The following is a 62,500-nucleotide window of genomic DNA, read 5'->3' as shown; positions in this document are numbered from 1 at the left end:
AAATAGGACTTTAGTATTTATTTATAGATAAGTTTTCAATTAAGCTTTATTAATTTCTTAATAATCAATTTCTTAAATGTCTATTTATTATTAATGATAAAATAAATAGTTCCATCATAAATAAATACTAAAAATGTCTTAAAAAGGACATATTGGGTTTATAATAGATACTTGCCCATTTATCCAAATTTTTAGAAAATAAAAATTTATTTTATATAATTAATTTCTTAATACCTTAGTTTTAAGATTTAGTACATGAATAATTAATTTCCTTAAGATTAAAATCTACAAAAAATATTTTTTAAAAAATTAACTTATTATTAAATGAGTTGGTGTATATTCTTATTTACCAAAATAAAATAATTTTAATTATTGTTTTCATTTATCTTTCTTTTTGCCTATTATAACAATTTAAATTATTAATTTATTTCTTTAAAATTTAAATATCAAAAAATTTCACAAAAATTATTTAAATGAAAAGAAAATGCAGTAATAATAAAATAAATTATTTTTTTCCAGAATTATATATTTTTAACCCAATTTATGAATTTTCTTATTTTATGCGTTTTTTTAGCAAAAATTAATAATAATGTTTATACTCAACTATGATTCTCGAAATTAATACAAAATTTATGTCTCATATATATATATATATATATATATATATATATATATATATATATATATATATATATATATATATATATATATATATATATATGTATAGAAAATTTTCGTTTATAGAATAAATCATATAAATTAAATTACAACGAATTAATTTAGAAAAATTTGCAGAAAATTTAATTTATATATACTAAACATATATAAATTTTATGGGCAAAATTTTATGTAAATAAATATATATATGAATTTATACCTTTAATAATTTCACTATTAATCAATTTCCTTTGTTGTAGAATTTCTAGCCATAAAATTAGCTTTTCCCCCCCTTGAATTTCAATTATTAACACTAAATACTATTTTTAGGAAATTTTTGAGAATTTTTAGGAATTTTTCTAGGGTTTTTAGAGTTTTTTAGGAATTAGCTTATATTTGTGAATTAATTTTCTGATTTCCTTCTGTTATTTTTTTTTACCCACGGTATGCATTGGACTTAAGTAGGCCAAGATTGAAAAGTATTTATTATTTTAATTTTCCTTTATGGGCAAGTAATAATAATTAACTCCAAGATTTTTACTTCTTGGGTTTATCTTTAGGATAAGACTTAATTAAATTTTTGCCACCTATCTTAGCTTGCCGCCAACACATAGATATTTTATTTCCCTTTTTTTTTCTATTATTATTATTATATATTTTTTTATTTTTAATCATAAATTAATATAGGAAATAAAAAGGTTAAGCTATTGTAGGTAATTTAGCTAGACTTAATAGTTAGGTAATTTAATTTATTTTAAGAGAAATAAATTATATATAAAAGAAAATCAAGAACTTAAGAACGATTGGAATAAAATTCGAAACGACAATAAAAATAATAAAACGAAACGATTATTGAATTTGTCAAAATATTTAAGATTAAGAAAAAGGATCTGTTATAGGTTCCATCAAACCTAAGGTTTCTAGACTTTGTATGCAAGCAAACTTTGTCTCTAAGATTTGTCTATTCCCCGAATCAAGTCTCCCCCATCGTATTTTGGCATTGTCATCAAGGTTTGGAAGCCCTAAGGAGTTGATTCTAGGGACATTTGGGTTTGATGTTGAAGCACCTTTTCTTCTTTTAGGAGCCATTGTTTTCAATAATTCAACAAATTTCACTTCTACTCCCTCTCTAAGTACAACAATCACCAATTCTCAATTGAATCTCAACAATCACCACAATGTTACTCACCACTACTAATAATTGTCAAAAATATAACAACAATTATCAACAAAAAATTACAAAGATGCAAAAGAACAAGGTAGGAAATGGATTATACCACAATGTGTTGAAGATTTCCTCCAAATAAGTTTCTTGTTGATGTTTGTTGTGATCCAAAAGTTTCTTTGTTAATAAATTTCATAGCTATATCTTCAATTTTACCTAATGATTCATCAAACAAAAATCCCTAAATTTTCTAGGGTTTAAGAAAAAGCATGAAAAGAGGTTGAATTTCTGATTTTTTTTGGACTTTTTGTTGTTGGATTGTAGTTTTACTTCTTGGAATGATGATTTTTCGGTAGGAAATGAAGGAATGTGAGGAGGATTTAAGTGAGGAAGAAGGGTTTGAGAGAGTAGGAATAGTTGGGTTTGCAAAGGGAAATGAAAGATTGAGGAAGATGATGGAATTTTTCGGGTATGTATGGGTGGGCAGTAGGTACTCCGCGGGCCACGTAGTTCTACGTGTGGCGCGAATCTTAGTCAGGAGGTTCTCCGCGTGCCGCGGAGATTTGGGCGAGGCACGGAGTTAGTTCTATCTGCCTTCAAATTTATTCTTCACTTTTTTTTATATTTTTCTTTAGTTTTTTCTTAATAATAACATACCCTATATTCGAAAGGTCTCCTAGCTAGCTCTAATGCATCGGTTACCTGTAAAAAAGAAAAGAAAATAAAATAAAATGTGTAATGTAAAGAAAATCAAACTAAACACAATAATGAAAATTAACACAAACATAAACTTGGGTTGCCTCCCGAGAAGCTTCATATATTTAATGTCGTTGGCACGACTTAGTGGTTTCGATGCCTCAGTACACTGGATCCTCTAAGCTTTGTTCTTCCATATCTTTTGGCTGAAAACCTTCATAGTATGGCTTCAATCTTTGCCCATTTACCTTGAAGACTTTAGGAGTTTCTTCACTTTGAATTTCCACAGCTCCATGTGGAAACACTTTGACAACTATAAATGGTCCTATCCAACGGGACCTCAGCTTTCCTGGAAATAAATGAAGGCAGGATTGGAATAGAAGAACCTTTTGACCGACTTCAAAGGTCTTCCTACTTATCATCTTACCATGCCAAGCCTTAGTCTTTGCCTTGTAGATTTCAGCATTCTCATAAGCCTCATTTCTAATTTCTTCCAACTCTTGTAGCTGTAATTTTCTATGCAAATCAGACTCCTCTAAGCTCATGTTGACACACTTTATAGCCCTATACGCCTTATGTTCTAACTCAACAGGCAAGTGACAGGCTTTCCCAAAAACAAGACGGTATGGTGACATTCCAATCGGTGTTTTGTAGGCTGTCCTGTATGCCCATAGTGTATCATCCAACCTTAAACTCCAATCTTTTCTATTTGGATTGACCGTCTTTTCCAAGATGGACTTGATTTCTATATTTGATACTTCTGCTTGCCCATTTGTTTGTGGATGGTAAGCGGTGGATATCTTGTGTGTCACATGATATTTCTTTAAGAAAGCCCCAATGGTTCGGTTGCAAAATGAGTTCCCTTATCACTTATCAAAGCTCTTGAAATTCCAAACCTAGAAAAGATTTTAGCTTTGATAAAATCTGTAACATCTCTAGAATCATCTGTTCGGGTGGCCTTTGCTTCCATCCATTTTGAGACATAATCAATAGCTACTAATATATAGATAAAACTAAAAGAGTTGGGAAATGGTCCCATAAAATTGATGCCCCAAACCTCAAAGATTTCACAATATAAAAGAGGTTGTTTTGGCATCCCATTCCTTTGAGAAATATTCCCTAGTCTTTGACACTTATCACATGACTTACAAAAGTAGTAAGCATCTCTATTCAAACTAGGCCAATAAAATCCACAGTCTACAATTTTCCTTGTTGTTCTCCTAGGTCCGAAATGGCCTCCACAAGCATATGAATGACAAAATTTTAAAATTGATATTACCTCACCATCAGGGATACATCTCCGTATGATTTGATCTACACACTATTTTCATAGGTATGGATCATCCCAAATCTAGTGTTTTGCTTCACTTCTTAGCTTGTCTTTTTTGAGATTTTGTGAAATCTATGGGAAACCTGCTAGAAACAAGAAAATTTACAACATTAGCATACCATGGATGATAAGCCTTGACTGCGAACAGTTGCTCATCTGGAATTTCTTCACGAATGTTATATTTCATTGAGACATCTTTGTTTGAACTCATGCTTTCATGTGGTGTGATCCTGCTCAAATGATCTGCTACCACGTTTTCTGTGTCTTTTTTTGTCTTTTACCTCCAAATCAAACTCACATAACAAAAGAATCCATCTTATTAATCTTGGGTTTGCCTCTTTCTTTGTCATCAGTGACGTAGGGCTGCATGATCAGTGTATACAATAACCTTTGTACCAAGCAAATAAGATCTAAACTTTTCTAACAAAAATACTACCGCCAACAACTCTTTTTCAGTGGTTGAATAGTTGTGTTAAGCACTCAAGGTCATTGATGCGTAGTATATAGCATGTGGAATCCTTCCTATTCTTTGTCCTAGCACAGCCCCAATAGCGTAGTCTCTTGCGTCACACATGATCTCAAATGGAAGTGACCAAATTAGGGGTTGAATGATTGGAGCTGAGATGAGTTTATTCTTTAGCGTATCAAATGCCTTCTTGCAACTTTCATCAAAAGTGAAACTCTACCTCCTTTTGCAACAACCTGCATAATGGAACTGCAATCTTGGAGAAGCCTTTAATAAACCTACGATAGAAACTTGCATGACCAAGAAAAGATCGTATTTCTCGAACATTAGTGGGATAGGGTAAAGATTGTATGATGTCAATTTTAGCCTTATCTACCTCGATACCCTTTGCAGACACTACATGACCTAGCACAATTCCTTGTTCAACCATAAAATGGCATTTTTCTGAGTTTAGCACGAGATTAGTGTTTATGCATCTCCTAAGTACTAACGCAAGATGATTCAAACATTCATCAAATGTGCCTCCATGGATTGTGAAGTCAACCATGAAAACTTCCACAAATTTTTCTATAAATTCAGAAAATATACTCACCATACACTTTTGGAATATAGCAGGTGCACTATAAAGTCCAAAAGGCATGCGCCTATAAGCAAATGTGCCGAAAGGGCATGTGAATGTTGTCTTTTCTTGATCTTCTGGAGCAATAGGTACCTGCAAATAACCTAAATATCCATCTAAGAAACAATAAGATGCGTGATTAGCAAGCCTTTCTAGCATTTGATCAATAAAAGGCAATGGAAAGTGGTCTTTCCTAGTCACCGCGTTTAGCCTATGGTAATCAATGCATACACGCCATCCATTTTGGATTCGTGTTGGAACCAACTCACCATTTTGGTTCTTCACTACAGTAACACCAGTTTTCTTTGGCACAACTTGAGTAGGACTCACCCATTCACTATCAGAAATTGGATAAATAATAGCTGCTTACAGTAATTTCAAAATTTCAGCTTTCACTATCTCCATCATTGTTGGGTTCAACCTTCTTTGGGGTTGTCTTACTGGCTTGGCATCATTTTCCAACAAATCCGATGCATGCATGTAGTAGGACTTATGTCCTTGATGTCTGCAATCGACCATCTCATTGCCTTCTTATGTTGCTTTAGGACTTCAACCAACTTGTTCTCTTGCTCTCTTGTCAACGTGCTTGAAATAATTAATGGTAAGGTCTCATTCTCCCCAAGGAATACACACCTCAAATGTTCGGGTAATAGATTAAGTTCTACCTTGGGTGCCTGCAAAACAGATGGTAACAAATTCTCCTTGGGTATGGTTAGTGGTAATGGCTCTAAATGAGAAGGAAGAAGTGGGAGTTGTTCTTGCTTCTTCAAATCTTGCAAAACTTCCTGCAATTCAGCACTCAAAACATATTCCTCATTATTTTCATTCAAATCATGCTCAATGGCCACTTTGAGTTTAACTTGGCCATTTATATCAAACATATTTTGACTAGAGGTATCAACTAAATCAATAGCAAAACAAGAATGGTCCTCAGGCGGAAATTTCATAGAGTCATAATTGTCAAACTCTACCTTACTACCATCAAATTCTATGGTAAGTGATCCTGTATCTACATCAATCTTAGTCTTGGTAATTTTCATGAAAGGTCTACCTAGCAAGATAGGTGCTGCATGTTTAACATGTTCCATATCTAAAACATAAAAATCAACAGGAAGTATAAGATCCCCTACTTTAACTAAGACATCCTCTACTATTCCCTTAGGATATGCGTTAGACCTGTCAGCTAATTGTATCACAACAGTTGTTTCATGTAATGTACCAAGTTTCAAAGACTTATATAGTGAATATGAAATTACATTGATTGATGCCCCTAAGTCTAACATGGCTTTTTGAGATGTAAGCTCACCTATAATACAAGGGACAGTGAACATACTTGGATCTCCACATTTAGGCAGTAACTTCCTTTGAAATATAGCTGAAATGCGCTCACTCATCTTCACCTTTTGAATTCCCTTTAATCTTTGCTTTCTCTTTACCGTACAAAGTTCTTTAATGAATTTGGCATATCTTGGAATTTGCTTCAAAGCATCTAAGAGAGGGATGTTTACTTCACACTTCTTGAAAACCTCATAGATGTCCTTGTCAGCTTCATGCCTTTTCCTTTTCTTCAATGCCTCTGGAAAAGGTGAAACCGGTTCATATGGCGGTAAGGGTGCAGTTGTAACATTCTTACCTTCTTGTGACAAGGTTGCTTGATCTTCTGAAGATGAAGGTTCATGCACAACACTTTCTTCTTGGAGTTCTTTATCTCTTGCTATGGTTCTCTGTAACACCCCAAAATTTCCGACCCCTAAACGAAACCAAAACCGTAAAGGACGGGAGGAAATTCGGGTGTTACGTAAAAGAAAAGGAAAAGAATTTAGATAAACGTTAAATATTAACTATACAAAGGTGAGTGGAAATTCTGGCAGCATCTGTCTTAAAACTGTGCGCCTTTGTAGAAAAACAAAAGTTAATTTAGAAACTAATAAAGTAAAGGCACCAACGACCTATCAAGGGTATGTCACGGCGGAATGATTCGTCGCCGGCTTTTCAAATCAACATGCCAAGCATGGATCGTGGTTCCAGTGTCGACGTTTGCGTTTTAAAAAGACTTAACTCCTTAAAACCATACAGAGTTATAAAGTACGCAGCGGAAATACAAATATATGAGGGAGGACACAAGGCCTCATAACAAAACATATACAACCAAAGTTTACAAAAGATAACAAACGCTACAAAATCGAAAGATAGCGGTATGACACAGGTTATGCTTTGCCCTCATCACTCTCCCCAAATGCAATGCAATGCAAAAGAAGCTCCGGTACCTGCTAAGCCTGTCTTTGATCCTCTTGCTGCTCGACATTAGACCAAAGGCCAATGTGTCATAGCCGGATAATCATAAAAAGTCATCAACAAACAAACATAACCACAAACACGTACACGTCAGTAACTAGCATCAAATATAATAAGGCCAACTACTGGATAGCATTATATCATAAAACAACATAAGATGATTTCATAAAACGCAAGCACAGATAGTAACCGTTTATCGGCCATTTATACTTCTTAATTTCATTAGTACTTTCCAACCTGAACCATGTGTTCTTGGGTAGGATGCAGGTCTTCACGCTCCTCTTTTCAAACATAAACTCTTGCGAAACACGTATAGTTCAACTCGACCAAGGCATTAACAGAATACCTAACACATGACCTTATAGAGCTTTTCTATCTTAAGGTAAGTGTGATCATAGTCTGTAATACCCTTGAGGTAACTTAACTTAGGCACACTTCTCACTAGCATAAACTATTCTATTAATAAGTAGATGTTCTATCAATGAGTAAATATTCTATCAAAGAGTAAACGTTCTATCAACGCGTAAGCTTTCTACCAAAGAATGAACCTTCTATCATTAAATAACTTTCGATCAATGAATAAACTTTCTATCACTGAATAGTTTTCTATCAGTGGATCTTTTCTCTACTTCCTGGCATAGTGACATGGCTAAGGGCGTTATCAGGCACCTGGCGCCCATGGCAAAGTATGAGCTCATGCCCCCTCTAGCTGACCCTCTCGGGTCCTACCTTCGGGAAAAACTAACATACTGAGGTACTAAACCAGTGAAGAGGCCACCATATTGGGGTTTGCAAGGCCCGCATGGTAACACCTCGGTCAAGGGGCGGTATCGGCCACCCGGCGCCCAATGACCCAAGCATGCTCATACCCCCCTTACGGTGGTCCTATCGAACCTCACCTAGGGTACTACTAAATCAAGCACATAATCCAGTTGAGTCACGCCAGCTAATCATAATCTAATACTTTATCAGATGGGAATAACTTCCACTTTCAACTATTAATGAGCACCTTGGGATAGCAGCGCGCCAAAACCCACTGAGCCACTTAATAGCATATGAAATTCACCTATAAAGGAGTCATTCTAACTCCAATTTAAGGCATAATCTAATTCTTAAATAAATAAGGGGGGTGGTTCCCGCCTCCTACTAACACTTTCATTCTCTATAACTATTCTAAGCGCAAGGATTTCATAGTCGACAACTTTTCGTATAAGGCGTACTCACTAGTATCTCATAGTTTTGATGCAGTGCATATTATTACAATAAACAATAATGTCTTAAATAAAATTGCATATAAGGGTTCGTTACTGAGTGTACGTACTTGTAAGCGTCACTGCATGATCAAAAGTCACAAAATCACCCGAATAAGGCTCTACTTTCCTCTTACAAAATGGGCACCTATATAAGTTATGAGTAGAACTAATAAGTTCCCTTAACTACCTTGCCATACCAAACTAAATACCAAAGTAACCGCTATCACCCATTCAACATGAGTTTCCGATTACTCTAGCACGCACACAACTCATTCAATACAAGTCAAAATCATTAACTCAACACAACATATGTCTTTCCATCAATTTAAAGTAGAAGTATGTGTGAATCGTTTCTTTACATTAACTAATTTTGAGCATATCGGCTCGCGTCACCCAAAAATAACTAATCACTACTAAATCTTACATTTTTAATATAACGATAAGGAAAATCTTAGAGTTATCGTATCGAGATATCATTTGTTACATTCTCCAAAGCTATTAAGAACTGTAGTCAAAACAACACGACAATTAACTTTATCAACCATCGACGAAAAGTTGACATTATGCTCTTGGCTTACTAATATCATGTATCTATAACTTCAATAACAACCTAATAAGGGTATTTGTAATTCACAACAATCAAACCACAACAATTAGTAGCTATTATTCTCAATTTAATCAATCAAAATCACTTTCATAGTCAACTAACATCATCACCATTACTAATTATTCACAATAATAACCAATCGACCAAATCTTAAAACAACTTTTAAAGTTATTTAATCAATCATCACCAAAATATAGTATAAAACACATATTATTAGTAGTTTCATCTCTAAATCCAACCCCTAATCGTTTCGTGTTCAAAGATAACATATTTAATTACTACCCATACTAAGATTCGAAGAAACTAATACAAAATCAACACACAACCCATAATTTCAAATCACACTTCAAACCCTAAGTCATAAACATGTTTAATTTATCAATCAAATTCTTACCCACCAAAAAGATTCAATGAAATTAACACAAAACCAACATTAAACTCAATACACTTAATAAAACTCCAATTAAAGCTAGAAAATTAATTAGAGAAATAAAGAGATGGCTTACTAAGATGAAACAAGAGAAGGGTGAAGAAGGGAGGAGTTGGTATGGTGGTGTTGCGCTGCTGCTGCTGGGAAAACCACCACGAAGGTGGTTGCCGTTGCTTGGAGACTCACGAGCTGCAGGGGGGAGGAAGAGAACAAAGCAGCCACTGCTGCTGGGTGCCGTGAGGGAGGAAAGCGGGCTGCTGTTACGGTGGCTACTCACCGGTGGAGGAAGAATGTGGCTGGTGGTGGTGGTGTGCCGCAGTGGAGGGATGAGAGAAGGGAAGAGGAGAGGAGAGGGAAAGGTGAAGGCGTGTTTTGAGTGAGTGAGGGAAGGAATACTTACAACCCTAACTCGTCCTTTTATATTATTTACACACTTATTTATTTATTTATTTACCTAGGTTCATTTTCTTGCGAGGCCCAACTAAGAAACTCATCTTTGTATGCTCACACATTATAAATAAAATAATTATTTTGATTCGAACCCCTTTATAGAATCGTAATTGTATTTTTTTTTAATATAAATATATGTTATTTAAATTCGTATATGAAAGGAATTTATTAAAACTACTTCAAAAATTAATTTAATATAATTATAAAATACCCAAAAGTTATTAAAATATTAATTAATGACGTCAAAAAATCTCAGGGTGTTACATTCTCTCATTACCTCGCAACTATGTTCCACTTCTAAGAGTCATAGCACTAGCATTCATCCTTGGATTTGGTTGTCTGTGATGGCAACTTTTCTGAATCTAGCCTCTAACTTGCTAACTGATCCTGAGATTTGACCCATTTGTCTTTCAGTGTTCTTGATGCTAGAACGAGTCTCATCTTGGAATTGAATCATGTTCTTTGTTAGAGTATTCAACATTTCTTCGGTGGACATGGAATTCAAACTTGATCCTTGACCGTGATGTGGGGGTCTAGGATAGGATTGTTGTTGTGGCTTGAAGAACGATTGTTGTTGATGATGTTGTTGATTCCCTAATGGATTCCATACTTGAGATTTGGATGGTCTCTCCACCCTGGGTTTGTATGTATTGGAAAACAGATCATTTCTTTTATGAAACCCTTGGTTTTAAAAACCAATTGCACTAACTTCTTCATTACCTTCTTCTTGTAACTGAGGGCAAGAATCTGTAGGATGATTAAAAGGGCAAATGCCACATGACTTCACTTGTTGTGCTTTTCCCTTAACCATGAAATCTCTCATCATTGATGTTAATGCTTGCATTTGATCTTCTAGTTTACCAACCTTAGACTCAGTGCTAACATTTTCTCTAATTGCTCTTTTATCATGGGATCTCTTGTTGAATTGCCTAGAACCTTCAGCCAGTTCTTCTATCAATGCTCTTGCAGCTTTCGGTGTATTATTGAGAATGGAACCTCCACTAGCTGCATTTATCATTCTTACATCATCATTGACAAGCCCATTGTAAAAATACCTAATGAGATCTTCATCGTGGTACCCATGATATGGATAGCACACACACAACCTTTTAAATCTTTCCCAATACTCATAAAATGATTAATCACTATTTTGTTCAATGTTGCTAATTTCTTTGTTTAGAGTAGACGATTTTGAAGCTGGAAAGTATTTTTCAAGGAATCTCTTTTTCATCTCTGCCCAAGTGGTGACACAACCTGGTGATAAGTAATAAAGCCAATCCTTAGCCGCATCCATTAGGGCAAAAGGGAATGCTCTAAGTTTCACCTTCTCCTCTATTGCTCCATTCGGTCTCATACCACCACAAACCACATGAAATTCAGATACACACTTGTTGGGATCCTCTCCATTTAACCCATGGAATGAAGGTAGTAAATGGAGTAAACCCGATTTAAGCTCAAAAGTTCCACCTTTATCTTCTTGTTGATGTGTAATGCACAAGGGTTGTTGATCAATATTAGGCGAAGTGAGCTCCCTCAAGGTACGATTCTCCCTTCGAGCCATTTTTCCTTCTACTTTTTCTGTAAATGTTACCTCTAGAAAATTGTTTCTCAATTCCTTCCTTATCCTGAAAAGGGTTAGTTCCAAATCGAAATCGTACTGTAATTCCTCCTTGTTAGAGTTACGAGTATGTACCATAAACAAGAAATGAAAGCACACAATCCACAATTCACACTAAAACATACAAACACGCCAATTCTCCCCGGCAACGGCGCCAAAATTTTGTAGGTTCTTTCTCAGTCGCCTAAACTCTAACCAAAAATAAATTCACTTACTTTCCAAATACAACTTAATGTAGTAGGGTAGTAAGGTTCATATCCACAGTGAGATGGGGTTTGAGAAGGTTTTAGTATGATATGTGCTTTGGAAGATGAAATTGAAAACAATCAATAACACAAAGAATAGGGGGGCTTTGATTTCTTTTTCTGAAGCAAAATGACATGAACAAGCAATGAACTAAGTGAAATCTATAACAATGGTGTTTTCTAAAAATCAATGGAAAGGCTATCTTGAGATAAGTTGATTGTATACTTCTTGTTTCTCATTGATCATTGAATACTTTACTTAAGAAATTCACTTTTGACTACCTATTGTGAAGATGATTATACTTCTATTCTCCTTATGTGTAGCTAAACATCAAAATCAGTTTGAATGTAAAGTTCTTATCATTAGTTGATTCACTCCAATCAGAGAATAAATTCAATCCAACAATAGCTTTAAGAAAAGAGAATCTATATGTTTGCCAAAACTATTCAAGCAAATAGTTTTCAATCAAAATGAAAAGTTCATTTAGATTCTAATCATTCATAATCTGCATTCACAATTAGAACTAGTTGCTACCATTAATCTAAGTACAAAACTAAATGATTTTGCAAATAGATTTAGCATAAATGAATATTGCAATAATAAGAACAATAGTTGATTTCCAATTCAAGCAATATTCATAAGATTATAATAAGAACTTTTCAATAATCAAAAGTATATTAAGTAGAGGAATTCTTACAATGAGTAATTAGAAGTTTCCAATCAACCTTCCTCAAGAAATGAAAATTTAAGCTTGAAGCTCCATAACCATGGCAAAACAAAAATGGAGAAGAAGAAGTATTTTAATGTAAAATTACAAGATGCCCTTATTCCTAAGCTTTCTTGCCTATTTATAAAGATTTGATAAAGCTTCTTGCCATTGGATTTGCTCATCATTCCTCTTTGCAAGTCGCCTCCCAAACCCCTCTAAACATCCAATTGAAAATGAAAGCCGAAATGGGAAAAGTGAAATAGTCGCCCATCCTAGACTGAACTCCGCACCCCGCGTAAAACTCCATTAAACTCCGCGGGTCATGCATCTTAGTCTCATCTGATTCTTTGCTTTGCTTCGTCTTCTTTGCTTGAAATGATATATTTACATAATGACCTTCTAATAAAGCTAGAATTATCATCTTAGAGAATTACATCAATAAAACTATTCTCTAAAGTAATTTCTCTAATTGTTATATAGTTAAATCTAAATTCTACTTAATAAAACCAAAATTGAAATGGAAAAATACACAAAGTAAGGTATTATCACAATTCTACCACGGCCCAATCGTGCATTTTGTGCGACTCTACTGCAGTTTAATCGTGCGTTTTGTGCGGCAGAGTCCATTTACCCATGTAACAAAAATCGAAAAAAAGTTTAAACAATTGTCATTTCTAGATCGGTTGTTGGAATTGAGTATATAATATATCAAATTGCAGCACAACACTTTTGCATTATAAAATATTTTTCTTCTCTTTTGCTCATCTTCTTTGTAAAACATCTTTAACTGAGCCAAAATTAAAAATTTAATGAAATAAAAATAAAAACATGAAGAGAAATTTCATGTGATAACCCTAAACTTTTGGCTTTTCCACGTGGTAGACAAACCTTTTTTTAATCTACATGGTGACCTTGACTTTTCAATTTTTCCACATGGTAGACAAAAAAAAGCGTTTTTTTTTTTGTTAATTTTACACTATTTTACCCACATAATAACATGTTTTCAAAAACAAAACGTCATGATCATCCTAATTGACCAGATATTCCGAAATTCAATTGAAATAAATATTTATTTAACCAAAAACTTAACATTTAATCTATTAAATGGAAAAGTTGAAAGTACAATCTCACCGCGTGGATTTTAAAAAATATTTGTGGAAAAGCAAAAAACTTAGGGTCACCACGTAAAATTTTTTCAAACTTTAATTAAATAAATAAATTAGACAAATGTGCGACTTGGCTTAGGTCGAGGCATAAAAACGGTGCAAGTAAGTCTACTTTTTCAATTTTTTAATTTTTAAAATTTTTTTCTTTTTAATTAATATTTATTTTTAAAATTTAATATTACAAATAATTTTAGTTTAATAATAAATATCTTTATTTTATTTTATAATTTAAAATGAATTCAAAGACATTTTCGTAATTTAATTAAAAACAGGTGACGACACTATTAAAAGGATGGAGACATTTAAGAAGTGGGTTAAATAAAAAAAAACGTAAAACTAAATGTAAAAATCTTGTATAAACTTAAAACACGCTATTTTGTGTATACCAACCTAATAATAATAAGTATTTTTAATATTATCAAGTAAAAATACAGACTATATTAATACTAGGTTGATGCATACTAAAATAATAAGGAAATCAAGTGGATAGAAAGTTTTCTCAACTTAAGTAGGACTCTCCATAGTGATTGGTTAGTGTAATCAACACCTAATATAAATAAGTATTGATGATCCGTTATCAACTAATGATTAGTCATTAATAATGGGTCAACAGTCATGAGTCATGAGTCATCAATCAAGCGTTGAAGTACAGCTTAGAACCAACACAGCCATCTCTTCACTTCACTACTCATCACATCACTTATCAGTTATCACTTCACGTTTCTTCGCCGGTGTATTTAAAAATCTCACTTACCCATCATTTTATTCTCCTAGCTAGTCTTCTACTATTTGTTGGCCCATCCCTTTTTCAATTTAAAGGTACATAATTTCTTATTCAACTTCTGTGATTGATTTTCACTATTTTACTAATTTTAAGTCAATTCTCCATATTTTCACTATTCACTATATTAGATTAGATAATAATGAGATTTATATAAGAACTGGTGAGCTATGTTGAGATTATACTTTTGATATTTATTTCTTATTATCATTTCAAGTTTCTGGATTTTTCCATTTCTGGTTTTTTTTGATAGTCTATACTCTATCATCTATGCTTGCTTTGTATTGTGATTCTAAATTCATCTTGTCTTGTATGAGACTATCTCACTTTGAGACGAGCTCATATAATTCATTTATTACTTTTATTGATCATTATAATTAATCATTTAACACACTTGTTATATATGGGTCAGCTCAATAAAAAAGGTCTAACTATGAGATCAACTCATTGAATAATTTGTGGTCTAAATTTTGTTTGAATCACCGTCCTATTTGATATTCTTTTGTTCCACCAATATTCCTACATCTGACCTCAAACACTCTGATTTTGATATGTCCACGTAATGTAGCAATCTCAATAATACAGAGGTGTATGCACCGAATTTCTAAACAAATGATAATTATGATTGTATTTTAATGTACAATTATGCAACAATGCTCAGCATTTGATCATACCTTTAATGGGGTTTTGGGAGCATCAAGATTCAAGATACTAATTGTGTTAATTACTTGATATTTATTGTATTTTTGAATTTCCTATGATTTTTCCCTTTTTAAATGACTTATGATTATCAATTTAATCTTGCTTTAAATGCAATTTTTATATTTGATCAGTTATCTACAAAATCATGGTGAATACTGCAAGATGGATCGTATACTCAATGCTGCTTATACTTGTAATGATTGAATATGGAAGATGCAACACCGGAAGCATGACTAAGTATGATCATAGGAATGTCAAGCTAAGATACAGACATGATCCATATAGGAGATTCTTACTCTCCAATGGCCTTGGCATGACTCCTCCCATGGGGTAACTTTTCGTTCCTTTCCTTTATCCACTACTCAATCTCTTTTTGAGTTTGCAACTTTTGATTCAAATATGTAAAATTTTTCAAGTAATTGTTGTAAATTCAATGAGACACACTGTCGTAGCAGCATTGTAGAAACGGTTGTAGTATCACCACTTGTTTAACAATCGGAGTTTTTTCGTTCTTTCTTTTATAATTGAGCAGATGGAACAGTTGGAATCATTTTGGCTGCAGTATCACAGAAAAGATTGTCAAAGAAACCGGTGAGGTTTCTTATTTGAATCCATTTTTTTGCACTTGCTGTATAAAACTTTTTTACTCATATTTTGCTATGTGAATGAATTTGTGAAGGTTATTTCATTCTTTTTGACAGCTGATGCATTGGTTTCAACTGGTCTTTCGAAGTTGGGTTATAAATATGTGAACATTGGTAGGTTCTTTTAATCTTCTCCTCCGTTGTTTGGTGAAAACTCAATGACTCAAATCAGGGACTCCTTCCTTTCTTTGCTTACACAGATGATTGCTGGGCAGAGTTAACTCGCGATGAAAAGGTACTTTGCAATGTGTTACTCATTTGTTGTGTGTCAGATCCTCCGACACAATGTTGGGATACTTGAACATAACCTTTGGAAATTTTTTCGTTGTTTAATGGCATGCCAGATCGTTCAATCCTACTTGCTACAATGTGACACATGCGAGTTTGAGGGTTTGAGCAACACTATTAATTCACTTTCTTTCTTGATCATACTCTTTCTCTATGTATTATTCACTTCCTTTCAAGCATATCCATATAAATTTTCTTCACATTTAGGTTGTGGTGCGTGACCAAGAAGCCCCTACAACTGGTGTGAGAAGTGTGGCACGTCACTGAGTAGGGGACACCCCAATAATAATTTGAAATCGACTCGTGTCATTTGATACTGTTTTATAGTGTTTGTCACTAACCTCTCTTAACCTCCTTTACTAGGGTCTATAAATTAGCTGACCTTGTCTCCTAGTCGCCACCAATAATTCTCTTCTTCTCCTATGAAAGTAAAAATAAAAACACTCGTGCGACAAACTCACAAGAACAAGGAATTTCTTGATTGTGCTGCTTGTTTATAAGTTAGCTGACCGTAGAGAGTATTTTTAGATCCTAATAAGATGTTATCTTGTTCATTTTCAGGGTAATTTAGTTCCTAGAAAAGATACTTTTCCTTCAGGAATCAAAGCGCTTACAGATTATGTACATAGCAAAGGCCTATTGGTGGGAATTTACGGAGATGCAGGGTATACATAATTAATATTCTGACATTCTAATTCAATGACTTTTCTGATTGTTATTGATGCATCAACATAGACCCTTTTGCTCAGGTACTACACTTGCAGCAAAACAATGCCAGGATCCCTTGGACACGAACAGCAGGATGCAACCACATTCGCCTCTTGGGTATCATAGTCCCATTCTGTTCTCTTTTCATCTTCTAAATCCTATTTTCTTTGATCATTCTGAAACTAATTAACGACTTTTGGAATTCGTTCAGGGCATCGATTACTTGAAGTATGATAACTGCAACAATGATGGCTCGAAACCTACTTTTAGGTAATATTACCTTCTAGGCTCTTAGTTATAAGTTATGAGTTTCTTTCTTTTAACATGTAGTCGCTGAAATTTTTTTTCTGTTGTAGATACCCTGTGATGGAGCGAGCACTGATGAAAGCTAGTCGCCCTATTTTCTTTTCTTTGTGTGAATGGTAGTTGCATAAAACGATATTATACTCGAAAGATCCTAGATAAGTGTTGAGCAATATTATGGGGTCTGATTGTTTGCTTCTTTATCAGGGGAGATATGCATCCTGCTCTCTGGGGCTATCAGGTGGGCAACAGCTGGAGAACTACCAACGACATATCTGATAATTGGGAAAGGTAAAGTCGCGATTGATTGTGTAATGATCATGTAATTTTATCGGTTGGAATTGATGCGGGGAACTTCTTGCTTGTGACAGCATGGTGTCTAGAGCTGACATGAATGAGGTTTACGCTGATTATGCACGGCCTGGTGGCTGGAACGGTATGTGCAAGCATTCTGGGTAATATTACTCAAGTTAGTCTATTTTAGCAAGATAAAAGAGACGAACGGCTTTTACCTATGCAGATCCAGACATGCTTGAGGTGGGAAACGGAGGAATGTCGAAAAATGAATACATAGTCCACTTTAGCATCTGGGCAATTTCAAAGGTTAAGTTCTCGACCTTTTCTATTTGATTTAGTGAAGATTGAACTGTTGGGTATAAAGTTTAAACCCTCATACCAAAGCGGATAATGCAGGCACCAATGCTTATAGGGAATGATGTTAGAAATATGACAAAGGAAACAATGGAAATCATTGGTAATGAAGAAGTCATAGCTGTGAATCAAGGTAACCGCTATTTTGTGACCTGCTGAATTTGGGCAATACCTCTAATCATACTACAAATTTAATGACAATATTTATGTACAGATCCTCTAGGTATTCAAGGGAAAAAAGTTCGGATGGAGGGTGATTTGGAGGTATTCAATTTTCTTAAATCTATCGATTATTAAGTACGTAGCTATATCGAGCCTATGGGTGTTCAATGGGCTGGGCCCCCATTTTGAGCCCTTATCCGGCCCGTTTTTAGGACTTTGTAAGGACCGTGCCTAAAATGGGCCGGCCCGAAAACGGTTCTACTATAATTAAAATGAAGCAGCCTTTAAAAAGGCAAGGGTCGAAAACGGGCCTTTATAAATAATACAAGTAATGTAAAATTTAAAATATCATAAATGACAATGTCAATGGGAAATATTAATATTTTTTCAATTTAATTATTATAAATGATAATTTGATTGTTATAAATTGATAAATGGAGATCAAAATAATTTTTAAAGGACTTTTATCCAACCCGGCCCATATTTACTTAAGCCAGGCCAGACCCTTATCCGGCCCATTGAACACTCCTAATCGAGACTCAAGATTATTAATTGTGTTGTGTGAAATCGATATCGAATCCATGTAATAGGTATGGTCAGGGCCCCTTACCAACTACAGAGTAGTGGTACTTCTAGTGAATAGAGGTCCAATTCGCACATCTATAACAGCTCGCTGGGACGATATTGGCATACCGGTTGACAGTGTTGTTGAAGCTAGGGATCTTTGGGAGGTACACTCTATATTCTCCTTTTCTCTCGAGCCTGTGTTTCGGTCTGCTATCTCTAATGATTCAGGTTACCTGCAAGTATCTATCAAGTCTAAAGTAAATGAATGTGTATGTGATTTGTGATGCAGCACAAAACACTGAAGCAGAAGTTTGTGCAGAACCTGACAGCAACCATAGACTTTCATGCAAGCAAGATGTATGTATTGAAACCTATTGCTTGACCTTGCAACGCTCCATTTTCAGATAATCTTGAGTCAAATGAGAAAATCCTGCATCAACAAATAACAATTTGTTTCAAAGCATTGTTCCCCTCTCAAGGAGAAGAAAAGCATTGGAATATATACTTTTTAAAATTATGCTCCTATTTATGATAATCTGCATGGCAAATGTTAGAAATTTTCAATAATCAAGTTGATATTTTGTATGTCGTTTAGCGTATTAAGCGAGTATACAATGAGACGTTAATTTAGTTTATATTGAGTAACATTTATTTTTTACTAGACATCAATAAACGTCTCTTGACTGTTATTTGATACTTGTCCGAGCTTAATGTCACTATTCCTATTAGGTCACATTGTAACGATGTGTAAGACAATTTTGTATGTTTGGACCTATATTAGTCTAGGTGCATGTGACTAATCTTATTAGACTAGATATTAATCATAATCCTCTATTTACTATGATGATTAAATTAAATATTAATTTAATTGCGTAACTCCCCTAAACATTATTGTTTATAATATTATGCTTTATATGAGTATATTAGTACATTTGATATCCGATTATGAAGATGAAAGAGTGGAGTTTAGTTGCTCATAGTTACTCTTGTTTAATGCTTTTAGCTAAGATGTTCCTTATTTGACATTAATTATGATGTAACTTATGTGCTTTTATGTTGAACATTTAGAGTATATAAAAACTTAGATCATATATATTACATACTAAGTATAGTAATGGGACAATATACAATATATAGCAAGTCTAAAATATGCCTAATAAATAAAAACGCAAATTGGAATATAGTGAGAAAGCAGCGACTTTTATTAGTCTTTTTTGTTAGCAATCATCACTAATGTATGTTAACTACTTTTGGTGGTTAGTAATGATGAATCATTATATTGATTCATTGATAAGCTTTGGTGAATCAACCTTTTGGTTTGTAGGCTTTGTTTGATGAAACACACTTATTTCATAAGAAGGCATTGGTTGACACTTTACTCTATAAATAGAGGGAGTGTGCAAAGGGCATTTAACCCATCAAATCTATCATTCTTAAGTACATTTTCTGAATTTATTTATGAACATACGTTGTTCATGCTTCTCTTTTGCATGTGGTGTATAAAGAGAGTTCTAAGCTCTTTAAACATTATCATAAGTTAATTATCTATCTACAACACTTGTCTTTACTTTTGCAATGTCCTTTGTGCTAGTGCATTGTTGTATAGGTTGTATCTCATTGTGAAGTTCATCATCATCCCAAGCACTTTTGTGGGAGAAATATCACAATAGGAAAGTGTATGAACGCCTCCTACAAATATCAAGTTTCCGAGCGACATTTATTGTCGCAACCTTATCTTCATGGTGTCCATTTTAGTGATCTAAAAAGTAAGAAGTTTCATTGCCATCCACACAAAGGAAATACAAATCATTTTGCTCAAATAAATATAGAGATTTATATATAGTGGTTAGAATATAATGTACGAAGGTGTGTAGTAAACAAGTACTAACTTTTGATATTTTCTTTGAGAGAAAAATGAAGTTGTAATACAAGAGTTGTATACATACAAAATTTATTTAAGAAAGGTTTTTAAACGACGTATTAGTATATTGTATACGGGTTTTTACAAGACGTTGTTGGTGAACTTCACTAGAGGAACTTTATTTGCGGTTCTTGTCTCGTTATTATGTTCCAGCTAGAGTATTCACGCTACACTGGTACTTATTTCGTCTCAATATTTACTTGTTTCAGTTTATGTCAATAATTAAGTCTTTGGAAGATTTTAGTTTTCCACTTGTTAAAATTTAACAGTAATAGAACCCTGCACCAAATACTAGAGTTACGATGTTTTGATAATCTGATCGTGAATCAGTGTTGATTAAGTACAATATTTTGTTGATTTGATTTTCATAAATCTAATCATCTAGCAAACACTTTAATAAAAAAAAGAAATATTATAATGTTTCTCACTTTTCTCTTTTGATGGAATGAAAAAATATGTCCAATCATTTCCCACCATAACTGCATCATGTTAAGATACATGATCCTTCACCCTAGTTATTTATGTTCTCTTATGTATTTATTTGGATGGTTATATAGGTTGTTATTTTCTTGATTCAAGTTAGTTATAACAACTAATTATTAATTATCCTGTTATTACTTCATGTCTACTCTATATATAAAAGCATGTACAATTATTCAAATCATCAAGTTAATACATTACACTTTCCTTTTAACTTGTTCAGGTTCTTATGTTGGCTGTCTCTAAAGTCCTTTGTAACATGGTATCAGAGCAGAAATAAGTCTAATGATCCCTCTTTTTCTTTTCTCTAGTTCTTTATGTTTCCTTTCTTTTTTACCTTTCTTGCGACTGCATGACTAGTGTTGCCAAGGATGTGGATTACACACAAAATTTAGCCTCCATGTATTATGTACACCCTACTGATCTTTTTGTCCCTTTTTATGGAAGTGGGTTTTTTTACTAGAAAAGATCGATGATGATATCATTATCAGCCAAGATTAAAGTTGCTTTCATAGATGGACTCTCCTGAGACCATCATTAGGAAAAGTATAACAAAAGGCTTGGGATAGGTGCAATAACATGGTTATTGGATGGATCATTACATCTTTGCAGAGAACGACTGCAAAGAGTATTATGTATTATAGAATCGCAAGGAAATCTGATGTAATCTTGAAGAAAGGTTTGGTAATCTTGAAGAGCTTTTCAATGCAACTTAAGAATCTGGGATGAACATTGCTCAATTTTACACGAAAATGAAAGCATTGGGGGATAAAATTGAAAGATGTACTAGTGATTTCTTAGGTAGAGTCAACAAGGAAAAACAAGATCACAGACTTCTGCACTTCTTAAACAAGGTTAATGAACAGTATGACCAAGTAAGGTCAAGTATCATTATGATGCTTGATCTTCCTAATTTCAATCTATCATATCGTACACTTCTTCAGTCTCAGACCCATAAAGAACTAAGCAAGAATACTGTGATTATAAATAACTCCCTTTCTTTTGTGTTAAGACAAATATCCCAAGAACGGATTTAGTGGTGTTCTCAAAGGAATGTGTAAGTGGACAAAATAGTAGCACGAAGTACAATCACTTGTTCTGTGAATATTGCAAGTTTAGTAGGCATATTTAAGAAAGGTTCTATAAGTTGCATGGATACCCAACAAGTCACAAGAACCATCAAAACAGAAGAGCTGCAACCTATGTGCAAAGTGAAGAACATATGGACAAAACAGTACAAGTAGACCTTGACAGTACAGGGATTAGTGCTGAACAATTTTAAAACCTTTTGACCTTCCTTGGTAAGCAATAGGATAACAAATCTAAGCAAATTTCATCACATATCCTACAACCTATACTAGTGTGTCTAACATAGCATGTAATTGTTATTTTTTAATCGAACAATACTTTAATTGCTTGGATTATTGATAGCAGCGCCACATATCATATATGCAATCAATGTAACTTTTTTTAATTGAGAAAATTACAAGGAGTAAATCACAATATGACAGTTTTAGATGGTAGAAAGGTTTAAGTAATTATTATAGGATACATCTTACTAATAAAAGTTATTATGTTGCATAACGTTCTTTATGTTGCTTGATCTTGAATATAGTCTTATATAGATTTCAAACCTTTGTTCTGATTTAAATGAATCTATAACTTTCTCAGCTAATGAGGGTGTTATCCAGGGTCATTCAATGAAGGCAACTACAAACTTGGTAGATTAAAACATGGATTGTGCTATGCTCCCACATTTGATTCTAAGGCTCAAGACAACTATGATGATTCTTGCATGGTTACTACTGACTCTTTCAAAGAAATAAGTCTTCAACAAGCAAATATTCTTCACCTTAGACTAGGAAATTTGTCTTTGAAATATTCAAAAGTGTTGTGCTCTAATATTGATATCAATTTTTTTAAAGATTCATTAATATGCATTATATGTCTAGCAGTAAAGCAAGTTGAAAATATTTTCCTACATGCACTTTAAATACTACTACACCTATTCATACTTTGCATTTAAATGTTTGGGGAGCCTACTCTGAGGCTACAATAGTGATTTTACTTTCTTTCTTACTATTGTAGACGACTACACTGGGGGCACTTAGGTCTATCTTATCAAAAGAAAAGGCCAATGTCTTGATATACTACAACAATTTCTTTCTTTTGCTAAAACCTAATTTGATTCTCATGTTCATGTCATATGTACTGATAATGCTAAAGACTTAAGTGAGGGAGAAGCAATAACAATTTATCAAAATAATGGTCTTGAACATCAAAGTTATTATGTTCATACACCACAACATTATAGTGTAGTAGAACGCAAACATAAACATTCACTTGAAGTTACTCGTGCTTTAAAATTTTCTATCCAATTTGCCTTGTCATTTTTGGGGAGACTGTGTCTTAACTAGTGCATATACTATTAATAGACTTCCTCTTCATGCTTAGATTTTATTTCTCTATAAGAAAAATTATATGACAAGTAACCTACTAACGACCACATGAAGGTTTTTGGTTGTTTGTGTTTTGTTTCTACTGTCGAATAGCGACGAAGCAAGTTTGATGATAGAGTTGATCCAACTGTCTTCCTAGGCTACCCTTTCGGCCAAAAAGCTTAAAAAGCCTATAATCTCACCACAAATAAGATTGTTATATTAAGAGAGGTCACATTCTATGAGTAACATTTTTCTTACCACATCAAGAATAATTTTTCTTCACCTTATTCCACCTTTTATGTTCTTACACAAACTACTCTTACCCTGCACAACTCTTTCATCATTCAACCTATTGTATCCCCACAATCTGACCCTGACGAGAAAACTATTTCCATACATACTTCTTCTTCTTTAACAAATCATGATCTTAATCTTTCCCTAAATCTTGCTCCTGCCATCCCGTAAGGTCACCCAGACCACATCAATATCCTGCATATCTTCAAGATTATGTGTGCACTACATCTAAAGACCATTGATGTAACCTTGTCAACGCTTCTTTCTTTCCTACAGCACAACAACAATACCTTCATTCTACCATGGAATGAAACAAACCTACCACCTTCATTCGGCAGAGTCTGAACTGTCTGCTACAGTGATTCTTGGAAGCGAGCCGTGATAGTGGTGGCAAAAGCGTCCAGGTCCTGCCGGATGACGAAGTTTGGTGGCAGGACAAGACTCTGAGTTGGCTCCTAATCATGAACCGAATTGGCAGTGATGTTCTGATTGCCGTGTATTAGCCTGGGTGTTACATTTTGAATTCATGGCTTTTGTTCTCACTTAGAATGTAAGGTGTTATCCTCTGCCCTCACAGACGGCGCCAAATGTTTCTGCAAAGAAATCGAGTCAATTTAATCCAAGAAGGAAGGGACCGTTTACGAAATGGGTCCTGCTGTTGGAGAGTCTGAATGTTGGAATTGGGTTTGGCTACTAACCTGCAAAACGAACAGAGTTACTTGTCCCGGGGCTATTTTTCGGAAAGCCCCTCTGACGCTCAAGTCAGTGGTCGGAAATGTGAAACAGGAAATGAAATACAAGTAAGTAAGAGAAGTTTAGAGAGAGAAAAGCATACCTTAAATGGTAATAAATGAGGATATATATAGGGCAATAAATGACCTTGGTTGACTGATCAAGGGACTTTTGGTAATTTTACTTTTTAAAGTGGGCTTTCTGAAGAAATTAACTAACTTTCAAGAGCTTTTGGGCCTTTTAACTTGGCCCATTAGATTGGGGCTAGTTGACCCAATAACACCGATGTTTAGGTATTAATATCTTTATTAGGGTTTAGTTTTGTTCAATATGATTTATTTTATTTATGTGACGTATTTAGGCTAATTTTTTTGTTTTAACAACTGTATTATGCATGAGTAGTTTAATTTTAATTTTTAAAACTATATTATATTTAGTCTTAATTGTATACCCTTAATTTTAGGTAGGTTTTTTTTTGGGAAGGCTTTAATTTAGCCACCAATTCAGCAAATAACAAGGAAACTAACTACTCTTAAAAAAAAAGGGAAACTACCTATAATTAAAGATATTGAACAATTCAATAAAGACCAAATATCTTCTAGCTAATTTACTTTGTAGAATATATCCGTGATATGTTTATTCTACAATAGTTTCCCCAAGCAAGTTAAAAGGAAAGTTCTACCGGGCAGCAATCAGACCGGCTATGTTATGGGACCGAATGTTGGCTTGTAAAGAAGATTTTTGAACACAAGATGGAAGTTACAGAAATGCGTATACTGAGGCGTAAGGCTGAACACGAATTGGTCTAAACCGTAAACCAAACCGGACCAAACCGTAATTTAAATATTTGGTCTGGTCTACGGTCTAAATGGTCTGGTCCGGTTTTTTTTTTTTAAAACGGTTTACGGTCCGGTCCCGGTTTTAAAATTTTCAAACCAAACCGGACCGAAAAACCGTAATAAAATCAAATTTTAGGGGATTAGGGTAACTACTCATGAACTCCTGCTGGTTGCCTCCATCTCCATTTCAGAAATTGTGACATTCTCCTCTCTTCCTCGCCTTCTCTCTGAGACTCTGATTCCTCGCCTCCTCTTTCATTTCTCGCCTCCTCTCTAATTCTTCACCTCCTTCGAGGCTTCAACTCTTCAAGCTTCAAGCCTTCAACCCATCAACAGTCGACAGTGCTTCTGTGCTTCTTCGAGGCTTCGACGCTCCTCCAATCTTCATTCTCCAATCTCAGCAGTCACCACGAAATCAAGTGTAGAATCTCGTAATGTAAGTATATTGGTTGATTTTTTGATTTTTTAGGGTTTTTTCAAGCTCTTTAACCGATTGTTGAGAAAACCATGGGAAAAGCCTTCTGTTTTACTGGTCAAAATGCCAAGTATCTGGTTGTGTTTATGTTTCTTGACTTCTGTTTTACTCATTCATTCTATTTTTCTTAAAAAAACATGTGTAATTGCTTAATTTTCAGTTGAATGTTGAATGAATCTCGTAATGTTAAATTGTTTGATTGGAATTTATCAGTTTTAGGGTTTGATTGGAATTCTGAATGTTGAATGAGGTGTTTATGATCACTGGCTTTGCTAAGATTTACATGACTATAATTTGAGTACTAGGATATTTGATTTCAAGAGATTTTTGATTAACTCTCTTGTTGAGTTGTACTGTAAGCGCAAGGCAATTCTATATGCGATTACGAGGCGGTTATTTACAATTTTTCATTAGTGGGTTCTGTCGGACTTGGCAACAACCATTGTTGTGCTTGGGGCTTATGTAAGGTCACTGCCATTGATTTTGGCTTGTCTGTCCACTCTGATTTTGTTGGAAAAGGGTTCGGTTCTTGCCCTATGGTGCAACTTATCTGTTCATTTCACTATGTGTTTCGGGTGAAATAGCAGATAATGCTTTTGTTTCTTGGATTACTATGCTTTCAGCATATGGATTTCATTGGAAAGGAAAGAAGCTATTTCAATTTCGACCAAATTGTGGCTGAAGGCATCATTCCAGTGGAGGGTGTTATGCTGAACAAGTGTAATATGCAGTCTGTGCAGGCTCATTATGCTTGCTTGGTTGATCTTCTTAGCAGACCAGCACATTTGGAAGAAGCACATAAAATAACTAATAATATATGACAGTGGAACCAGTAGTTGACTTGGGTTTCCCCGCTGTTTGTCTGTAGGATTCTCACTCAATTAAAAAAATACAAAAAAAAAACCGTAGACCAGACCAGACCAGACCGTTCTCAGACCGTTCTAGAACGGTCTGGTCCGGTCTGGTCTGAAAAATTTCCAGACCGAAATTTCTAGTCTGGTCTGATTTTTCTATCAAACCAGACCAGACCGGACCGTGTGCAGCCCTACTGAGGCGGATGTGTGGGCACACATTGATAGATCGAATTAGGAACCAAGAGTTTAGGGACAAACTAGGGGTAGCCCCTATATCTGGAAAAATGCACAAAAATAGATTGAGGTGATTTGGGCATGTGCAGAGAAAGACTTTCGACGCCCTTGTGAGGAGGGTAGAAAGCATTATAGTAGAGGGTAAGAGAAGTCAAGGAAGACCCATGAGAACTTGGGATGAGCAAATAAGAATTGACTTGTTTGAGTTGAACCTCTCTGCGGACCTGACTAGGGATAGAAGTAGTTGGAGACACCATATCCATGTCTTAGATTTCTGATGTCTTAACCTCTTACTTTTCTCATTTCCTTTCTATTAGTTCTTTGTTTTCTTTTTGTAGTGGTTCTGCTTTTATTTTATTTATAGGTCTTTAAGTTATCTTTCCCGTGGTTATTACGTCTATTTATCATCCTCGAGCCGGGGAACTCCTTTGGCCGCGTACTCCTTTATGGGTATGAGTTGTCGCCGTCTTTCCCTCCCCAGACCCTGTCCTCATTCTATGAGCGGAACACTGGGTAAGATGATGATGATGAGTTTCCCTAAGACTAAGATATAAGCATTATTTTCAAAAATTTTATAAAAAACATGTCTTTTTGTTAACTAATAAAATTTAACTTTTAGCACTCAGGTGATGGAAATATAAAACATATTGTAAAGCTTCAATCATTCGCATAAACTGATACTTGAAGTCCCAACTCTTAGAGAATATTATCAGATGATGTCTTTAGCTAGTGGGCTACCATTTAGCTACTATTTTAGCTAAAAGTAAGGAAATAGGTAAAATAAAACCTATGCAATAAGAGGTAATTATATGCATAATAATTCATTTCCTAAAATATATACGTGATATATTTGATAATATTCTCTAACACAAATGCAAGTACTTCTTTTAATTAGATGAAAGTACATTGGCGTGTGAAGTAGTAGTAGATGGGGCGACAAGAAAATACTCGTTGCCAAGTGAATTGGTGTGATCTCCCTACTGTAAGTTATTCATTTGATTGCTCGATTTCTCTGTGAAACCAACAATGTACTGAAATTTGGAGCAGTGTGCAAAGAAGCACGTGCAGTTAAAATTTCCACCTTTCTACCCCACACTTTAGCTTTTGATGTTTCTAAAAAGCTCATATCTTCCTCCATTTTCATTCTCTGCCCACCTAATCCCACTCATGTTTCTCCTTGGATGGTACTTGTTTCTGAGACTACCCAAGGAACAATCCAATATTTTAACCCCATTTCCCGAACCCTTATATCTCATTTACCCGAAATGTTTGATCATAACCAATGGCAGCCCACTAAGCTTGCCACCACATTTCATATAGTTGCCAATGACCATAGCCAGACTCCATTCTCTTGTCATTTCAGCATGTACACTAAACTGTCACCCTTATGTCCATTGGTCGGTTCCCTCGACCATTTCTGTCTGGTGTGTTTATCCGATGAGGGTGAAGTGAATGAAGTTTGGCCATTTGGGAAAAGAGACCGCTCTGCATTCGCATTATCCGAAGACTTTCAAATTAATGATGTTGTAGAGTTCAAGGGGTATACATATACATTAAGTAAGAGTGGAGAAATAAGATCATTTGGTACAAGTTACAGTCATGATCATTACTGGTGTTCCATTTCTAAGGGGTGCGGAAGATATGCTCGGAGAAAACATTTAGTAGTTTCTTCATCAGAGGACAAACTCTACTCGATTGTGCCCATCAGATCGAAAGGTTCAGTGCCAACATGGGCAACACGTCTGCGATTGATAGTTTACAAGTTAAGAGAGTATAGAAAAAACTCACGGGTTTGGAGCGAAGTGGACAATTTTGGGGATAGTGATGAGGTGCTATTCATCACTAGAGATGTTTGCTTTTTATTGCAGCTGCTAAATTTCCAAAACGCAAGCTTAAGAATTGCATTGTCTTCTCCGATGACGCTTTCCCTATTAATCAATACTGCTCGTCTTGGTATTATGAAGGTAAAGTTGGGAATCAAATTTCAGTTTTTAAGTTAGATGGAGATTGTCAATACAGCTTGCCTTCGACATATTCGGCATTGCAGAACATCTGTTCTACTTTCGTGCCACGTTGGGTTTCGCTCAAAGAGGATCAGCATAAAAAGATGCTTTTACGTTCCTCGAATAACCAACACTGCAATTCTGAACAAAAAATATGTAGTGATGCAAATTCCACTCCTGTGGCTACAACTATACCCAAAGAAAACAGGGTAAAAATAAAAAATGTTGTATATTTCACACATTGATTTGTTTATTGCTTAATAAAATTTTATTGTTGTTCCTCTTTCCAAATGTTTGCAGGCTTGTTGTTCTATGACTGTAAACTTTGAAGGGGTTAAAATCAACTCTGAGTTGTTGCCAACTTTACAAGCTATTTGGGCAGAACATGGAAGCCTGATTGGAAAAGATCCGAAGCAAGCGAATACTAGCTTGTGTTTTGGAGTCATTGGCACGACTCATGATCACTCTTCAAAACACTATGGGAAGGAGTTTAACCGATTTCGTAGTTGATGACATTACCTCAACTTTGTCCAACCTTCAACGCGCAGGCTTGAAAGTGAACTGGTTAGCTCCAACAGTTGAAAAGGCATTGAACAAACGTAAAAGCAGGCCAGAAATAGAGTCTATAATGGTCAAGACTCAAGAGTAAGAGGAGAGCTCAAATTGATAAACAAGAGCGGGAGTTTCTTGCTCGCACTACTAAGGAGAAGCAAGAACTAAAGAATGATATCGCCTACTTGTCTGCTAGGATTCCTTTTCCTGCAAAGCTAATAGATTTGGATGATAACCTGGGAAATGAATTATTCCTAAGAGTTTAAGTTGCAAGTAATTTAATTATGAAGCTTTAGAAACTAATTTTGGCTACTTTGGGGAATGTTTGGCAGTAGCAACTAAAAAGTTAGCAACTTGTTCAACTTTTTTTTTAAAATTATGCTTTTGGGGAAAAGGAATATGAACTGCAATTAAATGTGTTGAATATTTTGTGAAAATGTATTATGAACTTCTCTGTCATTATTAACATGAAAGAATTAAAAGGTATTATAATAATAAATATTTTTATTTGACAAGTATAATCATCGGTAATTACTTGCTATTATTAGGGTGGTCCACTAAAATAGTGTTGACTAAGTTTATAAAAGACTTTACCAATAAACTAAACTAATACTTTCCCGAGCTCAGCAGTCAGCAGTCAACACCGATTTCTTTCTCTACTTTCTTTTTACTTAGAGCCCCCAGGCCCATGACCTTCTGTCCAACGTTGAGAGTACACTCAAACTCCTGGAATAAATGATGATGAGATTATGTTTCTTTGTTGCTAACCAAACCGTTTTATTTTAGGTATGATGTTTAGGAATAAATTATTATTGTGATCCGAGAGTTAATAAATAATAATATTTGATCAGGCCTGAGTATTCACCTGGGCAACCAGGTCCTCGGCATAAAAGCCCCAAGATTATTAGTCTTAAAAAGCTGTAAACATGTAGCTCAAGAGCTACTCTTGTAAGAGACCATCTCTTGGTGAGACAACCTCAAACAAGAAGCCCAAATTCTCATAATTTATATTAGATCGGCTATTTAACCCAAGTATAAAGCACGTCTCTCGATTAGAGGATCCCATACAACAATTTGTGTAAATTGTATGATTTGAAAATTAGTGACATATTAGGAGTCCTAATTAGGACTATCACTGCAACCTTTTGAGGCTTGTATTTTGTTTTCACAAGGCCTTGCCAAGCCCTGACTGGTCCGTTTTATTTGAGCCTAGCCATAATTCACTCCATTGTACATGTCTAATTATGACTCGCTTTTGAGAGCTAGATCAAAAAAGTAGACTTGAATGAAGGTATACAGATTGGCATTCATTACATAAAAGGCATCCTGATCCTTTGGTTTGGGGGGGGTACAAATGAGTGCATCATTTTGGAAACAGAGAAAGTGGTAAGGGGTTGATCAAAGAGCACAAAATTAACAAACCGGTTAAAACATTTGGTTTTCCTTTTGTGTTTCATTAAGATATGATATACAAGGATCATCATCAAAGAAAAAAAAATGATATACAAGGACATCAATTATTTGCTTTAGAGATAGAGGGGGTCCTAATATAATCAATATGGACAACAAGATCGCCAAAAATGCTAAACCCTTGACGCCATAATATGGATAACACAACAAAAAGTTATGGCGTACCCGTTTTGCCTTCTGACCACCCGCTATCAGCTGTATGTAAAATTCAGTTTGGGATGATCTTGAGGAGCTCAATATCAAATAACAGGGTCTTGTCTATCAGTCCTTGGTTTTTCAGCACAAAACTCAATGCCCTTTGCCCCTATCAAGTATGAATGAATGAATAGAAGTTTATCAGTAACATGCTGAACAAAACAGTGCAGTGGGTAAAAGTAATGGAACCAAAAAGCATGTATGTTTTACAATATCATACCGAGAACGTTGTTGGTCTGGGACCCTTCTTGTCATAGTCATATCCAGGATATCCCAGTTCTGGTGGTACTATAATCCTGCACCATCAAAGTAACCCATAATTTTGCACTCATCAACTAATGCAATTTAAATAGGCTACAATGCTTTATCAGATTGTTCTCTTAGGTTACTAACAGAATTGAACTAAACCGAACAAAAATCTTTACAACAACTAACAATAACAATAACAATAACAATAACAATAACAATAACAATAACAATAACAATAATAATAATAATAATAATAATAATAATAAAGCTATTATCAATTTACTCAAAATAATAATGAAAATTTGTTAAAATCTAAATTATAGTCAATTTACTCAAAATAAACCTTAGTATTGAATAACTCAATATAAACCAAACTAATTGTACCATCTGCTCATATTTCACCCAAGTGACCTTTAACCCTTTTAACCTGATCACATTCTTGAAATTTCCATGTTACTTTCTCCAAACTTTCTCAAATAGAAAACAAGTTAAACCAAAAAAAGAAAAAAAAATGTAAATGCACAAATATAATTACTCTTACTCCTTCCTTTTGTTGTCCATATGCAACAATCACAATATTCCAAGACATACACTTCATCTTCCCTCCCGTTGATTTCATAAAACTCCCTCTTCTCTTCATTCCAAACCCATTTTTCATACAAAAGCTCACAAGGGAATTAATAACAGAATTGAACTAATAACTGATGCTTAAAAAAACATGAAGAACTCCTTTATTAACCAAACAATGCAACATTGCGATTGCTATATGCCTATATCAATAAAATATTATTTATGGAAGCTGAAATAATACAAGTCAGAAGAGAAACTAACCCATCTATCTTAAAACCCATTCTCTCTAATTCCGTCAAAACTCTTAAGAATGGACAAAATCTACCCTCTGTTAGCAAAGCTGCAATGACAATGTTCTAAGACACAATATCTGCTTCTGGAATTTTGTTGAATAGTAGTGGGCAATCAGAACTTCAATCTCTGATACAATAATGGTTTTGTAGGAGAATACATTTGGATATGGAGTAAGATTGAGGGTGTTGCCACCAAGGAAGGATGGCACACAGCGGCATTTTGAGTAGAGATTTGATAGATATATATCATATATCGAAGGATGAGAGACTTTATGTAAAGGGTATGAAAAAACATCCTGTTGGATGATTTTTGTGAGGAATGTATGACTCCATGAAGATTGGTTTAAGTGAGTTTATTGACATTATCACTTATTAAGTTGGAGAAGATGACAATGGAAAATTGAAACTAAAAAATGGTGGGTTGGCAGTTCACAACTCATAATTAGTGGAACACCTTTTCTGTTTTCATCAAATAAAAATGGCAAGATGTTTTCATGAGATAAATGATGGATTCTCGATCCAGAGGAAGAATGATGAAGCAGTCGAATAATGGCAGTTAGGAAGAAAGAAAATAATTGAGTTTTTTTTTTGTTGTGTTTTGACATTCTTGAACAATGGCAATTTGCAACTGATTTCATCAAGAATGGTGGGCGATGAAGCTACATCTGATGTAAACGATGAAGATGATGACATATGATGAAATGATGACAAATGCAGATGATGATGAATAAAGATAAAGAAGATCACGGAGATGATTAAGCGGAACAATGATGTTGATGATGCTAATGAAGATGACAAATGTACAATAAAAAATAACTGAAATTATATTTGATAACTATTTCCTAAATGATAATAATGATAACACTAATAATATAATAATATTAGTAAATGACCCAACCGTACATCTAGAGTTGAACTGAATTGCAGAGTAACAAATGACAAAGTATCCTAAGTAATGGATCCTTTTAGTTTTCCGTATACCACCATTTAGCCCTCATCTTTAAAATGCTAAGAGTCAAAGGAATTAACAGAGATAAGATCCCATTAGTTATCTCAAGTAGTGATGCAACATTTACTCACAGAATTCTTGTTAACTCTCAACTTCAAGTTATTAACTACAATTCCTACAAACCTGTTCAACAGCACTGAGTGGGATCTAAATAAGGCCTATAATAAGTGATGAATCATGAAACCGATCTAGTATTTGGGTACATCTAGACTTCGCAGGCAGATGTGGTGATGATACCATGACACAAAAAACAACTACAATGTTCAACCGTAATATAATATCTACCTTCTAATGCCACCCAATGACATGCCTGAGACAGCTTCCTCAAAAGCTGGAATGACCTGCAAGTTCAAAAGAGCACATATCAGCCTTTTCAAACACTAGTCGAAAAGCCTAAAGTAAGCCAAAAAGCTAATAGTTAGTTAATGAGATTTTTAGTATTATTCAGAGACCTTCAAGTATATTTGTAGACTTTTTGTATGCTTTTATTATATGTGTGTGAAATACTAAAAGTTGTGACTCTTCAAAGTCACCATTATTAGTAGGTCACTTCCAACCCCTAAATAAAGGAATCTTGTACTTATCATTTTATTACAATAAACACAATATTTCTATTACTTTAATCTTTTTCTCTCACAAACTCTCTCTAGTCTCTAGTTCCCTCCAACACTAACGAAATATTAATTTAACAAGCTCACCCAAAGTGGTTTCCACATAGGCGGATTTGGGTGAGCTGGATGTGCCTTGTGAACCGTTTGGTATCCTTGGTATCCATATGATAACAAAGATATTCTTTCTTATTGAGCCCTGATAATAAACATCTACACGACTACAACAAGGTAGCAAAAATTAATATCAAAAAAGGGTCTTATCATACCACACTAAATACAAAGGTAGCTGCCTTACCTCTTGGGATCCTAATTTGAACTTGAAGAAGTCCTTGTCATCTCCCTGCACATCAGAAAAGGCCATCAAAAACAGCTTATCAACGTCGCAGCAATATGAAATACAATGAAGAGAAGATAAACTCATGCAATATAAAGTGCTATACCTCAAAAGAACCACCCTTCGTCTTATTACGAGCTTCAAATATACGGCCATAGTACCCTATTGTGTAACCATCCCAATCTACCTGAAGATCTTTAGAATTGACATGTTAAAAGTGTTCAAAAATTTGGAAAAACTCAAACAATAGAGTGCCTCCCAAAAAACTTGATAGAGCACACAAGCACATTTTTCCACTCTAATAAGTTAAAAGATAAAAAAAAATATACAAAAAAAAAAAGAACTAGGTAATCATCTCTTTTCTTTGCTAAAAATATGTAGTTTTGTTATAATTATAAACAACACCCATGTTTGCTATTAATGCGACGATAATATGCCCTAAACCGAGCCCAATACAGACACAGCCACAGGCATACCTAAAATTACAGTAGCCTATTCTTGAGTATGAATTTAATATGGTGTAAAGCACGGTACAAAGGCCAACAAAAAAGATGGCTGACCCACCACTACAGTATCTCCAGTTTTGGGGGTTGGACCCGTTCCCATTCTTAAATCCTGCATCATAAAACATAAAATTTTACGAAGCATTAGAAAAAAAAGAATGATTATGACAGAATATATGGTGAACTCCCGATGAAAATGCATAAAGAAAAACCTTAAACTGGAGACCGGATTCAGTTTCAGTATAGTCAGGATATCGCATCTTTGTCTTTCCATAGTCTTTTCCCCTAAGTGCCGGCACTGAAATTGATAAAAACAATGACTACCACGACAAATATATACGACAAATTGATAAACACTCGCACGCACACGCACAGATCAGGATAGCAAATGCATCAAAAGAGGCTCTCGCCAAGGGGCCGAAAGGGAATGGCATGATCCAATTGAAAAGATATGATATGAAACAATCTTCTTATGTGTTCCGCATTGGTATGGTACGGCACAAGCACTTAAATTAGTCAATTAACTTTACTACATAATCCAAGATAGCAGAAAGATAACTTGTCTACTGCTGAGAAAGAAAACACTGATAAGTAAAGGATGGAGGGAACACTGATTCTATATTGTACAATAAAAATATGATATTTCTTGATGATAAAAAATTTAAGCTGGTAGACAAACTATGAAGCGGAGAAAATATCTTCTTATCACAATGGTTAATAGAAATATGTATGTATAGAACAGCTACTTACAATGAGGAAGTAAGTTTGGCAAATTTAACAGAAACTTAACTGTCTGCAAATTCAGAACTTGAAGCAGCAGCTACAGCAGCCGGAGGCACGGCTGTAAAGGAAGTAGCACTCAGAAGACAGCAAGCAATTGATCCAACTGATGACAATAAGGCTTCCCTTCGATTGCTCATTTCCACTTTCTTTCCACTAGTGTCCTCTTCATGTCTGCCTATGTCCCAAAGAAGCATATTGAAAGGAAAAAAAACGTGTATCAAAAATGCAGATGCTGAGTAAAGAAGTAAAACTTCAGTCTGAGCATTACAACTTACAGTCCAAAGAATCAAAAAAGGAAGCACAACTAAATTGCTTCTTCTGTTTCTGGGAAAAACAAAAGGGTAATGGTTTAGGAAAAATTGACAACAGTAGTACTAACTACAGAACATTTCAAAAGATAAAAAAAGAACCAGAATCCAAAAAAACTAACTAAATATGACTTGACAATATAAGTCAAATGAGTATATGAGGGGAAAGAGTAAGCATGAATCAAAAAATAGAAAATATATCACAATGTACAATGATTGACAAAAATTGATTACTCGAAACCAAATTAGGAAGGTTCCCTAAAGCTAGGAATATTCTGGAACAATCATATTCGAGATTTTTCCTAAGAATATTGATACCAACAAACTTCAAAGGAAGACAAACAATGCACACTAATATTATTATAAGGAACCAACTTCAAGTGAATGTTGAAACTTAAGAAGATGTAACATATACAATACAATATGGGTGGTCAAATTTTGAGATTCCTCAACTCTTTATCCTCTTTAGAGAAGGATCTGAATACAATTTAATTGTTGCTTATAACTTCCCTATAAGGTAGTTAATGGTACCCAATAATACTCAACATGCATTTGGTGGCTTGGTTACTTGGTTATTCCCTGATTTACATAGTTAGACTTTAGCAAGGGCAAAATGATATGTTGTACTAAATGCTTGATTGAGCACTAGAAGCTTCAAGCATCTGATGCTCTTAATGACAAGCATGCTTGGCAAAAAATCGTGGCTTGATTTGGTGAAGTTGCTCGGGGTGTCCAAGTTAAACACATGCTCGATCAAAATTCTGATTTATTTCCTTATTAAATATAGTACTTACATGTATACACACACACACATATATATATATGTATGATGGTGGTATATCATTGAATTTGAAAGCCTATCGAACAACCATTGCAGCGTAAGTGAAAAACTCAAGGTGAAATTCTACTGAACAACCATTAATCCTATTTCATTATACACATCATAAGAAGGAGATTAATAAGATTGGAGTAACCAAGAGATATGTATGTTAAGGGTGCGTGGGCATACTCTAAAGGATTTAATATAAAGTGACAATGTATACATAAAGTTGAAATTCACAAATAAAATGAAGGAGAATCTACTAGTAGTTGTTTAGGGCATGTGAACAATGACTAAATAAAAACTTCAAGAGAGACCAATAATAGCTTCCATAAGGGGGAAGAAGGATATAATAAAATAGGTTCTATAGTTGATAGAACCATATAAAATAAGACAAAAGCGAATGAAAAAATTCCTAAAATTTTTTGGGAGTAAGGCGTAAATGTTTTGAAATTGAGGTTATGGCCTCATAGTTTTTGTGTTGTTGAACCCTGTAAGCCCATGTTGTTACGAAAAAGAAAAAAAAAGAAAAAAAAAAGAAAAGAAAAGTGCTTGACGGAAAATGGATGCATTTTATGCTCAACCCTTACAAATCAGACACATTAAGTTCAAGTGACCATTTCTCCCCAATGCTTGTTGCATATGTGGATGAATTGTATACCTTTATGTTGGACACCAATAATAGTGTTAATCAAAAAGGTGAAAGGCAAGCCAAAAACTCATGAATTGAAATAGACTCATTTTGTATGAACTATGAAACAAAATAGAAGTAATGAAAATACAGTAAACATAGGTGCAAAACGAACCACACAAAACAATTACAGAAATGAAACATAAGAGATAATTAACCTGAGAAGTTTCAAGAAATCCACGATAGATTAGAGACTGTTGGAGACCTTGTTGTGACTGCATCATTATGTGGTTTTGCATCCTAAAGACTAACGCCTCTTGTTTTTTTATCAATAGTATCAAGAGAATTTAATATCGAACGTGTAACACCCTTAAATTTCCTATTTAAACAAGAATTCAAAACATTATATTAGAAAGTTCGAGAAGTTTGTAATTGGGACAAACCCTATCTTACTTTGACTCTTCATTTTGCTAGACACTTCAATCATCTTGTTAACATGCTATAAGAAAGAAACATGCAAATACGGAGATAAAAACAACATGTAATATTTACTCACAAATGGACACATGGTAGAAAATTTGACAACTAGCAAAAAAAATGACATATCTCCACACTCGTGTCTAATTTTTAGGATTGTGTCTCCTTGTTTAGAGATTTTAACTTTGGCATGTTCAATATTTGGGTATGTATCATACCTCACACTCACACCCATGTTTACCCAAAATAGAATCAAGGATTCACCTCGTCTCAAACCCTTTTCTCAATAACCATTCTACAACTAAGGAGTAAATTAGTATCAACAATCCCAAATATTTGTATTATTCTCAAAAATAAACCCAACTAAGTTCAGAACAAGACCAACTATTACCTTACCCTTCCCATAACAGTATTGAATGACCTCTGAATTCTAGTACTATTAATCCCACCTCTTCTTCAAGGGTATGTTTGGATTGAGGAAATTGAAGGGAAAGGAAGAGGACGGATTTGGGTGAGTAAAATTTCCTTTTGCCAGCTGGGAGGGGATTTTGAAGGGAGGGATTTGAAGGATTAACTCCTTCAATTTTAGTAATAAGCAATCTCTTCAAAAGAAGGAAAGACATGGAAAGCAAAATAAAACTTCATAATTATCTTCTATCTTCCTTTCCCTTTACTTTCCTCCTAAACAAACTACTAATAAGGGAGACTTCTCTCATTATTTTCTTCCCTCTCTTCCTTTCCCTTCCTTTTCTCTTACCTTTCCTTCCCTTACCTTCCCTTCCTTTCTTTTCCTCTCCTCTTTTGCAAATGCAACATGTATTCTCTCTTTTACCAATCTCACCACTCAATCCCTTCAACGCCACAATAGTCACGCTAGACACAATTTCAATTTGCCAAAGCAGACTACAAGTACTACTCAAAACAAAATCTCTCAAAAGATTAACATTGCAGGTGTTGGGTATGGCTCAAATTTTGATGCCCACTAAATACTCTCTAACTTTCTAGCAAAAATGATACAACCTATGTATGGCGTAGCATATACTATTAGTATCATCATCATTGAAAAAAACTAGAAAATTCTACACCTTCCTCAACGTCGGCAACTCATTCTCATCGACATTGTACATCTCCTCCACTGCCAATTAGTTTCTATAAGTAGAAAGTAGTACTTTTCATTTCTAATAAACAGAGAAACTTTCCACTTACAAAAACCTCCCTGTACATCTTACTTTGTATAATAATACTAACACAGATTTATCCTTATTATCTTTTATCCACTATTTTTGTATTCCTTTGTAATTTATCAATTGTGAGAGTTTGTCATTTCTATATTACCCTAATACTTAGGCATTCTTGTAATCCTCTCACATTATGTATATAGTAGATTATATTATACATTGTATTCCTTCTGATATTTGTCTGGCATTTATACCTTTTTGTATATTTCTCGATCAACTTACGCTTCCACATACATCTATCCACCCCCAACATGAAGTACAAAGAGTTTCTCAAAATAATGAAGAATCTCAAAATTTTTAGCAACTAAAAAATTCAACAAAAATGGAAGTTTGAAAGATAAACAAAAACCAAACACCTTAGTGTCAAAACGGCAAAACAGAGCATAAAATTTGCGTGCCATCTGCCTTGAGAAATCCTTCGGTTCACTAGAATGTTTGAGCACTCAAAGCAATAGAAAATTTGAATTAGAAAGCATGAAACTAACTCAAATTTTGAATTTGAGTTTTGTAAATACCATGAAAATTGATGAATTCACAGCAAGAATAATGATCGAATAATAAACGGTAAATAGACTTTCTTGTTTATATAACCAGTACCAGATATTCGATTTGTTTGTGTTGAAAGAAAGTTTCAAAGAACAAATCAATACAAAATTCAAATATCAAACTAAATAAAAAGCTGACAAATTGATGAATATATGAATCAGATTATTTACCTTTTATCTGCGAGAAGAGGCAAACAAATCAAAATTGGAAAAAATTTCCAAATGCAGACCTTCAAATGGTTAAGAAGAGAGAGAAGTAAAAGGGAGGAAGAGAGAGAAAGGCAATTGGTGGGAAATGAAAGACGAGTGCGCCTTATCTGTTATCATCACCCCCAGTGAAGTCTACTGCTCTACTTACATTAGTAAAGGCAGAGGGTAAATCAAGGGCGCCGTCATTTATCACCCTAATTGGTATGCATGGTTAATTCGGTGTATTATTTGTTTATAAACTAGCATGAAATTATGTATATATTTAAATGTAAATTTAAGATAAAAATGTAATTATATATATTTTATATCTCTATTTTCTTTTTTATTACATTCTTATAATTTAGGTATTAACTAGTTAAATATATATTAAGTGTGCTTTATTAAATGCAGTAAAAACCTTGAGTAATAATGTCATTTAGTATATTGGTATAATAAAATTTAATAATTAATATAATCATAAATTAAATTTAACTAAAAAAACACTTACTAAATAGTTAAATTAAAAAATAAAAAAAAATTCAAATTAAATATCTAATTTTTTAGTTTTAAAAACGCATTTTCAAATTACATTTATATTTGATGAAAATATTCTCTACTTAATTTAAGAAATCTTTTTGAAGAAAAAATATATTTCATTCGTACCTCAAAAAAATATATATTTCATTTGTTCCTTACTGAAGTTCATAAAATAGAAAGTTCATAAGGAATATTCACAGGTATTAAGAAAAATAAAATTTTTTATATAGTGGAGATATTATTTTATTTAATAATAAATTTAATGGAGGAAAAGTGAGGATCATAAATATTTAAAAAATATTAAAAGAAAGTTACAGATTAACTATGGGAACCACAATTAATAAAAAATATTTTGTAAAGTTTGTGGAAAACATGTATGGACTATAAGAATTATAATAATGTTAAAATGAAGTTAGTAGAAAATATATTGGGGACCATAAGCATTATTAAAAAATTAAAATGAGGATAAACAAGGTTATTTTTGTCCAAAATTTGTGATATTAATGGAAATATTCTTTACGGAAACAACAAAATGAAACACCCAAAATGAAAAGTGTGAACTTCTTTATTTAACAGATGGAGGAATTAATTAAGCATATATTTCAAAAATATTTAAAATAAGAACAAATAATAGAAGATTATGTTGAAATCAGTCTAATACAACATAATTTAAAAGATCATGTCAATTATTATGTCTAAAATTATATTTTGATATTTATTATAAGAATAAAATTAATCGCAATAAAAGATTTGATCATATTGTTCTAACAAATTTATTTTTAAGATAAAATTAAGCCTTGGATACAATTGTTATATAAGGAATTTATTTGGTAATAGTACAATCTAATATTTTTTTAAATAAATATTTTTTTGCAGATTATATTTAAAAGTATTGTTGCCACATCAATTCATTTAACCAATAAGATTGTTGCATTTGGCAAATGGTTTTTACACTGTCATTTGTCATTTAGCAGCAAAATTATATGATCGTATGATTATGGTCGAATCGGGTCTAGATCTTTAAGGTCCAAATTAATAAATTGTTGTAGACAACGTCTATGTTATACTTTATACGTTACTTAATTGTGTTCTCACAAGGAATGTGTACGGAAATTAAGAAAAATAGAATATGTTAGATAGTAGATATATTATTTTATTAATTAATAAATTTGATGGAGAAAAAATAGTGACCATAAACATTAAAAAAATATTAAAAGAAAGTTAGTGGAAAAGACACGAGGACCACAACTAATTAAACTATATTTTTATGAAATTAGTGGGAAAAAAGTAGGATCATAAACAATATAAATTTTTAAAATAAAGTTAGTGGAAGAAATATGAAAATCATAAGTATTATTAAAATATTAAAATGAGAACGGATAAGGTTTTTTTGTCCAAAATTTATGATATAAATAGAAAAATTTCTTATAAAAATAACACCCAAAATTTCTTATGAAACACCCTAAAATAACAAATGAATTCAATTTCTTTAAAGAACGAATGGGTAGTTTTTATCTTTGAGTTCTATACCAACGTATAATTTAAATTTTTATTCAGTTCTAAAAAAGGCGAATTAACAAAAATAAATAAATAAATAAACAAGATATACAACTTCACTAACTCAAATTCGCTTAAAGTGGCACAATATATTTGATGATTCTAAAACAATAATAGATTAAATAGAAAGAGCTAACCTTAAAGACGATGGAAAACTTGTTAGATATAAGAGGAAAAAAAATTTCTGAAATATCAATCTGTGTTATGTTGTCTTAAAGCCACAATTCAAGCCTCATGCTGAGATCATGAGAGCAAAGATTGAATAGTAGAAGTGGAAATGGAAGTGGAAGCAGGAGACTCAATTTTATGAAGGCAAATTAGAATTTCGGTACATTAAGGAAGAACTAAAGAAGGATAAGGTTTTTTTCCCAATAACCATTTCATTGTATCGTCATTTTTTTTAAATAAAATTTAAAAAATACCATTGAATCTATTTTTAATTATAAAATAAAAAATTATTACAATTAAACTAAAATTAATAATAATTATTAAATTAAAATAAAAAATATTAATTATAAAAGTGAACCTCGTCGCACATTTTATGCCGAAATTTGATACATACTCACTCTATTGGTCGTAACTCATAACTTTTGATAGGAAAATCACATTTATGCACCATTTATGGCATAAGAAATTAGGCTTCAAAGCTTTCTAATGATATATTATATGCCCAATTCTGATAACCGAGCCAAAAATAAAGATCGTTTAAAGTTTGCTTGTACTGAAATTTGATACATGTCTACTATTTTGGCCGTAACTTTTGATAGGAAAATCGCATCAACCAAGGTTTGCAACATTATCAACTAGACTTTAAGATCTTTCCAACAATATGGTACTCCTATATGTCTAATTTCAATAATCGAGCGAAATGTGTCGGCTATTTAAAGTTTTGTTGATGTTTAGTAGACCCAGTCGCACAAACACGCGACTGGACCTTGGTATAGTCAAGTGAAAACACGCGATTAAGCTATGGTAGAGTCGCGTGAAATATGTGATTGAGCCGCGTAAAACATGCGACTGGACATATAATATATCTTGAAAATCTTTCAAAGGCTAGTTTCTAATGACACAAACTTTGCACTAATAAGATTTTCCTATAAAACGTTATGGCCAAAAGATTGAACATGTATCAAATTTAAGCACAAGCAAAATTTAAACGATTATCATTTCTCGCTCGGTTATCGGAATTCGTCATATAATATATCATTGGAAATATCTTGAAGTCTAGTTTCTTATGACGCAAACATTAAATTAATATGATTTTTACTATCAAAAGTTATGACTAAAAAAATGAAAATGTATCAAATTTCAGCACAAGCAATGTTTTTTGAAATTAATGATTGTTTATCGATGCTTACCAAATCAGTTTGGTGATCATTTTCATTTTTTTATAGTGTTTCATATCGAATTTTAGTTTATAGAGTTTTTTAGAAAGAAGTTAGAAAGATAAAGTTATGAAATTTCATTAAGATTTTCAATATATAATGGATGGCGACACAATGAAAAAGATTGTGATTTTTAATAATACCCTTTTTAAAAATTTTACATAGTAACCCCTAAGTTTTTGACTTTTTCATGTGATAGACAAACTTTTTTTACTCTGCGTGGTGACTTTAAATTTTCAATGGTATTTTTCCATGTGGTAGACAAATGTTAAGTTCTTTATTAAATTTAGAATTTATTTCGAACAAATATTCGATAATTGTTCCTTAAGAGTTATTGGGGCGTTTATTTCTACGAAGAAAAGTCATTATGATGAATAATAATAACGTAAATTTAACAGAGATATTAGTCTTTTGTCTAACAAGTGAAAAAAATTAGAAACTTAGAATTCTCATACAAATTTTAAAAAATGCTTGTACGTTAAAAAAAGAAAAAAAAATTCATCTGTGGGCCTTAATGTTTCGTACTTCGGTGATGATATTGGACTTTGATCTGCCAACTACAAAAACTAGGCTTTTAGTGTCATTTATTTTTTGCTAGTATATTTGGTGTCATAAATCTTACAATAAGTATTGTATAAGACTGTTTATTATGAGACTAGCATATATAATTAATTTTCTTTAAATTGATCACTTTAAAATTATAAGTGTATATTGAATGAGTTCAATAGAGATAGTTTCATCGTGAGAGCGTCTTATTAGAAATTGCGTAAATCTTAATATAGTGGCCTTTTAATTACACTTCATTAAATAAAACAGTCAATCCCCTGATATACCGTCTTTCAAAGAGATCTTTTTCAGGCCCGACCCATTAAAAGTTAATTGAACTAAAAGATGATAATGAACTGACCAAATTAGGAATCATCTCTCAAAGAAATCGCCAATCAAAAGAATTTGTGTTAACTATAAGCTACTAAATTTAAATTTGTTGTATTAAAGTTGGTATTGAAGCAATTAATAACTTGAAGAACATTTTAACAAAAAGAACAAGAACAATTGTAACACCATAGTACAATTTAGAACAATAACAACTTAAAACATGAACAATAACGTAACAATTGAAAATGGTGTGTACGCTTTATAAGCTATTAGAGACCTTCTTTCCATTGCCATATGGTTTTAAGATGGTATATATCTCCTTGGCTTATAAAGTGTGTGCACTTGTGTCCCTCGTTAATATGCTGACATTCACAATAAGTCCAGCCTAATTTAACATGGTATCAGAGCCGATAGTTCGATCAACAATTTAAAAATGGTAGGTTCGAAAAGAATGGCGTTCCTACCCTAATTGATTATACCCACATGCGAACTTGACGGGGTTCGCATGTGAGGGGGGTGTTGGGATGAGTTATCCTACATCGATAAATTGAAAATGGTGTGCACGCTTTATAAGCTATTAGAGACCTTTTTCCCATTGCCATATGGTTTTGGGATGGTATATATCTCCTTGGCTTATGAAGTGTGTGCACTTATGTCCCTCCGTTAATATGCTGGCATTCTAAGTCCAGCCTAATTTAGCAAGATTAAAGTTTTTAGTTTTGATAGGGGAGTTTTGAAAGGGAGGCGTGGGTTTGGCATGGCGTCGTGGCGATAGAAGGCCAGTGTTACTTTGGGCAACGTGGGTTTAAGAGGGAAGTGAGATTGGGGTTTTCAGTTTTGAGATGGAAGTTTTGAGTACGATGCATGGGTTTTGAGAGGAGTCGTTGCAAAAAAAATATTTAATTAAGTTTTAATAAATAATATATTATGTTATTTACTTTGCGATTGAGAACTATTCAAGTTTAAAGTACTTTGATTTGTTTATGGAGGCTAGGTGGTTCTCAAGTTCTATCTTTAGTTTTCATTGTGGTTTATTTATTCATTTAGTTATTCTTTATCATTAGAACGTTAAACGATTCACTAATTAAATCAATTTAAAATGACTTGAGTGACGTACCATCTAAGTTCATATTTACATGTGAATATTTAAGTCATCTTAACTCGAACCATTACAAGTTAGTTCAAGTGGTGGATTATTTGTTAATTGAGTCAGTTGATGGATTGGGGTAATATTATTCGGACTTGACATTGGATTTCCACTAATATGTGTATTATTTAAGTTATTTCTTTAGAGCTGATTTAAATTACTTGTTGTTGGATTAAGAGTAACAATTTTACGATGTCCTTCAATAATAAAATATAGAGCTGTTTTAATAACACCTATTTGATCATTAGTCTATATTGTGGCTTATAAAAAATGTAGTGTAAGGTTTAAAGGGAAAAGAAACAATCACCTTCTTGGATTTTGTGAGAAAAAATTGGTGCTCATAATGTTAAGAATTGAGAGAAGATAAGGAGTAGAAACTTAAAGCGTATAGTAGTACCGATACTCATTTGCATGAATCTACGATACCAAGTTCTATCATTTATAGCGCAAGAACTACTATTGCACGTACTCTTATATACTACCTCCTATTCAGCTCAATTGTCCTATTTTTTTTGGCACTATTCACTTATCACTCTTAATTTGTATTTTACTCTTAATCTATAAGTTAAAACATAGTCATATGGGATCTTGTTTGATTTGTCTCAATACAAGGATTATTAATATCAACTTTTTATAATTTTTAATTAAGCATAATTTGAGATATTAAGAGTTAAAATGTTGCCTCGGCAAGTGTGAAAAGTCAAATGGGACAGTTCAGCTGAATAGGAGGGAGTAATATACAATACTATTATATAATGGTATGTTTGAAAACAATGATTTCATTTGAAAATTTGAAATTGACTCAAATTTATTATTAGTAAATTGAAAATTTTCAAATTTAAATTTGGATTAAGTTCCACCATTGTTTTAAAAATAGTTTAAGTTTAGAATTTGAGAATGACTACCCAAACCTTATCATTCTCAAATTCTTCATTTATGATTTCATAATCGAAATTCATAATTCAAAATAAAATATTTATTCCCAAACATTATATAATATTGTTTAAGATAACATTTAGCATTTTAAGGCATTTGTTACTTTCCCTTGTAACACCAATAAATTTCTACAGGTTAGTTGGAATATGAGTTCGTTCTAAATTATATTTTTAACTAAAACAAAATATTTTGGGGATCATATGTATAACACGCACCCTATCAACTAATGAAACAAAAGATGTGAAAATACAAATAAGTTTTCAAAAGTTAGTTTGAATTAGATGGAACACACAAAATTTTAAGGCGCAGCTCTAAAATGACTTAGATGCCCAAAGAACTAAAGCCAAAAAAGTCAGGTTAGAATGGAAATGGCAAATTTGTCTAAAACATTTAAAAGCTTTCATGAATTACGATGAATTAAACATTTAAGAGCATAAAAAAAATTTAGGGAAAATTATAAAGATAACAACCAACACTTAATAAGGATAGAAACGTTAAAATGGTGAATTTAACCGAAATTAACAAGAATTTAACGGAAAATACTAAGACAGTTAGATAAGGAATAAACTGGATGTTACCATGTGGAAAAATCTTACAAAAGTGTTACCACTAGCGTTTTATGAAAGTTCGATGCTACCATATGGAATATCCCAAGATAAAATACTTAGGGCGACTATGAGAGTATTTTACATCATTTTAAATTAAAATATTGATAGTTTTATAAGTAAATGATGTATAACAAGTGGGACGTAGTAGTAAATGATGTATAACATGTGGAATTTCCCAAAATAAAACACTTGAACAAAGTTTGGTTTGGTCTGGTCTGATACAAAAATTAAATGAAACAAAAAATTCCAGTCTGAAAATTTTGCAAACCAGAGTGGACCGTTTAAATCACGAGATTGGACCGGACAAAACCGTTCTACAACGGTCTAGTCTGATCTGGTTTACGATTTTTTTTTATACTTTTTTCCAAATTAATGTGTTTATGCAAATATTTTATGCCTATAAATACCACGTATAATAATTTGTAATTTGTTGATTGCATCAACATCATTCAAATATAATATATATTATATAAAAATAACTCCATCTCGATATATCTAGAGGTAGCAACCTATTCTTCTAGGAAAAATTATGGTCTTCGGTCATAGTACGGTTTGAGGTTTAGTCCGGTCTGAAAAAAAAATCGAAACCAGACCATAGAAAAAAAAACGGACCAGACCATTTAAATTGTAAACCAAATCAAACACTATAATTACGATTTAGACCAAATTTTATTTAGCCCTAATAAAGTAGAAGGTGAATATAAAAGTTCCAAAAATTTGTTCAAAACCCCAAAATGTAACCCACGCATAACATTCCCCCGACTCATGAATCCGATAAGCAGCAGAAGCAAACCCTAGCTCACCAGCAACAACAGTAGCAGTAGCGCGGCAGCTACAACCACAAATACTCCATTCCACACATAATTAATATTCCTGGATCTCAGGTCTCACCGAACCTCATCACTCTTTTTTATTAATGGCTTCTGCTTGTATGAACAACATACCCACTACCACTACTACTACTACTACTACTTCCCATTCTAAGTTGGCCTTGTTTACTCCACCAAACAACGCACCTCCTTCTGACCAAGACCCAGATTTTGAGTTTCAACGATCAGCTAATCCAACCATGATTACCGCTGATCAACTCCATTTTTTTCCTAATTACAACAAAATCTCTGATAATAATTACCCACCAAACTCTCCTGCATTAGTTAATGAAGAAGCTTATCTGTTTTCTCCCAAAGCTCCTCTATGTTTTGGAAGATGGAGAGACTACTTTCTGGGTCCGGGATTTAGAAAACTCTGTCAACCCAAAACTACATCTTCCTCAGACTCTTCTTTCAGTTGCCGTTTACCTTTGCTTAAAGATTCTTCTTCGTCTTCTTCTTCTTATTCGATTTCCTCTCATGATCAGTTACCTCGTCTTTCGGTTGATTCTAACCGTAGATCTTTCTCATCTAATTGCCCGAAGATTAATGGGTCAAGAATGGAAAACCCACGAAGCCCGACTCGAAAAGAGACACTGGTTGGAGTTGGAGTTGGAGTGGATAGTCCGAGAATGAACCCATCAGGGAAAGTGGCATTTCAAAGTCTAGAGAGAAGTTCAAGTAGTCCAGGCAGTTTTAATGGAGGGTCAAAATCAAAGTATAAATTACAACATCGATCAGGGATTATGGAGAGATCATATTCAGCTAATGTTCATGTTAGAATTACTCCAGTTCTTAATGTCCCTGTTTGTTCTCTTCGTGGATCTCGTTTTGGTCACTTATTCTCTTCATCTTTAGCTTCAGTTTCTCAACCTCACAGGAATAAACAAGGTAACACTAACACCAACAATGGCACCAAAAACAAGAAGAAGAAAGAGAAAAAGTAGTCATAGTTGGGTTTATCTTTTATAAGTCTCATGTACCAGCATTAATTATGATGATGGTAAAAGTATGGATTTCCAAATGAATTTGTTATGTTGATTCAGAACTAGAATTGTCCTATTCAGGTAAAAAAGTGTGTGTAAATGAAAATAGGGGTAGGGAATATCAAATATGGAGTTTTTTTGTGTTAGAGGGATCAGGGAAGTGGGGCTTAATTGCTTATTATTTGTCGGATATGCTAAATTATTTAGTAGTAGTGTACTAGTCTGGAGTCTGGTACTGGACCTAGATTCCGATGTAACAGGTAACAGTAGAGTTGGTGCTACTCTTTAGTAGATAATCTTCACTTGCTCTCCGTTTTATGCGCACCTTAAATGCTTTTTATTTCACTCAATTAGTTACTCTGTGAGATGTTCAAGTTATATAATGATTTTTGGGAGTTACTAAATTTCGCCACCCTTTTCATTTTATCGTCACCCCTTTCTACGAAATTATGTATTTGCCTTTGAAATTTAAAAAATTACAAAATTGCCACTCCTTACAAATTTCTTATTTATAATAATAATAATAATAATAATAATAATTAACTTTTTATATTCTTAAAAAAATATAAATAAAATTAATAATAATAACAGTAGTAATAATAATAATAATAATAATAATAATAATAATAATAATAATAATAATAATAATAATAATAACAATAATAAAATTAAAATTAATAATTAAAAAAAAAAAATTGAGTCGCCCAGAATTGGGCGCCTGAACCATGGTTCAGCCGCCCAGAACCGGGCGACTGGACCCCGGTTCAGGCGCCCAATTTTGGGCGACTCAATTTTTTTTTTTTTTTTTTTTTGCTTTTTGGAAAATAATAATAATAATACTAATACTAATAATAATAACTTATAGATTAATGTGGCCTATTAACTCAGTTAGTTAGAGCGTTGTACTAATAACATAAAGGTCACAGGTTCGAGACCTGTACAAGTCATTATTTAATAATAATTAATTTTTTAGTATTATTATTATTATTATTTTCCAAAAAGCAAAAAAAAAAAAAAAAAATTTGAGTCGCCCAAAATTGGGCGCCTGAACCGGGGTCCAGTCGCCCGGTTCTGGGCGGCTGAACCATGGTTCAGGCGCCCAATTCTGGGCGACTCAATTTTTTTTTTTTAATTATTAATTTTAATTTTATTATTATTATTATTATTATTATTATTATTATTATTATTACTGTTATTATTATTAATTTTATTTATATTTTTTTTAAGAATATAAAAAGTTAATAATAATAATAATAATAATAATAATAATAATAATAATAATAATAATAATAATAATAATAATAATAATAATAATAATTATTATTATTATTATTATTATTATTATTATTATTATTATTATTATTATAAATAAGAAATTTGAAATGAGTGGCAAAATTGTAATTTTTTAAAAATCAGGGGCAAATTCGTAATATCATTTGGAGGGGGGTGGCGATAAAATGAAAAGGGTGGCGAAATTTAAAGATCGGGTGATTTTTTTGGGAATATATACTTAGCTAATTGATTGCTGAATTAGTGATTAACTGTTTAGTTAATCATTAATTATTGATTAGTTGGATTAGTTAATTTATGTTTAGTTGAATTTTATTGGTTTCTTTCATGTTTTTTAAAATTATATACTTTATGGCCCGTTGGGTCAATTCAACTATGAATATAAAAATATCATATAAAAATATTATAAAAAATGGTAAAATAATTTTTACAACCAATTCTTATAATTATTCGGCTTGGCTCGACCTGACCCTTTACACAAAGGCTCGTTAATGATTCGATTCGTTATTGACGGGACCCGCTAATGACAGTTAAAATGTGATCCGACCCTTGACCCGTTGGGTTGACCCGCCCTGTTGAACACCTCTAATTACTAGTACTTGTTTATTTCATTCTAAGTAGGAATGGTAAAATGAACGGGCACGTGCGATATGTCCTCCCCATACTAATACTCACTATAAACTTTGATAGTCACTGGGTGGTAGGTAAAATTTTCATACTCGTGCCCACCTGAATATACAATTAAATTTCTCCCCAACTGCGTTCACCCATACGTTATATGCTCCATAAAATTGCACTTTTTTACAGTTTAATTAATTGTACATCTAATTTTAATCAAAACAAATCAATGTAATTAAGTTAAAATTAATGTTCTTTATTTTTCGTCAATAATTTTTTATAAAAATTATACAAAATTTGTATAAACCAGTACATTATATATATGGGCGGAGGGGTATGAGGCGGGACGATGGGATGGGGGGTGGGTATGGGTGGATGGGTACGGGGCGATAAGACTTTATACCCACCACCCATAGTGTGTAGTACTTTTCTTACCCATATTCACCACTACCCACTAAATTCATAATTATACATGCCCTAATTGGAGCGAGTACGATGCAAAATTCGTATAAATTTACTCGTTTATTATCCCCTAATTCTAAGATTAAAAGTAGTCATTTTTAAGGGTGATAGGTCACTATGTACTTCATTCAAAAGTGTTCTATAAAAGTTGGTTGGAGTTCACTCCTTTGACCTAGATGGTAGAGTTGATCAAAGTTAGTTTTGAATACTAATTACTCCTTTTATTCTTATTAGTGTTCAACATATAACTTAAAACAATTATCATATATTTGAGTCATATGGTGCAAACTCAAAAAGATAGAGGGAATACATTATACATACGTAACTTTAACTAAATCCATAGTCGCCCTTTATGCTGAATACGTGTATAATCGCCCTATTCTTCCTAGTAGGTATAAGGCGGGTGGGTATGGTGTGGCTGGGTACGGGCCGGTAAGACTTTATACCCACCACCCATAATGCGTAGTACTTTTATTACCCATATTGACCCACTACCCACTAAATTCATACTCATACATGCCCTAGTTGAAGTGAGTATGGTGTAAAATTCGTATAATTTTACCCGTTTATTATCCATAATTCTAAGATTAAAAGTAGTCATTTTTAGGGGCGATAGGTCACTATGTAATTCATTCAAAGGTGTTCTATGGAAGTTATTTAAAGTTCATTCCTTTGACCTAGATGGTAGAGTTGATCAAAGGTAGTTATGAATACTAATTACTCTTTCTATTCATTTTAGTGTTCAACATATAACTTAATAGAACTATCATATATTTGAATCATATGGTGCAAACTCAAAAAGATAGAGGGAATACAATATACATACGTAACTTTAATTAAATCCATAGTCACCCTTTATGTGAATATGTGTATAATTGCCCTATTTCTCCTATTCTATATAAGAATATAATAATATCCTTGTAAATATTATTTATTTCTAGTCATTATTTTGTAAATATTTTTTTGGAAAACTAATCATTTGTTAATATATTATATGACCTTTTAATTTAAAATTAATTCATCTCCTATATCCTAGTCTTTATATTTTAGCTTATAATCATACAAGTTTATAAAGAAAATGAAAATTTGCATGTGTCAATTTTATGCGGTCCCATTAGTTAGAAGAATTTTATTGATTGTAGTTGACTTACATAGAAAATAAATTTAACGAACATGTAGTTATTAGATAAGTTATGGATTTAAATTATTACATACTATACATTCATCTTCATAAACTTAATAATTTTAATATTTTTAGAAAACTAATTAGCTATAAATTGTAAGAAATAAGAATATTTCCAAAGTATATTTAGGGAATATTATTATTCTATAAATAATAATTTGCCATATTTAGCTTTCCTTTCATTGTATATATACATGGAGTAATACCTAATTAAAATTAATACAAAACGAGTATTCACTCAAATCCGTTATTCTTCTATTTTGTTTCGTTTCATGGTATTAGAGTCGTTAGATTCAGATCTGAAATTCAATGAATCTTTCGGTTCTCACCATCTACCAAAACAACTTACCAAAATAATGGATGTCGAAAATCGTTATTCATCAGAAAATCCTTTGTTGCAACCAAGGAGGTTCAACACCAATCAAAGGAAATCATATTCTCACAACAATTTTTCGTATGAGAACCACCAAAAATGGTGGTTCCTTCCACATATTCAAACTCATACTCAGGTCTAACATCACAAGGCACAAAAATACTACCCGAAAAAGGCTTCGAAAAAGAAGTATTGGTCTGATTTTTCTGGTCACTCTCAGGGAAGTGGAACTCCATTTTTCCGGGCCAATATCAAGCAAGAAACTTAACCTTTCGTCCATCGTGACAACCACCAGTGGCAAGCCGCCACCAAGGCCCTTCTCATGAGAATCTGCAACATGGCCTGCTGCACTAGTACGGTACAATCTACAACAAGGATGTAAATTTCTTGAACAAGAGAAGAGAAGTAATGCACATCATCAAACCAGTGAGCAACCGAAAACAATGGAGAAGCAAAAATATGAGGAGAGAGAAAAGAGAAATCAGGAAGATGGGAAAGGGGGGGTTATTATTTCCCAAAAAATAAACCTTTTTGTAAGGGATACTTTCTCAAAATTAAACCTACCCATTTACCAGTTTACCAACCCAAAAATCCGCCACCCATTTCCTTATCATGGCTAATCATGGTCTTCAGATGATTGAAGAGGCAAAACATGCAGACAAAGATCGATATCGAAGAATGGTGGGGAAACTCATATACCTCTTGTAACAGACTCAAAATTCTTAATCAAAATCTTTCGATTAATTATTCTGAATTTTCAATTCAAATCTCTAATCTTTTGGTTATCCATTTCAAACCATCTTTAATTTCTAAACCTTTTCCGATTTTGTAATTTCTTTCAAAAATTAAACTTTAAAATATTATTTGTTTAAAATCTTTTTATAAGCACTAAAATATTATTTTATTATTTTATAGTACGAAAAGTAAAATTTTATTATTATATTCTCGATTTTGTAAAATGTTACGTTTTAACTTTCTTCCTTAAACTAACATTAATACTTATTATTTTAACCTCATAATTTTGATTTAATTATTTTATATACAAAAATGAGTTGTATTTTTATTATTAACTTTAAGTATAGTTTAAGAAAAATTTTCTAAGTAAACTACATATTTTAATGATTAAATTTACCGATTATTTAAAAGAATATTCACTTGTACATACTAGAACAAAAATTTGATGAACCAAAATCCTTTCTATAGTAACCCCATGATGTTCATCACTTACGCAAGTTATCACCATTTCCTTACACAAGCTAACTTTCTTCTATACTCCAACTCTTACACATTTACTTACACACTTTAACTCTTACACATTCACTTACACACTCCAAATCACTTACACAAGTTAACCTTCTTCTATACTCCTAATACTCTTTTTCATACAATCTAATGAACTACAAAGTTGCTCAAGCCCATTATAAATACCCCCTTAGCTATGAGATCACTTACACCACCATCATCATATCTTTCTAACATTATTTCTTATATTTTCACTTCATTAAAAATCTTACTACCTTAATATCTTTATTATTAGTTGAAAATTTCAAGAAGATGGAGCTTAAACACTCTTTATTTAGCTTAAATCATCATCATTATGGAGCATTATTGAGTTATTACTTTGGGTACTTAATGTATCATTATTTTTGGAGTTTGAATTTAATGATTTTGGGAGCTTTGAAGATAATCATTATTTTGGGAGTTTGAATTAATTAACTTTGGATCATTATTATTTATATTGAAGGGCCTTATTTCTTATTATTTTCCTAATTAGTACTTAGTACTAATCCTTGGTGTTAGTATGGTATAACTTCTTACCCTACTCTTTTTTTTGAAATTTTACATTATATTTACTTTATAATATGTAAAGCATGAAATATGCTGATATATTTTAGTAGGAAGTTACTTTAATGAAATTATGATCAAGATTATATTAAGTATGTGTATGCAAAAAGTATTTTTTAGTATGTTAATTTAATAATCTTTGAACAAGTTTATGAAGTTGGGTGCAAAATTATATTCTAATGATATTAAGTATGATTCATGTTATAAACTAGTGCTAGTATGTTTATAAGTTAGGTGTTACATTAGGAATGTTATTATATTTAAGAATTTTTATGTTAAAACTTTATTAATATGTTTATGTTAGCCTTCAAATTTGTTTATAAGGTAGTAAGTTATTTTATGAACTTATTTTTTTATTAAGTATGGTTATATTATGAATATTGTTATTATACTTTATTTTGAGATTTAAGTTTATCCTTAAACTTATAATAAATTTCTAAGTTATTGCGTAAAGTTTTTATTTTTTAAGTGGTTATGTTAATTATTTAAATCGAGGATTTAGTATGATAAATTATACTAAGTCGTTTTTTTATGTGAAAAGGGCCCAAAACACTCATAGGTCATTCGGCCACAATCATAAAAAAAAACGAGTGTGATTTACTATTAAAAATTATTACAAGCTATTTTTGTGACAATAATAAAATAACAATTTAAAAAGATATTTTTATAATTTATTAAATATTGAAGTGTTTTTCTTGAATATATGAGATTTCATAATAAAAGTAACTTTTAATCACTATTAAGTACAAAATATTTTATTTGCACTACTTGATTAAAATTTATGTAAAATGATGTAAAAGTATTTTTAGTATACTTGCCGGTCAAACTATGTGTGAAATATTGATTTTGTGAGATTACAAGTTTTACTTGTTTTATAATTAGAAATATTGACTTTTGTGAAAATTTTAAGTCTGACTTGTTTTAAAACTAGAAATATTGATTTTGTGAAATTATAAGTTTTATTTGTTTTATAACTAGAATGTAGATTTTTGCAAACCTAATAAGTTTACTTTTTTTTTTTCTAAACTTGAAATATTGATCTTTGGTGAACTTGTTGAATTTTGGAAACTTATCCAAAGGATGCATTTTAAGTTGATTTTAAATTAGAATATTTGATTTTTTTAAGAGAATAAATTTTTATTTCTTGTAAAGTTGGAAATGTTGATTTTGGAAACTTATTTAAAGAGAAATAGATTTTACTAGCTACTTGTGGAAAATATTAATTTGAAGACTATTAATAGAATATTAAGTTATTAGTGTAAATTTAGCAAACTATTAAAAATAGAGTTATAAATAAAATTTAATGTGTAAAAATTTAATAATGGATGTATAAAGACATAAAGGTTAATTATACGTTATGATTAAGAATTTTGTTAAACAAAAGAGGTTATCACCAAAGTTGATCAAAGTCAAATTGTAGTAATAAAAATGTGATATATACTCGTGTGAATGAATATTGATTGAATGACCCTGATAGTAAGGTAATGTCGAACCATGGAACGGCATGTAAAATCCCGAAGCCCGTGTTGGCCGGCACGTAAAATGCGGTGTAAGACAGGGGGTTAGCTACCTATCCTGTAGAGCTCGAGCATAAATTGTATTGGAGGGGTGACGACTCCCACCACAGTTAGGTTCAGGACTACGGTTCTCACCTAACTAGACCCTTACATATATCAGGTGTCATATTGATGTACTTGTTGATTAGTGATAAACTTGTTTAGTGTTGATTCTATGATGCATGGTACAGTTATAAATATTAACCAAATGAACTTACTTAAGTGTTAAGATTAACGAATTGTATAAGTGGCAGTAACGTTCTTCTGTCAGGATCAAGAATGGTTAATGACTTAAAAGTATGGAAATAAAAAAGAAAATGGTAAAAGTATTCGGTGGTGTCAATTAATTATAAGTTCGTACTTAAATTATTATTTTGTAAATGTAGCGTATAATTTTCGTATTTTGAGCTGGATAGGAAGTTATGCTCGGCGTTAAGCGCTGACCGATTCAATCGACTGTCATCTATATCATGGATGGCAGCATTTTGCAGGATTTAGTTCAGCTTTCAATCCAGGCCGCAACAATTACTATTTATCGAGAACTTAACTGCTTTTTTGTATCTTTATCGATAACTTGATGATGATGTATTTTTTTTCTTTTCAAGCAAACAACATTTCTTATCAGATGTAATATTTTACTTTTGTATTAAATAGTTTCAGTTTTTATGATTTTTTTTGTTTTTAACAGTTTGGCATTTTGAGACTTTCGCAATATTTTTGTATTAAACATTATTATTAATTGTTAATTATGCATCGAGATTGCCGCTCCTGTTACACCTCTCACATATGAGACCAGAAATTGCATATGCTGTGGGTGTAGTAAGCTGATTTATCCATATGCCTCAGATACAACATATGACAGCCATGATGAGAATCCTGAGGTATTTAAACGGTACTAGTAGTAGAGGACTTCTCTTCGGAAAAAATGATAATCTAGTTCTTCTTGCCTACACGGACGCAAATTGGGTTGAAGATAGAGATGATCAAAATTCAACTTCTGGATACTTTACTCTAGTAGGGGGTAATCTTGTCACTTGGTAAAGTAAGAAGCAAAAAGTTGTAACTCTCTCAAGTGCTGAAGTTAAATTTCGAGGAATTGCCGAGGGTATTACAAATCTTGTGGATCGGGAAATTACTAGGGGAATTGAACTTCCTATAGAATGGGGCATGTAACCTTTATTGTGAAACAAAGCACCAATCAGCATTTCAGGGAATCCAATTTGGCATGATCCTACCAAATATGTCAAGATTGATCGTCATTTCATAAAGGAAAACTCGAGAAGAACAATTATTAGCCTTCATTTTATTCGCTCAAAGGATCGGTTTGTGGATATCCTGACTAAGGCCGTAACATTTGAAGCATTTGATGATGAATATGAAAGTTAGGTCTCGGTGAACCATACGACATAACTTGAGAGGGAGTGTAGAAAATAAGAATATTCTCAAAGTATATTTAGGGAATATTACTATTCTATAAATAATAATTTTCCATATTTAGCTTTCCTTTCAGTGTATATATACATGGTGTAATACTTAGTTAAAATTAATACAAAATGAGTATTCACTCAAATCCGTTATTTACTATTGTTATTCTTTTCATAAATTTTTGCTGCATAGAATGATACAAATAAGATTAAAAAATAATATGAGTTATATATTAAATAAAATTTACCTAACGTAGAAAACATGTAGTTTAAGTTAATTTGAATATTACTATTTGACTTTCTAAGGGTTATTTTGGAAATAACTTATTTTTAAATGACATTAATCAAAGAACAATTAGATTCTTTTAGATTAAGAAAAAAAAGATAAATGATTATTGTGAGTAATTAATCGTGTACTTTTCAATTGATCATAATTGATTATTTTGAAATAAAAGTTGTAGCTTTTTATTGAAGTCTTCCAGAATAGTAAAAAAATAGATGAGGAGGTAAGAAAGAAGATCCTTCTATAATATTGTCACTTAGTTAAATGACATAATTGATAAAAATATCAATTCAAAAATAATAGCTTTATTTTTATTTATTTAATATATCTTATTATATATTTACTTATAATTACGAAAATATTTGCCATAATTTTTCATTCTCTTTATTATTGTCACCACGTGGTTGCAGTTTGTCCAAAAGTACTTGATTATTTATAATATTTGTGAAGACTTAATAATTTATATATTAACAAAATTATTAGTTTATTGATTAAATTTTATAAAATGTCAAACATTTTTAATAGGTTTTTTATGCTATTGTTTAGATGTATAGTAATGCTAAAAGTAAATTTTGAATGGATAATAAAAATCCACTAAACCTAAGTGTCACATAGGAATACCATTTAAACAAAAGAAACCATTACAACTTAGTCCAATTATGATTAATAGTGAGATTATTTACTTTACATAGTTTTATAGAATTTAAGTTTTTTCTTTTGTATTTTATGGAGAATTAACAGCACAACAAATTTAGGAAACAACAAAGATGACAATATCAATTCAAATTAAAAAGAATTTAGTTAACGTACAGGATAATTTTATACCTTATTTTGAGGTCATCTACAAACAATTTAAGTTTATTACAATATCATATCACCATATTTTAGCAATTATTATTATTGTTATTATTATTATTATTATTATTATTATTATTATTATTATCATCATCATCATCATCATCATCATCATCATCATCATTATTATTATTATTATTATTACTCCCTCCGTTCGTTTTTGTTTACCCATATTACTATAGGGGTATTTTCATAAGTTTGTGCACTTTAAAATTATTTTCTTTTTTAGACATAAATTTTTCCATAATTATCCTCATACTCATTGTACTCTATGTTTAATTAATCTATGTTAGTAAGATTATTATAGAACATGGATTATCATATTTATGATGAGTAATGATTAGCATATCTTTATTTAGTTTTCTCATTTATCTTTCCAAAACATGGATGAATCTTTATTTTCTTTTTAAAAATAATGTTTTATATTAAGTAAAGATTCCCCTTTAAATTTTTGCCAAAAGTCAATAGTGGACAATCATAAAGGAACGGAGGGAATAATATTATTATTTGGAAACTGAAAAGTTTTATCATTGCGCCAAAACAAAGACAGTACAAACACCAACAGCATGAAGTCATCTTCATGACAATGCATCAGTATGAAGGAGACTCCACATGCTAGGAAGGGTTGAGTCAACTCACTCATTACATGCAGAGGAGGAATGATAACTCACACAAAGAAAGAAATAGAAATACAAAGATACAAACATAGTTAATACATATTTCTAAACCAACTATGAGTAGAAGTCTCTAGAGGGTATAGGGCATGAAATTTATGTTTTATCTCTTGTTTAAGACGATGCATAAAACTTTGAACTGAGCTAACATTGTGATGCCAAACAACTTCATTTCTCACTTTCCACAGGTGGTAAGCGAGGCTACAAATAACAGAGTTAAAAACTTTCCGCTAGAAACATGAGGTTTTCCATTGATGGAAATTTTGTTCACACAAGAGTTGGGAACATGAATGCCCAGCCAAAGAACTCACTTCTTCAAGATATCTAGAGCTAAAAGTAAACTTGAAAAACATAAGCTTTGTAGTTTAAACAGTAAGACCGCACATGGGGCAGATATTATCTTCGACTACTCCAATCTGAAAGAATTTATCTTTTGTCTTACGTTTGTTCTGCAAAGCAAGCCACAAAAGAAAGCGTGTTTTAGGTATAGAGGCTCTATTTCATAAAAAGCTCGTCCAAGAGACACTGGTATCTTGGATTAGCTCTCCCGTGTGTATTCCTCTAAACTTTGGTCACACTATGGCAATCGGAATTAGACGGGCTACAACATGAGTTAGGATTTGAAAAAGTCAAATATGACATCTAAATTATTAGAGCATTTGCATGCTAGGATGAACTCATTGTTTGTTTGTAACTTATATAATGCACTGTACGAAGTCTTTGACGTGTACTGGTTTATGTTCTTTGGAACATGCTATAATGTTGTTATTGGATGACTGGCATGTTGACTTGCAGATGGGGCTGGTGTGTGAGAAATCAAGCAATAGAACCTTTAATTGAGCTGACTATTGCACCTAAACTTATATTATTTTGTTGAATGAATTTTACCATGTAATCTATCGCAAGTATGCTTTTATTTTGCACATTAATTAGTTTTGACGAGGCCAGTAGGTTCTCAAGTTGTAAACTTTAAGACTTCCGTTGATTTATTATTTTCGTTATTGTTTATTTATTTCTTTATCACTAAAACGTTATCGATCCAAGAAATGATTTAACTTAAATGTCCGATGTGCGACCCGAAATTCATATTTACATGTGAATATCCAATTTTGCAAGATTCAAAGTCTCGTCACTGGAAGGATCATAAGCACTTCTAGTACACTAATATATATCTATTTAGGTATATTAAATATCCTTTGCACTTTCTAGTTTCGTCACCGAAATAAATTGACACTGTGTGTGGGGATATTTGTTATAAATACATAACTCAAACTAAAATCCATGGCTCCAAAGAAAATCCTACCAATAAAACTATTGTGGATAGTACTGATATAACTATTTCGACATGTCAAGCGAACAATCAAGCTGTGACTCACGAGGATCTGGACATACTTGTGCAAAATCTTACTATTCCTTTCTCAAAACAAATCCGCGCCATCATCAACACCCATAATGTCGCACCTCAACAACAAGCATTGGCCGATATAGCAAATCAAATCAAAAGGCTTCAAGCAAGACTAGAACCTCGTGAAGATGTCTTTACCCGTCATAAATCAAATGATGGAGAAACCAAAACCTCCGATTTCAACTGAAGGAACAAAAGGAGAAGAGGAGGATCTTAACTCCAACTAAGTTAGACAAACCCGAGGAACATGCTGAATCAGAACAAGTGAGAATAGTCATGATGATAAAATGTTACTCCCTCCTATTCAGCTTATGTGTCCCATTTCCTTTTATGGTCAAGTCACCTCAATTGTCACATTTCTATTTTTGGTATGAGTTTTTGACTTTTATGCTCTTAGTAGCTTTATTCTCTTTTTCAATTATTCCCTCCATTACCCATACTAATTTTCCTCTGTTACATTAAAAATCAATAATACCACTCTCTTTCCTACCCTTAGGGTCCCACTTTTGACTCTCCTTAAAATCCGTGAAAAGTCAAATGGGACTCTTAAGGTGAATAGGAGGGAGTACATTTTACAAAGCTCTAGCTAAGAAGTCATCATTTGTTATTTTTCAACTATTTTTGTTAATATTTATAATTATAATGATAATTTAAATAAATATATTTTCAAAAATATTTCTTTACGTATAAATTATGTTTTTTTCATAAAATAATCTTATAACTTTCTATTTTTTAAATTTCTTATTGACTTTTCCTTTAAAAAAAATCAACATTTAATACCTAATTTTATTTTCCAAATGACTTGCCTATCCAACTAGCATCAAAGCCGACAAAAATAGCTAATATCAAAGAGGTGTTTAGTACTTGGCTATTACATTGACTTTTTTAGTTGACTTTTGATTTTTCAGCTTGCTTAAAAAAGTCAACAAAAATAGCTAACATTTTCAGCTGGTCATTGCCAAACATCGCCTAAATAACTCAATTTAAAAATCAATAGTTATCATTTAATTTGCTAAACAACTCCTACATGTAGGCTTGTTAGAAAGATCAGGTAGGATAAGATTCGAATTTGAGTCATATATAAATGGATCAAAAACCTCTTAACCGAAGCTATCCCTCTTTGTTAATTAAGTTAAAAATCATAACTCTGACATGACCTCTTACAAAACATATCAACTTGATTTCAAGCCACCGAACTCGTTTACAGTTTAAAAGTTTTTAACAATGACTACATCTTAAGTTTAAAATCGTACCTTAGTTTAAACTTTTAATTTATGAGTTGCTTATTTTTTATGAATTATAAAAAAATATGAAAATAGAGAGAACTAGATTTAAAGAAGTACCAATTTCCCTGCTCGTTTATTAGCATTAGAAAACTACCAAATTTGTAATTATGCTACTTCATTAAAACCTAAAATTCAAACACAATTTTGTTAAATAACCATTAGGTACTTTACACTCAAATTACATAATTACATGATATATATATATATATATATATATATATATATATATATATATATATATATATATATATATATATATATATATATACATATATATATATATATATACATATATATATATATATATACATATATATATATATATATACATATATATACATATATATACATATATATACATATATATATATATATATATATATATATATATATATATATATATATATATATATATATATATATATCATATATACATATATACATATATACATATATATATATATATATATATATATATATATATATATATATATATATATATATATATATATATATATATATATATATATATATACATATATATATATATACATACATATATATATACATACATATATATATATATATACAGATATATATATATATATATATATATATATATATATATATATATATATATATATATATATATATATATATATATATATATATATACATATATATATATATATATATATATATATATATATATATATATATATATATATATATATATGTATATATATATATATATACATACATATATATATATATATACATAT

The 62,500-nt window shown here is 32.3% G+C and overlaps 4 protein-coding genes across 10 annotated transcripts; 2 read left to right on the top strand and 2 right to left on the bottom strand.

The window, feature by feature from the left end:
- Positions 1-5,370: 5,370 nt before the first annotated feature.
- On the bottom strand, positions 5,371-7,474 carry LOC130828598 (uncharacterized). Its single transcript, XM_057694561.1, has 2 exons — positions 7,466-7,474; positions 5,371-6,657 (listed from the first exon to the last, which is right to left on the bottom strand). The coding sequence occupies exons 1-2, from the start codon at positions 7,472-7,474 to the stop codon at positions 5,371-5,373; spliced, it is 1,296 nt and encodes a 431-aa protein (XP_057550544.1).
- A 6,762-nt stretch (positions 7,475-14,236) lies between these two features.
- Positions 14,237-19,211, top strand: LOC130828802 (alpha-galactosidase 1-like). Of its 2 annotated transcripts, none has more exons than XM_057694806.1 (16): positions 14,237-14,526; positions 15,322-15,520; positions 15,723-15,781; positions 15,892-15,948; positions 16,035-16,069; positions 16,684-16,787; positions 16,872-16,947; positions 17,042-17,100; positions 17,187-17,252; positions 17,341-17,424; positions 17,505-17,569; positions 17,654-17,736; positions 17,827-17,917; positions 17,999-18,048; positions 18,537-18,677; positions 18,803-19,211. In XM_057694806.1, the coding sequence occupies exons 2-16, from the start codon at positions 15,336-15,338 to the stop codon at positions 18,893-18,895; spliced, it is 1,248 nt and encodes a 415-aa protein (XP_057550789.1). In that variant the 5' UTR covers positions 14,237-14,526; positions 15,322-15,335; the 3' UTR covers positions 18,896-19,211. The 2 variants fall into 2 exon arrangements, with proteins under 2 accessions (XP_057550789.1, XP_057550790.1); XM_057694807.1 differs by lacking the exon at positions 14,237-14,526 and adding an exon at positions 14,565-14,651.
- Positions 19,212-29,720: 10,509 nt separating this feature from the next.
- On the bottom strand, positions 29,721-39,732 carry LOC130828800 (peptidyl-prolyl cis-trans isomerase FKBP19, chloroplastic). 6 transcript variants are annotated; one of them, XM_057694799.1, is made up of 11 exons: positions 39,546-39,732; positions 37,333-37,493; positions 35,631-35,679; positions 35,363-35,530; positions 34,785-34,870; positions 34,634-34,684; positions 34,176-34,256; positions 34,031-34,075; positions 33,410-33,465; positions 31,224-31,299; positions 29,721-31,112 (listed from the first exon to the last, which is right to left on the bottom strand). In XM_057694799.1, exons 2-11 carry the CDS (start codon positions 37,411-37,413, stop codon positions 31,017-31,019), a joined length of 789 nt encoding a protein of 262 aa, XP_057550782.1. In that variant the 5' UTR covers positions 37,414-37,493; positions 39,546-39,732; the 3' UTR covers positions 29,721-31,016. The 6 variants fall into 6 exon arrangements, with proteins under 6 accessions (XP_057550782.1, XP_057550784.1, XP_057550785.1 ...); XM_057694801.1 differs by having other exon boundaries at positions 35,363-35,526; positions 39,546-39,713; XM_057694800.1 differs by lacking the exon at positions 29,721-31,112 and adding an exon at positions 33,823-33,953 and having other exon boundaries at positions 31,245-31,299; positions 39,546-39,720.
- Positions 39,733-47,356: 7,624 nt separating this feature from the next.
- LOC130828799 (uncharacterized) lies at positions 47,357-48,775 on the top strand. Its single transcript, XM_057694798.1, has one exon. It carries the CDS (start codon positions 47,526-47,528, stop codon positions 48,423-48,425), a length of 900 nt encoding a protein of 299 aa, XP_057550781.1. The 5' UTR covers positions 47,357-47,525; the 3' UTR covers positions 48,426-48,775.
- The last annotated feature ends 13,725 nt before the right edge of the window (positions 48,776-62,500 follow it).

Source organism: Amaranthus tricolor, chromosome 12 (assembly GCF_026212465.1).
Source record: "Amaranthus tricolor cultivar Red isolate AtriRed21 chromosome 12, ASM2621246v1, whole genome shotgun sequence".
Lineage (NCBI taxonomy): Eukaryota > Viridiplantae > Streptophyta > Magnoliopsida > Caryophyllales > Amaranthaceae > Amaranthus > Amaranthus tricolor.
Note: the sequence above shows the minus strand (reverse complement) of the source record. Positions and strands in the feature narration are given on the sequence as shown.

Coding starts and splice junctions, on each gene's coding strand:
- LOC130828802 (XM_057694806.1), top strand. CDS start 15,336: ATGGTGAATACTGCAAGATGGATCGTATACTCAATGCTGCTTATACTT. Junction 16,788..16,871: donor GGAATTTACGGAGATGCAGG/GTATACATAATT, acceptor CCTTTTGCTCAG/GTACTACACTTGCAGCAAAA. Junction 16,948..17,041: donor CAACCACATTCGCCTCTTGG/GTATCATAGTCC, acceptor GAATTCGTTCAG/GGCATCGATTACTTGAAGTA.
- LOC130828800 (XM_057694799.1), bottom strand. CDS start 37,413: ATGCAAAACCACATAATGATGCAGTCACAACAAGGTCTCCAACAGTCT. Junction 33,466..34,030: donor TCAAATTAGGATCCCAAGAG/GTAAGGCAGCTA, acceptor TTGAACTTGCAG/GTCATTCCAGCTTTTGAGGA. Junction 31,113..31,223: donor CCAGACCAACAACGTTCTCG/GTATGATATTGT, acceptor CATACTTGATAG/GGGCAAAGGGCATTGAGTTT.
- LOC130828799 (XM_057694798.1), top strand. CDS start 47,526: ATGGCTTCTGCTTGTATGAACAACATACCCACTACCACTACTACTACT.